At 37.6% G+C, this 68,408-nt stretch overlaps 1 protein-coding gene across 1 annotated transcript; it reads left to right on the top strand.

Annotated features, from left to right (window-relative positions):
- Nucleotides 1-8,395: 8,395 nt before the first annotated feature.
- Nucleotides 8,396-55,216, top strand: ca8.L (carbonic anhydrase VIII L homeolog). Its single transcript, XM_018268023.2, has 9 exons — nucleotides 8,396-8,574; nucleotides 17,906-18,097; nucleotides 29,096-29,220; nucleotides 30,617-30,712; nucleotides 37,206-37,268; nucleotides 39,097-39,145; nucleotides 39,969-40,081; nucleotides 47,026-47,190; nucleotides 54,790-55,216. Exons 1-8 carry the CDS (start codon nucleotides 8,499-8,501, stop codon nucleotides 47,158-47,160), a joined length of 849 nt encoding a protein of 282 aa, XP_018123512.1. The 5' UTR covers nucleotides 8,396-8,498; the 3' UTR covers nucleotides 47,161-47,190; nucleotides 54,790-55,216.
- Nucleotides 55,217-68,408: the final 13,192 nt, after the last annotated feature.

Below are 68,408 nucleotides of genomic sequence, written 5' to 3'. Positions count from 1 at the left end.
ACAATGCCAGGAGTGGAAGACCAATGGGGCAGCGGATTCTCAGCCTTTCAGAGAAATGCAGGCCAAGATCCACCATCATCTGGCCCTTGGCCTAAAGGTTGTATCCCTCAGAAAGTCAGACAATTATTTTTTTGTAAATATCTCTCTTTATCAAGATAATGGGCTTAGTATGTCACTAGGATGGCGAGAATGGCCATTTTTGACTTTTAATGCACTTATACAAATAAAACATAGTATGAATAAAAGTTTGCCACAACACAATTCATTATTTGGTTTTAAAAGCTATTATAATCTGTAGCTGGTATGTAGGGATAAGTATTGCATAAAATGTGTGCTGTTCAATTAGGATACCTACCGCAGTTTGTACCCTTTAACACAGCTCTTTGTATGATTTAATTTATAGAAAAATAGCTTTAATAGCAAGTAATAAATTATTCTTGATCCTCTGCTCATTCCAGAAGTGTAAATTCTCTTTTCCCTGACCAGACCTGATCACAGGGGAGATAATGAGCAGCCTCATTCACTCTTGACAAGCGCCTTTGTTTTGCATGGTATTGCATCCATCCTGTTTTTAACTCGGGTGGAGTGCACAGTGCAAAAGGCCTTGTTTTAACCCCAGGAAGAGTTGTAAATAAATCTGAGATATAATGTGATGATATGTTATGTGCTGATAATGCCACATGCCCTGCTGAAAAGATAAAACGTTCTTTGATTAATCCCAAGAACTAAAACAATGGAGTGTAACAGATGAAAGGAAACTTCTATGCAGTGAAACTGGCACAAAGAATTGTGTGGGTAAAGAGTTTTTTTTAGGAGAGACTATTGTTGTTTTTCCACATAATGTTTACCAGATGTAATTATATTTTACAACCCTGTTTTCAAAACAGTTATTATAAATTGTGTAAACTATAACTAAAAAGACAATGGGATGATTTTCACATAATTTAAACTATATATTTAATTGCATATAGTACAAAGACAACATATCAAATGTTGAAAATGAGTAATTTGTTTTCTGAAAAATATATGCTTATTTTGAATTTGATGCCATCAACAAGTTTAAAAAGGAGGGGGGACAGAGGCATTGTTTCCCACTGTGTTGCAAATGTTGCACATTTGGGAAGTGAGGAGACCAAACAGTTTGGGGTTTCCTTTGTCATATTCTTTTCTTCAAAACACTCCAAATGCTTTTAGCCAGTGACAGGTCTGGACTGTAGGCAGGGGGCCAGATGAGCACCCAGACTCTTTTAGTAGGGGCCCAAAAATCACAGCCATCCTGTCACATTTGGTATCCCAAACCCATAACGAACGCCAAGGTTCTGGTCACGGCACATGCTTCTGCCCATTACTGCTGTCTTTCACGTCGGGAAAAGCCCTTCACTACTCAGATGCTGCCAGGTATTAAAGTGAGAGAACCAAGGCAAGGGTTCTGGGCAAGCAAGGGACAAGAGGAACGGGGAAAGATTAAGTGGGGTCATGGCACAGGCCGGGGTCAATACCAATCAGACAACGCAGTACAGAATGGGAATCCAGAAGGGTAGTCAATAACAAGGCAAAGGTCAGTGCAGGCAGCAGACAGGGATGGTCAGGACAGGCAAGGGTCCAGGAACAGTAAATCAGACAAGATTTCACACCCAGGTATTATCTAGAATAAACCTACGTTGGGAAAGGAGAAAACAGTCTTGGCACCTTAAATACTTAAATTTCGCACCAGTAAGATGATATCAAACACGGCATGCCAAAAGAAAAGGATGCGCATATCAAAATCCAGGAAGCCACTAGAACGCTGAATGATGCAGGTGTCCCCACAGTGAGTCTCCGCTAGACCACCAGGTATTATTACATTACCCCCCCCCTAGAGGGGGCCACTGGAACTCTAGGATTATCAGGAAATTTAGCATAAAACTGATGTTTGAGATGGTCAGCATGGATATTAGAGGCTGGAACCCAGGATCTCTCCTAAGGACCATAACCTTTCAAGTGTACCAGATATTGCAATTGAATTTACCTCTAGAAAGGCGAGAATCCACTAACCTCTGTAACAAATATTTGAGCTGACCTTCTACTATGGTAACCGGAGGAGGAGAATTCTGTCGAACAGCTCTGGTAGGTTTTAACATGAAGAGTGTTAGAAATTTTGAGTTCAGGAGGAAGTTCTAACTGGTCAGTGCTGGGATTAATAATTAAATAATAATAAAAATGGACCAATGAATGTGGGTCCTAGCTTGGCAGAAGGGACAATCAATGGAATATTTTTGGAAGTCAACCAGACCCTATCACCAACCTGATACTCGGGTGACACTTTAGGATCTGAGCCGAGCATCAAAATTGATGAGCACCAATTTTTTTTTGACACTGTGTATTTTTGTTTAGCTGTAATAATTGACAAACCCTAAGAATCTAAAATGGCCTGAACTGTGGCTGACTCCATCTCTAAGCCCTTTCATGAAATAAAACATCCCAGAAAATGAATAGGGGATACCTCAAAAATGGATATTTTAAGAAGAATTAAAGATACAGAGGCAGTTTACTGCCAATAAATTAGCCACAATAGTGCAAGCTATAACACTATATTTATTCTGCTGTTTTACCATACCTGAGTAAACAGTTCTAGAAGCTCTCTCTGTTTGTTTAGGATAGCAGCTGCCATATTAGCTTGGTATGACATCACTTCCTGCCTGAGTCTCCCCCTGCTCACTCATAGCTCTGGGCTCAGATTACAGGAGGGAGGGAGAGAGGAGCAAACTGAGCATGCTCAAGCCCTAGCCCTGGAGGTTTAAGCTGAAAACAGGAAGTCTGATACAGAAGCCCATGAGTACACAATAGAAGGACAGAAATGCTGTGTTTCTTTTGACAGAGGACTCAGAGCAGCATTACTTTAAGGGGTTACTGGTATATTTATATAGACCTTTCTGATAAAACTTACTTGTGGGGCTTATTTATAAACATTGGGCAAATTTGCACCAGGGCAGTAACCCATAGCAACCAATCAGTGATTAGATTTTTTCAGCCAGCTTCAAGGAGAACAATGAAATCAAACATCTGATTGGTTGCCATGGGTAACTGCCCAGGTGCAAATTTGCCAATGTTTATAAATGAGCCTCAGTATTTTAGCATTTCCTTTAAGCAAATATTAGTGGTTTCTAGAGAATTGTATTGAATTATTTGAAAGTATTACCAGTAACATAGTAAGTTAGGTTGAAAAAAGTAGGGATGCACCGAATCCTCTATTTTGGATTCGGCCGAACCCCCGAATCCTTCACGAAGAATTCGGCCGAATACCGAATCGAATCCGAATCCTAATTTGCATAAGCAAATAAGGGGTGGGAAGGGGAAAACATTTTTTACTTCCTTGTTTTGTGACAAAAAGTCACGCAATTTCCCTCTCCGCCCCTAATTTGCATATGAATCCTGGCCGAATCCCGAACCGAATCCTGAATTCGATGCATCCCTACCGTGAACAACCCCAACTTGGCCAGTCTTTCTTCATAGCTAAGATTGCCCTTTTCTACACCTTTTCTAATTTAATAAACAATGAGCAATGGAGACCAAAACTGTAAGGCATATTCTAGATGGGGCCTTGCCAGCTCTCTGTACAGTATAACCCCCTCTCTATTCCCCTTTTAATACAGCTCTAGACCTTATTTGCCCTTGATGCTGCTGACTGGCATTGCTTGCTACAGCCAAGTTTATCATCTACAAGGACTCCAAGGTCCTTTTCCATAATGGATTTACCTAGTGCAGTCCCATTAAGGGTATAAGTGGCTTGGATATTTTTACATCCCAGGTGCATGACTTTACATTTATCAACATTGAATCTCATTTGCCACCTAGCTGCCCAAATTGCCAGTTTGTCAAGATCCTGTTACAAGGATGCCACATCGTGGATGGAATTAATTGGGCTGGATAGTTTTGTGTCATCTGCAAACAATGATACATTACTTACAACACGCTCCCCTAAGTCATTAATGAACAAGTAAAATAAAAGTGGACCCAATACCGAGCCCTGAGGGACCCCACTAAGAACCTTACTCCAAGTAGAGAATGTACCATTAATAACCACCCTCTTTACCCGATCCTGTAGCCAGTTTCCAGTAGCAAAACCTCTAGGAGTTGCTGTTCAAAATATTCCAGGTGACAACATTTCACACTCCATTAATATGAAATCCCATTGAGAAAATGCATATTTAGGTGCAGATTTATTAAGGTTCAAATGGTAAATTTGAATTTTCAAATTTTTTTTTTGTTAAATCTCACAAATTCTAAGTTAAAAGCACAAATTCAAATGTAAATCAAACTATAACACCTCAACCATGGAAACTGTTTTAATTCCCATATTCACCACCTAAAACTTGCCAAGTTCATTTACAAGTCAATGGCAGAGGTCTGTTGAACCTTTGGTGGGGTTATTTATCAGTAGTCGAGTTGTTTTTTTCCACTAAAAATTCGAAAAACGGTGAAAAATTAGCAAAACTGCGCCAGCGTCTCGTTTTTGATGCTGGCATCTGTTTTTTTGACGTTTTTTGACGCCGGTTTTTTTACGCCGGCAGTCTAATATCAGTTACAAACTGTCATCTAAGCATCTAAACAGCTATCTACTCCAGAGGATTCAGTGACAGCTCCACTGCAAAGTTTTACCGTATCCAACTTTTTACAGAATGAGAATGAAATGTTTTTTTTCCAAGTCAAATCATATGGAATGCAATACTAGCTATTACTCTTTTGAGTGTTCAGTAGTGTATCAAAAATACAAAGGATTTCCAGAGGGTTTTTTCCCACTGACAGTAATGGGAATCAGTGTGAGTATCCATCAGCCGGCAGATTTTGCCTGTTCTAACACTCACCATTCCTTTGCTGTCACCTATGGCGATCAAAATTCTGAAAGGCCATAGCTGTAGTAGTGAATACCAAACATCTATAAGGCCAAAGCCCTCTGATATTCAAACCTCATTCAACTCACTGCCTGGTTTCTAGGGTAATATGGACCCTAGCAACTAGATTGTTACCTATATTCCAAACTAGAGAGCTGCCAAACAAAAAGCTAAACTATTCAAAAACCACAAAAAACAATTGCGAATTGTTAAATTGTTAAAAGTTAATTTTCTGATGAATATCCTCTTTAGATGGGCACGTATTATAGCAAGAGTGTTTCCTCAGTATAGGAGCCAACTTATAAGCTCTGTGGTTGGAGAGAACAGTATTATTTTGGCCAGAAAATGCCCATAGCAAGTGCAATGCTGCCTGCACCAGGAAGGTGCAACGTAATTCAATGTCACACATATGTGTAATGAGTGAGCTGGGACTAGGGTTGGCACCTTTTCAAAAAAAAAGTTAGTGGTGGGGGCGGTAACTAAAGGGCAGACTGTGATGCAAAAGGGGGCGGAGCCACAGGGGGTCATGCTGCAAAAGGGGCGGGCCATGTCACGTGATGGCAAGAAGACGAAGAAGAAGAGACTGGAGGGCCAAGGGATTTTGTTAAGAGTATTATAAATGTGTAATACCAACCCAGGCCTTGGCAGATATTTTACCAGATAGGCCAGTAAAATACCGGCTGGGTGGCAACCCTAGTTGGGACACTGCTTATTGGGCAAGTATGTAGTGTTCCAACATGCAGGGCTGCTGTTGCTATGAGGCAAGCTGAGAATCTTATGTAACACTATAGTAAATTGAGTGGCCCTGTTACTCTAACTTGTAGCTTTACCCCAATAATGGCTCTGGATGAGACCTATATTCCTCATTGGATGAGCCCTTGCAACAGTGTGGAGGCAGGGTGCTGTACCACAATAAATGTATGCAGTGCACAATAATTGGGCATCAGTGTTTCTTGAACAACTGAACTGATTTATTAACACAGATCCACATGGGAGAAAAGAGCAATGATACAGAAAACAACCCTGGTGTAATAGTCAATACATACTCACAATGCACACCAATTAGAGTCTTCCCTCTAATAGTACTTGAGATGGGAATATCAGTCCACCCAGAGTTTCTCCTGTTTCCTCTGGGGACACCTCTTATGTGGAACCCATGTGGGATCTATCTAGTACCTATTATCTGTCTCTAATCCCTTCTATCACTCCTTGGTGGAGCTAAAGATGCTCAATATAGGTAGCCCTAATCTGGCTTTCTCTCCTAGAGAGACTATTATAGGATCTGGCTCACTAGTCCTGCACTAATGAGGGCTCCCCAGGAGGCTTAAATCCAGGTTCAGGCACACAGGCACTGGTGAAAGCCTCTAGCACAGGGGTGCCCAAAAGTTAGATCGGGATCTACCAGTAGACCTTGAGCTGGTGATCAGTAGATCACACAGCTTGTCTAAATCATCATTTCATTCAGATATATATTATGTTAAGCAATATAAATTCTTTCGCACCAGATTTCTGCCGATATCAGTCAGCTTGTCTCCTGCCATACAAGCAGTAAATATCATACAAAAATGAGTTGTGCGTGTATGGCCACCTTAAGGGTCCCTTTGGGCACAATCTTTGGGCAAATGCAAAGTAAATGGGGATACATTTACCGGTCCCCTACACTTGTAAGGAGAGAAGGGGCACGTAGAGGACCAAAATGTAGAAAAACTTACCTAGTGGAAAATGTGGTCTGGGTGCACAAGCCCCGAACCCTCAGCATTGGGAGCAGCAAACAATGAACAATAGCAGCACGGGCAATTGGGCACTCCAAAGCATTCCACAAATGGTCACTAAATAAAAATCTTTATTGAAAATTGCATTAATCATGGGCTATCATGAGCCCATGATTAAGTTTCCCTGGGACATGAAACACATACTGTAGGGTGGATGGAGATTTCATTTTTTTTCTTTTTATTTTGTGACCCTTTGTGAGAACTGTGCCTCAGGAAGAAGTGGCAGACAGTTACCTGGGGCCGCCCATGGTCCCTTTAAGAGCTGAATCAATTTTTGAAATTAGCTCAGTTTGCTGCAGTGGCCCCCCTTGACCCTTTCCAATGCTAAAGTTATAAACATGGAGCAAGAGAGGGGGATGGAATCAGGGTTTTTGCCTCAGATGGCAGCAGCCCCAGAATTGTCGTTGCCAATATGGAAACCCAAACTGAGAGATCAATGCCAGTCCGGGTGACAGAGTGCCTGCCAGGGGCAAAATAGTAGTGTTTCCTCCAATTGGAGTATGTCAGTGTGAGCTCTGTTATGCAGCACCTCTGGTGGGGGACACAATTATGCTATAATGGTCCCATATAACAGTTTGTGGTCTCCTAAAAGAGTCAGAGTATCAGTGATCCTTTCTGCATAGCAAGTTAAAAGGATGGTTCAGCATTAAGTTAACTTTTAGTTATAGAATGTGATAGAATGGGCAATTCATTTTTTTTTGTTTTTATCGTTTTTCCCATTATTTGCCTTTTTCTTCTTTCCAGCTCTGTAAGGCTACACGTGTATTGTTATTGCTATTCAGGCACTTTCCTGTTCATATTCTAGTCTCTTATTCATATCAATACATGGTTGCTAGGGTAATTCGGACCCTAGCAATCAAATTGCTGGAATTGCAAACTAGAGAGCTGCTGAATAAAAAAGTGAAATAATTTAAAAACCACAAATAATAAAAAAAAATAAACCAATTGCAAATGGTCTCAGAATATCACACTCTGCATCATAAAAAGTTCACTCAAAGTTGAACAACCCCTTAAGGGCTGAGACAAACGCTCAGATTCGGGGAGATTAGTCGCTCAGCGACAAATCTCCTCTTCTTTTGTGGGGCAACTAATCTCCCCGAACTGCCTCCCGCTGGCAAGAATATAAATCGCCGGATTTGATGGCAATTGGTACATTTTCCGAAGTTGCCCAAAGTTGCCTCACTAGGAAACTTAGAGGTTGGGGCGACTTCGGAAAACGAAGGGATCCGAGTGCCATCCCACTGGCAAATTACATTCTAGCCAGTGGGAGGCAGTTCAGGGAGATAATTCGCCCATGAAGAAGAGACGATTTATCGCTGGGCGACTAAATCTCCCCGAATCTGAGCGTGTGTCTCTGCCCTTAACTGTAGCAAGGTTGATACAATGAATGGTGATCCAAATTACTGAAAGATCTCTTTTATACAAAACCCCAAACATTCTGGATAACAGAACCTTTTTACTTCAGATATATATATAATGTCCAAAGCCTGGGCGCTAACAGCAGAAGTTTAGCGTTCAACAGTTGTTTCCTACAAAGAAAGAGCATTTTATTAGTTTTGGTCGCCTCTCCACCTGTGACTGACACGCTCACAATGACAACGCTTGCCAATAATAATAATAATGATAATAATGATAATAAAGTTTCTCTAGTGGGTAGTTGTGCACTTGATCTCCAGTCCCTGCCCATCTCCCCGCAGTTGTGTGAGCTGAGACAGTGACAGGTCTGAGGGGGGGAGGGGCGGGTGCTGCTGCCTTTACTGGGGCACAAGTAACGTGAGCGCTAGTCCAGCCGGGCACATCCCAAACAGCAGCAGTAGCAGCCGGGGAGGAGGAGGAGGCCAGAGCGGAGAGATCCATGGCTTACAAACACTATATAGAGGACACGGCGGTACAAGGGGACAGAGAGAGCCAGGAATGGGGCTATGAGGAAGGTAAGAGAGAGATTTACAGACACTAGCGCTGTGTGCGCTCCCAGCCCGTCATATCTTACTTCATTGCGCCCTCAGTCTCACAGAGCTGCATTATAGAGGGGCCATATGGTTCTATAACTACATGTAGTGTATGATGATGAATGATTTGCGACATTTGCCCTCGTCTCAAGTTGTTACGTTTTTATTCCAAATATCAGCTGACACTTTTTATTTGTTGGAAAATACAATTATTTGTGCTTTTATTTATACTGATGTATTCCTTATACACAGAGTTCTTACTTACATACTTATGTCTTGGCAATAGACTGAGCAACCTAGGCTTATCAATGGGACATGTAAAACCTGCTGCCTTCCGACTAGAACTCCCAGCTACCTTCCTACTATTGCTAGACTAGAACTCCCAGCTACCTTCCTACTATTGCTAGACTAGAACTCCCAGCTACCTTCCTACTATTGCTAGACTAGAACTCCCAGCTACCTTCCTACTATTGCTAGACTAGAACTCCCAGCTACCTTCCTACTATTGCTAGACTAGAACTCCCAGCTACCTTCCTACTATTGCTAGACTAGAACTCCCAGCTACCTTCCTACTATTGCTAGACTAGAACTCCCAGCTACCTTCCTACTATTGCTAGACTAGAACTCCCAGCTGGCGCTTAACTATTGCTAGTTTATAACTCCCAGCTGCTAGACTACAACTTCCAACTGCCTTCCATCTATCGTTGACTATAACTTCCAGCTGCCATTCAACTATTGTTAGACTACAACTCCCAGCTGCCTTCTAACTATTACTAGGCTATAACTCCCAGCTGCCTTCCAACTGTTGCTAGACTTTAACTCCCAGCTGCCTTCCAACTGTTGCTAGACTTTAACTCCCAGCTGCCTTCCAACTGTTGCTAGACTATAAATATAACTCCCACCTGCTTTCCGACTATTGCTAGACTATAACTTCCAGCTGGCATTTAACTATTGCTAGTCTATAACTCCCAGCTGCTCGACTATAACTCCCAGCTGCCTTCCAACTAACGCTAGACTATACCTCCCAGCTGCCTTCCAACTATCCCTAGACTATAACTCCCAACTGCCATTCAACTATTGCTAGACTATTACTCCCAGCTGCCATTCAACTATTGTTAGACCAAAACTCCCAGCTGCCTTCCAGCTATTGCTAGACTATAACTCCCACCTGCTTTTCGACTATTGTTAGGCTATAATTCCCAGCTGCCTTCCAATTATTGCTAGACTATATCTCTGAGCTGTCTTCCATCCATAGCTGGACTATAACTCCCACATACCCAGGCTACTGTCACATTATGAAACTTAAGTTGATAGAACAGAGCTTGGTGTAACATTAAAGTGATAGTGGCACTTATTTTTTATCTCTCTCTCTCTCTCTCTCTATATATATATAGATAAAAAATACAGCACAAAAATAAGTTTTTTTTTATTATTATTATTTTGTTGTCCTTTGGGTTGGAAGCTGATAGGCTGCAGTAGTAGTTTAAAAAAAAGAAAGGTTTAAAGGGCACCTGTTAGGTAAAAATGTTATGGTGTGGGCTAATAGAGCCACATTCCAGTTGGGGATAACAGCAGCCATGTCTGGTCACTCACATGCAGATAATGAAAAGCTGCCCGAATTGCTTGTTATGTGCACGCGCGTGACCGGACATGGCTGCTTGCACCAGGAGCTCCCTCCCTGTTCGGGTAGCCTAGCGCTGGCGGGGTGAATTTTTTTTTTAAAAAAAACTACTGTTATCCACAACCGGAATGTGGGCTCTACTAGCCTGCATCTTTGATTGTGGATAACATTTTTACCCAACAGGTGCCCTTTAAGGCACACTAGGAAGCCATAAGAAGATCCGACTAAAAAATGTTAGTTAAAAAGTAGAAAAAACTTTATTTAAACAATCATCTCAAGCCCTACACGTTTCGTGCCCCGCAGACACTTAATCATAGGCTATAGTAGCAGTGAACACAGCACTGAACCACTGCAGTGGTGCAGAAGGTAGAAATTAAAAAAATAAATAAATAAATAAAACAAATATATATATATATATATATATATATATATATATATATATATATATACATTAAAAAACCACAATTCTTATAGAATTTAAATGATCACTTTAAGAGATTAAGGGGTTAGGACATGATGCAAAGTATAATCAATGGACGCAAACTTCCATTTTTTCCTGCGTGTCCCACCTATGAATACAGAGCTACCAGCTTTTGGCATCACTGTGTGATTTTGCACTCCTTAGTTCTCTAGCACTAACGTTATGCTGATGCTGTATTATTTTTAGTTGCTGAAATGCAAGTGCAGCTATCGGCATCTACTCTCTAAATTGTTTTGTGTGCCAGTTTTTTGGAAATTCACTTTTGTTTGACTGTGTAGTCCCATAAAAATAGATTTTAGTCAGTTGAGATCCTGGTAATTAATATGATTACTGTAAAATAACTAAGCCAATATGCACTGGATGATTGCCTGGAAAAATACCGTTCCACTAATGAGTGAAATCCTATTATTGTATCTCTGATAAAGGCTGATTACAGGGTGGACTTGGGAGGAGCATAACAAATGGAAATATGATTTTAATGGTATCGCTCCAGTAGTAACATCTGTTTAAGGCACTAAATGGCAGAACACTTCAGCTAACCTGGGCTTAGGGGCGTGTAGCCAGTTCTATTAAAGGGGTCGTTCACCTTCAGACAACTAGTTGTTTTCAGATAGATCACCAGAAATAACGCCTTTTTCTATGTGTGACTTTTTTTCTAACATTGAAGTGTAAAGTGTCATTTTTCACCTTCTGAAGCAACCCTGGGAGGCGGGTCGCCGACCCTGTAAACTGTTCTAAATGGATACATTTAGTTGATTCATTTCTAATCTTTGTCCCTGCTGAGCAGAATCTAATGTTGCAAAATTGTAACATTTACAGTCTGCACCTGAATTACTGAGCTGCCAGACCCAAACACCAGAGACACGAACATTCAACTTTAAACTAAATTTAAATTAATTGAAAAAAGTCTTTATTTTTTGGGAACAATCTAAAAACAACTGAAAAAAGTGTTTGGAAGGTGACCAACCCCTTTAAAGCAGAACTAAGCATAATAAGGAATATGGATACAAATGTTTTATTTTATATACAGGAGTGGGGCCTGTTATCCAGAATGCTCAGGGCCTGGGTTTTCTGGATAAGGGATCTTTCCGTAATTTGGATCTTCATACCGTAAGTCTACTAGAAAATCATGTAAACATTAAATAAACCCAATAGGCTGATTTTGCTTCCAATGATGATTAATTATATCTTTGTTTGGATCAAGTACAAGCTACTGTTTTATTATTACAGAGAAAAAAGAAAACCATTTTTGAAAAAATGCAGATATTTTTGATAAAATGGAGTTGATGGCAGATGGCCTTTCTGTAATTCTGAGCTTTCTGGATAACGGGTTTCCTGATAATGGATCTCATTCCTGTATTGAATTTCTGTAGGAGCTAGGAGGTTGGGCAGCCCTACAGTAGTAAATCAATGCCTCTATGCAGGAGCTCCCCATCATTTGCATGATGATGTTACAGGATTGACTATATTCATATGAACTGACTATAATAATCAGCCTTCCCAGGGCATGTGCTGTAAATCAACAAAAAAGAAAACGGGGAAGCAACTTGGGGGCATCTTCGGAGGCACAGAGGCACTTTCCTTCAGAGGAACTGATATCTACTTAAATAGACCCGCAGTGGATTTGGGATCAGCGATAGCATTTCTTGCCTAGTTTTTGGCTGAGCTGTAATTCTCCTTTAACAGCTTGGGAGACAGAGCTGCCTTTGAAAATTCCTTGGTGGAATATCGATCAAATTTGCATTAAACTGGCCACACACAAGATGTGATACATGCAAAGGCCAGATGTCTTTCTCTCTTTCTACATTCAGTTTTGCTCTTGTGCCCTGTGGGTAGCATAGAACTCAATGACTTCAGGTGGTACAGCTGAAACATCATGCGCACCCTCAAGCTGTAGCTTTCCTGGGTCCACAGTAAAAGTCACCTTTTTAAAAATGTATGTGTATGAAATGTATCAAGTATTTTACAATTCTTAAAACTTGAATGTAAAACGTTACCACCTAAATCTTAGAGTTCATGTAGAAGTCAATGGGAGGCATCTATGGCAAATTTAAAGTGGTTTTTTTTCAATGCAAGTTTTTTGAGTTTTACAAACCATAAACAATAAATTGTTTCTAGGTATGTAAAAAAATGTTATGGGATCAATTATCCGGAAACCTGTTATCCGGAAAGGCCGTCTTCCATAGACTCCATTTAATCCAAAAAAATCTTCTACCCAGCTCGACCTGCAACTGCAAACCTCTGACCATTAAACTGGAAGTGCTGTTGCTACAGACCAGTAGTGATGTCATCGGAAGTGGGCTGGGGTTGCTTTTATTAAGATTTTTGACCCAAACTCACCACCTGCAGACTTGCATCTATATTCACAAGTCCTACCCTGAACCAGTAGGTTACCCAACCCAGTGCAAGACTCTACAACAAGGGCTGCATCATAGGCACCCATGGGCACATGCATAGGGAGGCAGTCTAGTCATACACACATTATATAGTAGGTTTTGTATTACTTTCAGAACAAATATCATCATACTATCATTATGACTTCTTTCATCAATCAGGCGGGTTTTGAAATTTCAGTCAGTTTGGCTCAAACAAACAACCATACAATAATGTCTGTTAATAGATACAGGTGAGTGATTGAATAGTTTTGCACTGCATGTATAATTGTACTTTAATATGTACAGGTAGGGGCCGATTCACTAACTTCGAGTGAAGGATTTGAAGGTAAAAAACTTTGAATTTCGAAGTTTTTTTTGGGCTACTTCGACCATCGAATGGGCTACTTCGACCTTCGACTACGACTTCAAATCGAAGGATTCATAGTAAAAATCGTTCGACTATTCGACCATTCGATAGTCGAAGTACTGTCTCTTTAAAAAAAACTTCGACCCCCTAGTTCGCCATCTAAAAGCTACCGAAGTCAATGTTAGCCTATGGGGAAGGTCCCCATAGGCTTGGCTAACTTTTTTTGATCGAAGGATATTCCTTCAATCGTTGGATTAAAATCCTTCGAATCGTTCGATTCGAAGGATTTTATCGTTCGATCGAAGGATTTTATCGTTCGATCGAAGGAATTATCCTTCGATCGTTTGATCGAACTATCTGCGCTAAATCCTTCGACTTCGATATTCGAAGTCGAAGGATTTTAATTCCTAGTCGAATATATAGGGTTAATTAACCCTCGATATTCGATCCTTAGTGAATCGGCCCTGCAATGTATCCAGAAAGCTCCAAATTTCAGGATGGTCATCTCACATAGTCTCCATTTTAATCAAATAATTCAAATTTAAAAAACGATTTCCATTCTCTCTGTAACAATCAACCAGTGCCTGTACCTTGTACTTGATCCCAGCTAAGTTATAATTAATCCTTCTTGGAGATAAAACAACCTTATTGGGTTTATTTAATGTTTAAATGTTTTTTTTAGTAGATTTAAGGTATGAGATCCAAATAACATAAAGATCCTTTATCTGGAAAACCCCAAGTCTCTACAATTATGGATAACAGGTCCCATATCTGTACAACCAAGAGAGCGCGATTTAAACTACTATTCTCCACTTTACTCATAATTTATCATGGCTGACAGCAGCAGGGCAGGTTGAGTTCATTGTATGTATGGAAATGATTTATGACCTTAAAACTACCATCCAACTGTAAGTCATGCAGGGCCGGATTTACATAGTGGGTGCCCCTAGGCCCACTGCCTTTCGTCGCCCCTTTCCCCTCCCCTTTACTGTGCAAATTGTCATCATCAATGGGGATTGGTGCATGGGAAATTAAAAAAATTATAGTATCTCCAGCACATTCCCAGTGTTTTTATACCAATGTGGGTGTGGTTGGGCATTATGCCGCCCCCTAAAATCCTGCCGCCCTAGGCCCGGGCCTAGGTGGCCTTTCCACAAATCCGGGCCTGAAGTCATGAAAATCAAATATAATCATAAAACTCTCAGAATGTGAGCATTTTAAACCAGGCACTAATTTACACCCAGCTATTACCATAAACGGTGTCTGTATTCCGGCAAGTCCTGTCCTTTTTCAGGTCAGTTATACATCCAACCATCCATCACCGAAAGAGGTACAGTTCTAAGACATGCAATAACACGAAGCCTTTGATTGTCAGAACTGAGCTGTATTTAGTTGTCAGTTAAACATTTACAGAAGGGGACCCGGAAGCCAATACACATAAGGCTGAAACTGACTGTCAAGAATAACCCACTTTGGTTTGCTTCTAGTTTTTACCCCAGTAGGGCCCTTAATAAAAACTCCCCAATTTTCAAGTTTTTATAGGGCTACAGTATGTGGGGGCTAGTGTTTATTTGATTTATTTGATTCATTGCTACAGACAACTTTCATTGCATATTTTCAATATATTATTAATGTGTTTTTGTTTGCAATGAAAATTATTCCCCCATGCATATTAGCATCCTGGAGCAACACAACTGGCCAGGGAGGAGGATGCCAAAAAACCAGCTCATAGACTGAAGTACAGCCAAGCTGCATAGATAGGCAAACAAGCCTAATTAAACATAAATTAAAGTATTATATTTTTTCTTCCTGGTGATGAAACCCGGAACCTAAAACATGAAAGGTGCTATGATTCTGAAACCCTCGCTGCTTTGGTTTTATTAGCAGAGCAGTTATGTAGATTTAAATAGTCCTCATAATTGCTGGCAATCTTTTCCTGGATAACTACGCCAATGTTGAGCTGATAATAGCACTGTAAATTCAAAATAATAGGAAAATGCCCCAAACTGCTGATTATTTAAATTCATTGCGTTCGCCTAAATCTTCAATAGGCTTTCTTATGAATTCTTCAGATAACTAGTAAGAAGCAACATGGGAGAGGTGAATCGCTACATGTGTAGGAAAATCCCGTTGAATATATAAGTTATTGGTGGACTAGTTTAAGGGTTTATAAAAAAAATGTCACAACGTTTGTACCAGGTTTGCTAACCCATAACTATTGATGTTCCTTTCAAACAGGTGACCAGCTAATGTTACCTGCTGCTTGTTTGCCTTAGATTTAGACTTGTGGCATACAGCATGTTTCTGGTATTTTTTGTTTGGAGCTTTTCCCAGGGAAATATCTATAGGGCAATTGTAATACATGAGAAAAATGGGCTTTTGCCCAGGGAGAACAGGGGACCAACACAAGACTTTTCATCTGGTATAACTAATGACAAAAGCAACCCCCAGAGATGTCCGACCTCTCATTAATCAACTAAACAAATCTATAGTATGACCATTTTAATCACTTTACATTTCTTCTAGAACATATGCTCCTAAAGAATCCCTCCAATAAAAAGCTAGAGATAGTTTATTCTCTATCATGGCTGCTGGTCCAGGGTAGCAGGCCAGGACATCAGTAAGCACAGAACATTTTTTCATTGCCTACCTGCCTTATTATATTGACATTCTCCTGCTTGAAGGTAGTTCTGTTTTCTAGTTTCTTGGAGCAGTGGGGCACACCAATGAAGCTATAACATCTGCAGGTGCCATATCTAGTGATGGGCAAATAAATTCACAAGGAACGAATTTGTAGGGAATTTCCGCATTTCACCACCAGTGAATACATTCGCAAAACTGCACTGAAAATTAGCTGGCAAAAAAAAACGCACACCAAAAAAATGTTGGTGTGCATCAAAATAACGTAATCAATCGGGTAGGTAGTGAAGAGAAAAAAACTTCATTGATGCACCCGCAAGTTACAAAAAACTGTATTAAACAAAAAAGAACAATTACGAATCCATGAGATGGAATGCAGGGTGACTCCCGAATCCACTCAATGGTTCACAAGGTAACCAGTTCAGGTGCTACAGACAATTGGTCAATTAAAACTTAACTTTTATTAATGTTATAATTCAAAAACCACACTTGCAAAATACGAACAAACACACCTCTGAGACAAAAGTCTGGACGCTGCAGAGATGCAGGGCTGTGCCCTTAAAAAACATATAGACTAATTAAAACCACATAGGTGGGACGGTGTAAAGAAAGGGTAGTGCACTTTAGTCTGCATTGCCACCACACTGGCGTGCGTCCAAGGTAAAGGAGTATCTAATTAAATCTAGTGTTGGTCGGGTCATCTGTTATCCATTCATAGTTTAACCATTTATAACAAAATAGGTATCAATATCACCATGCTAGTGCCCACACCAGACCGCTGCTATCCGCACTTCCCTTTCTACCTGGCTACGTAGGGAGCGAGTAGGAGCTGGTCTCCCACCGTCCACCTATGCACACCCGACGCGTTTCACCGGAGACACCGGCTTCTTCAGGGGCATCTGCAGGTGCCATATCTAGTGATGGGCAATTAAATTCACAAGGAACGAATTTGTGGGGAATTTCTGCGTTTCACCACCAGTGAATAAATTCGCAAAACTGCACTGAAAATTAGCTGGCAAAAAAACGCACGCCAAAAAAATGTTGGTGTGCATCAAAATAGTCACGCAAGAAAATTGTTGCCTGCCAAATTTATTCCAACGCCCATTGACTTTAATGCATTTGGACAAAATGGCGCGCATATATAAATTGTCGTAGGAGATATATAATCAAAATAATTTGGACACCCGTGGACTTCAATGCGTTTCGCGGTAAAGTCACTCATTTTTCGGCGAAACGAAATTCGCCCATCATTAGCCATAACCACTGTGATATTTTTAGAGACAAGTTTTTTTTCCTGGGAAATGTGGTCAGGTTGGAAGGAGTAACTTTTACTTGTGCTGAAAGCCAACCCATATTCATTATAATGATAGGACTAGGGCTACTGTCCTGTTTTAGTGATTTATCCAAGAATTATCCAAGCAATCTCAGATTTTATGATGACAACTGTACCTATAAGGTACAGTTTTGTCAAAAGTTCTGGCCTTTTTAAAGGGTTGTTCACCTTCACTATATCAATTATTTTTACACCACAAATAATGATTTGTTTTCATATACTTTCTATTTTATTACTATTTTCATACATTTAAATCTAAAAATGAATTCGTTTTATTTTCCCTTATTTTCTCATCCAGATCCCCAAACTTCTAAATATGTTTGATATATTTATTTCTCAGCAGCATCACAGAACTTCCTGATGCAACTAAAATATAAAATTGTAGCGGTTGCTGTGTTACAGACTTCAAAGGGGTAAACAAGGAATTAATTATTGTGGACACATCAAATACGATGACTTTGTAAATATTAAATGTATTGTTTGCATTTATTTTCAGGTGTTGAATGGGGTCTGCTTTATCCAGAAGCCAATGGAGATTACCAGTCTCCAATCAACATCAATTCAAGAGAGGCCATATATGATCCATCATTGTTAGAGGTTCGATTAGCGCCCAACTATGTTGTTTGCCGTGACTGTGAGGTTATTAATGATGGGCATGTCGTTCAGATAATGCTGAAATCAAAATCAGGTAAAGAATTGTTGTTTTTACTGTGTAAAACATGATATTAAAAAGTAGTTATTTATGGTTTTATACTTGTTATTTTTACTGTTAAATATGTTGAAAAAATAATAAATATACAGGCATGGGATCTATAATCTGAAATTCTGGCTTACCAGATAAGGGTCATTTACAAACGCAGTTGCGTTCGTGCCAATTTCCCTGCAGTCAGTTGCATGTAAATCTCCATTAGTTACTCTTTGCAGCTCCGTATATTTGCGCTTGGAGCTGCTCAGTCCTTCCTGTCTCCCGTTCATTGTGTGTAGTTTCACCTATTGATATAGAGAAGCCTTGAACCTTTCTACACCTCCAGACAAGGCAGTAGCTCCAGGGTTCCCTCATTGCCCTGTTTCAATAGGTGCAGCACTTTTGTGTCTACAGACTCGGGGGCACTCTTCAATAAAAACTGAAAATGACGCAGATCACACTTGGAAAACTTTCACCTTGATTGCATTCAATTTACAGCAAAGTGTGAGCACAATAGCGGTAATTTTAACGCATCAGGCGCAACACCCCTTTGTGACCTCAATGATGCTGGAATGCTGTAAAAATGTTGCATTATGGGAAAAACACATGGCAATCGGGCTCAAAATTACATTGTGCTCATAAATGACCCCTATGTGTTTTTTTTTCAAGCAGCTATAGTAGCACAGGTCCAGGAGCAAATTGTGCCCTCCACTTCCTCCCCAGCACCTGCGTTGGTACACATCAACTTACGCACCATGGGGCAAATTCACTAAACGCCGAAGCGCCTAACGATAGCGTGAATACGCCAGTGTAGCGCATTTTCGTTAATTCGCCGATTCACTAACGGACGATGGCGTAAATTCGCTAGTGTTATTTCGCACCCTTACGCCTGGCGACTTTGCACAACAGACGTAACTACGCAAATTCGCTAACGTGCAAATTATTCTGAACGCTACCTTTTACGCCAGACTTCCTTTGCCACCTCAGACCAGGCGAAGTGCAATAGAGTAGATAGGGATTGCTTCAAAAAAAGTTAAACATTTTCTAAGTCCCAAAAAACGTTTTTTTCATTTTTTATGGGTGATAGGCTGAAAAAGATCAAATTTTTTTTGGGGCTCCCCTCCTTCCCCCTTACATTTCCTAACTCATGGCACCTAAACTATACAGTGGGCACATGTGTAGGGCAAAATAAAAATGTTATTTTCTGTTTTGAAGGTGTCCCAGGCTTGTGTAGTGCTGCTACATATACCTCCATTGTAACTTCAATTTGGCACCCTATGCAAATTAAGCATCGCTAGCGTAACTTTGCTTTGCTTGGCGAATTAACGCCAGTGCAACTTCGCAACCTTATGCTTCCCCTGAGCGCAACTTCAGATTTTAGTGAATTTGCGTAGCGCTGGTGAAAATACGCCTGGCGAAGGGCGGCAAAGCGGACGCAGGCGCAATAACGAATCTTAGTGAATGTCCCACCATAATTCTTACCTAAAAGATCATGTTGTGGTACCTCCAGGTGCACCATGCTTTAATGTATTTTACAACATAGCAACTGTTGTAATTGGGCAGGAGATGTGGGCTTCATGGAGTCCTTGTTCTTGGAGTGCTAAACATACTGGACACTGGTTACAAGATCAAACACCTGTACAAGGAAATGTATTTCATCTTATTGCCGTGGCTGTATCTTCTTATGTTTGCTCAGCAAAGACCAGTCCCATCCTGCTTTATGGCTGAGATTGTTGCTATCCTTAAGGGGTTGTTCAACTTTAAATTAACTTTAAATTTAGTATGATCTAGAGATTGGTATTCTGAGAAAATTTGCAAATTTCCCTAGAAACCGTGTATTACTTTGAATAAAATCCTGGAATATAATTAGGAAAGGCCCGAATAGAAAGATGAGTAATTAAAAGTAACAATAACAATAAATGCATAGACTTACAGAGAATTTGTTTCTAGATGGTGTCAGTGACCCCCATTTGAAAGCTGGAGTAAGCCAAAAGAAGAAGGCAATTAATAGAAAAAACTATTTAGAAAAACACAGGGAAGGTTTAGAGACCTAAGGCCTGTGCCAGATTGGAGGTTTTGTCCCTCAGACAAGCAACAAGCAATCACAAACTTTTGCATGCTCTTTATAATAAGCCAAATCATAAATAATGAAATGTAACCTGTATTAAGTATCTGCATTGAAAAAAGCTTATTATATTTTATCGTGAGATAAGAGTTGAAACACAATATAATTAGCTTCAATAGAAGTGTTGCTGACAGCTTTATTGTATACAGCAGGCTTCCTGTATTTTTCCAGCTATTGTTAAATTAAACTTTGTGTGTGCCTGTTCATTTGTATGGACATAATAAATCTATACCCAATTAGTAGGATAATTAGCAGGATTAAAACTTGATTTCCATGGGCTGAGGGTGGCTGTGCCGTGGAGGGTCCCTGTGTAGCCACTGCAAAACCTGTATGTCTTTCGTTAGATATTAGCAACATATAATACATCCCTTTGGTTGGCCTTTAGTAAACAATGGATAAATGGTCCCTGTGGATTACAGCAATGTAGGAAACCAGGAAAGGATTGTTTTCTCACTGGTCTTGAGCTTTCTTCTCCAACTCCATCTCTCTCCTGGGGGGCAGAATTTAGTAAAAGATCCACAACTTTCATTGTTTCTGTTTACCATCTTTGACTGTAAGGTTTCTTGTAACATCCTTATATATTGAATAACTTCATGGCTTGAGTCACGCCTACCGCAGATGAAGTCTATTGGTGTTGTGCTGCAGGTTGAAAGGAGAGGCCAGACAAAGGGGATTTAAGGTCAGAGTCCTAAGTTAACCCTTAGCTTTACTCATATAACTTGAATGCACTATTTCAAATATTAAAAGATGTCTAGTAAATGTTTACAAAAGAGCAAATGAATGACATTTTAAGCAGCCACGTTCCTGAGAGAGACAACTAGCTTCTTTATTTGGAACACGCTGGTGTTTACAGGTCAAACAGATCTGCTCTGGATATGAGCAAACTTTCTTCAGCTACTTTTATTATGTCAGGAATTGTCTTTGGCCGATTGCCAAGCAGTGCCATTGCCGCCTGGCAGCTCCCTTTGCAAACATTGACGTTGATCAGGAAACATTAGACTGTATCCTGGAATCTGGATGGTGACAGTCTTTAATGAGATGTTATAAGTATCTTCCAGTTCAGCTCACCTGCAAAATATCTACATTTATGAATAAATATGTGCTTAATATTTCACCCATCCAGAGACTGGTTTTCAGTTACATTAGGGCTTATTTATGACTGCAAGTGCTTCCATGGTTCCCCAGGATGAATACGCATACTTGCATGCAGTTCACAAGAAGATGGGTGCTCTGGCACAAAGAGCACGTTTGAACGCAAGTACCTTTAATGAATGGTGTCAATTCATGAAATAAATCAGCTGCAAGCTGAGCCCTATTATCTTCTGTTAATAGTATTGTGCAATGGGAGTGCAGAGTTGGCAACTGTCCCTTATTCCCTGGGACTGATATGTGGTTGTTATTATGGTGACTTGCTAGCAGTACAGTTATATTTTATGGTATTCTACATATAAGTCAGGAGCAGATCTTTTCAGTATAAGAAGTATAGATCATGTGCTGATAAAATCTGGTCACCCTTGGTAATACAAGAGATGTAATATAGAAGTGACTAAATTAATATGTTGATAATATAGAGATGGATAAGTGCATGGAAGCAGTTTGCCACAGTAACATGTGCTCTAATTCTTCGTCACTTCATGTCCTTCAGTCCATGGCATTGGATATAATCAGTCTGGTACATCAGAAATCATGAACATGAAGCTGAAATTCTAACTGGTGATTCCAAGATTGAGTACTAATGGTAAATGGGAATATGTGTAAAAGGCGTGGAGCATCCTGAGAAGTCATCTACTGCTAGTTGTAAAATGAATTACTACTGTTGCACCTAACTAAATACTCACAGACTAAGTACATGGAGGGATGGAGATGTAAGTGGAGGTGTGACAGCCCATTTGCCTTTTCCATCCTACTTCCCAAAGACGTTCCTTATATGACGTCCCTGTAATGTACTAGTTAGTTGGAACCTTTGGTGATTGCAGGTATACACAGATGCACAGAGCACCACTGTGTGTTCCGGTGTTCACCAATGCTGTTTTGGGGCCCTGGGCTTTCTGCTGCGGAACTGAACAAGGGATTGTGCAAAAATAGTAACATGTCAAAAGCAAGGCACTGGCAAGGATTAGACAATAGCGTAGTCAAAGGTCAGGCAAAGGGATCAAGGCAGGCGGCAGGAATCAAAGTCAAGAAGTCATGCAGAAGCGAAAAAAAAACAGGAATTCAAACATGATAATAACGCTTTGGCAGGATCAGTAAACTGAAGCCAGCTTGGGCACTCTCAAAATGGAGGACTGGGCTTTTAAAGCTGTTTTGGCACCAAGAATTCAAATTCGGTGCCATTTTGTGACGTCATATAGCTCGGCGTCAAGCACCAGCGTCACTTTGGCCCAGAACCCGGAAGTGCGCGCCTGCGCACCTGCACATGAAGAGAGAGATGCGCTGTGAGGTAAGGGACCGAGAGAATCTCCCGGCGAGTCTCACAGTCCCTTTCCAGATCCACTACATGTTTATCACTCCATTGAAAGCCCATATGTCCCAATGTGGCTCAATATACAGAACACAAAACTATGCATAGCTGCACCATCTGTCTAGGTGATTTACTAATAGTCTTGGGTGTGTAACTTGCCTTTAAGGAACTCTGAAATCAGGGAGGGCTTTGGACCGGAATATCTCTGTGACCACATAGGCTGCCTTAAGGGAAGGATTACTCCAGATAAATTTATTTATTCTAAGGAGCATATTTATTATCTGTGTAAAATACAGTAGGATAATACACCACACATTGCCAGGCTTTCCCGTGTAAAAAACAAAGGCGTACATTTTGTATGCGTTATTTCTTAGAGTGACTTCCGCCAGAAGCAATTTAAAATAACAATGGAAAATCTGCCATTCGCATGGAGTAATATTACACACACCTTGATAAATTTACCATTTATTTTACACAGCTTTTTACACCTTTTTTTCAGCAAGTTTTTCAGGTTAAAGGGGTTGTTCAAGATTTCAAGATTAATTATGCCCGAATCTGAAAATATACCAGCTAAAACCTGTCAAGTTCATGTAGAAGTCAATGGCAGAGGTCCCTTGAACCATCTGAAGATGTTCATGATTTTCTGTTTTTTTAGGGTGGTTTTCGCTTTAAAACACGATCAATTTGAGTTTTTTCCCCTGAATGCACTTAATCGAGTTTTTTACATTCAGGTTTTTTCATAAATAAGCAAACATTTCAGTTGTGAGTTTATTTGAGGTAGAAAAAACCTTACAAAACCCAAACTAGACCCTAGACCTTTGATAACTAACCCCAGGTAGCAAATTGCAACAGTTCAGAATCTGCGGTTGGATTACTGAGCTACCAGACTGAAACACCAGAGACAGGAACATTAAACTTGAATCTTCAATTTTGGAAAAACAGTAAAAAAATAAAAGACAGAAAGTCTTTGAAAAAAGGTCTATATCTGGTGAACACAGCTCAACTGAAAAAAAAAGTGTTTGGAGGGTGAACAACTCCTTTAATAATATTTACAGATGGAACAAACTGAATTCGGCATTTACTGGATACCATGTATTGGGGTTGTGGCTGCATTTACTAGATGTTCCAGTATTGTCTGTTCCATCCATATTTAAAGAATGTCTACAGTACTTGGGTTCTGTTCATTTAGTTGTTCGGCAAAACAGGAATATTAAATGAGAAACAGCAAAGCCTAAGCTGAATAAAACCCTTAATTAGTATGCACAACAGTAAATACTCTTTTTGTCTTACTGAAAGAAAGCTGCATTCTGATTCAAACTTAGACAGGTTCCCAGCATTCACAAGAATGGTAAACGGGAGGGCTATCAACTTAGTCAAGCTCTTTCAATAAATATATGGTGTGAAATGGAAACAGGGTTTATAATCACAAATTTACAATATACGTGTCATTGATTTTCATTACAAACACCAGCATCTTACATCTGCAGCAATATACAGGCATGCAATACCTTATCAGTACACCCATTTTTTCTATAGCTCCGAATTATGGCAAAGGCTGTCTCCACTAGAGTCCTTTATATAGTGAATAAAGTACTGTTGATTACCGACAATGACATCAGACTATAAGGGCAACTAGGCTACATCTCTCACTCAGGTCTCTGAGGAAGTGTGCAAACACGAAATGCGTCAGACCTCAGACGCTGTTCGCAGTTAATCTGATGTTTAAATAAAGAACAATGCTTTTACTTACGGTCTGGAAACATGCAATGTTTTGAAAAGGGCCCAGGAGTGCGCTGCTTTCTACAATAGATGCATCTCTCACTAGGTTTTTTAAAGTAAACTATAACAAAACAGAAAGGATGGAGGCAAACAGATTTCACATTGTTGACCAAACACAGTCTTACAATTGTTTGGTTTTTCTTGCACTCGGCTAATAATACTTGTAGGGTCCACCAAGAGGAATCTGTGTGCTGCCATCTTTTTTTCGTGCTGCAGTACGTGGTGAGCACCAGTGCTTCATGGTAATTGTTACAAGCCCAAGAACCCTAACTTATAGAGGATTTTCATTTTTGTAAGTCAAGAAAAGGTGGAGAATACGAGCAAAGTATTCTTTTCACTGCTCCGAGTCAGAAAACTGGCAACCTTACAACAACTCCAAATTACATTTATATTTTTCATTCTGGAATTTTGTATATATTCATTGAATTAAACACATATTTAAAAATGAATTACAATTATCAACAGGAGGCGTCTTTACACCCATAGTTGCTAAAGTGCAGTTGCTAGCAGTAATCAATTAGAAATTAGTTTTGAACAGTCTTCCATAAATTGGAAAATCAGACTGATAGTTACTGACAACTGCACTTCTCCAATTAAACACCTTAACCCAGTATTCAATAAATACCATCAGTGGAAAGAAAGTGCAATGCGCACAAGTTTTTCAGGCTGAATTATGTTTCTCTATGTGGATTATGAATACATTGTGACTAGACTGCTAGAGGAATATTATTACATAGCTGCTTATAATTGTAAATAAGCCCCAGGGTGTATTAAAACATTTCCTAAAGTAAATAATAAACTCACGAAAATATCCAACATAAAGGAAGTTTACGGAGGTTATTTACTAAACTCCAAATGCTAATAACATTAAAAATTTGTTTTTTTAGTATAAAATCAGAATTTTTAGCGGGAAAAAAACCCTACACATTTTTCTTGATTTATTATACCCCGAGGATGGAAAAAGCCTGAATGTGAAAATCAGGCATCTCAGACCTGTCGAGGTTGCATATAAGCCAATAGGAGAAGTCCAAAACGTTGTGATCTGTGCTGGGCTTCATGCAATAACCCGAAGATTTCGGGATTTTTGGGCAACAATCTTAATAAATCTTAGTTTTCGGGTGTAAAATCCGAAAAATTTGTACGATTCGAAAAAAAAAAAAGATTTTTTTCAGGGTTTTTTCCAGCAAACAAAATTTGTGTATTAGTAAATAAGGCGAAAAAACCTGTGTGGATTTGGTTGAAGATTTTTTTTAGAAAATATTGAGATCAATTCGGACTTTGATAAATAACCCCCTTGCTGTTCTGTACCATTTGTCCTTAGATGGCATTTAGTTAATGGTACTTTTATTCTGGTACGAAGTCAGATTGGGTCTCAGAGAACCTGCCATTCAGGGCCCACTCTAACAATATGTAGACAGGGTTAAATATAATAGGTTTCTTACAAGCCTATGGCGGAAAGAAGAAAGGGCTGATGGGAACTCTTCTTGGCTGGGGCCCATTAGGGCTGGGAGATCCTCTGGTTCTCTGTCAGACCAGCCAGATCTTGTTCCTGAAAGATGAAATTGTAGTGTATTTCAAGCACTCAGCAATGTATTTGTCCTTTGAGCACTATTTTATTCTTTGCTACTTAAATAGAAACAATTATAAAAATGTCAATTTGTTATCATCTCTTTTCATTTTCTTAGTGCTCTATAGTCTTCTATTTCTAAAATGTTACTGATTGATTGTATTTCACCATAATTCCAGTCAGACCACAATAATTACCCCAAAGAAGGAGGGGGGTGATCATTGACTTCTTGCAAACACACGGGAACGAGTCAAGACAAATTGTACAATTGTATTGCTTTTTTCAGTACGGTAAATGTTCTTTTACTGGATACAATGCACAAAGGGCTTCTCACTACAGTGAATCAACTTATACCAACATGCTTTACAACTCCTCCAATTAGTTTTCATTTGAGCTTTTTATACAGTAGCAAATTGTTTAATTAATGAAATCTTTATTGCATTAGTTAGTAGTGCACAGTGTTAATTGAAATTTCTCTGTTCAAATTAACTCTATTGAAATGGGCTGCAGAAAGATACAAATGATTATAATATCCAGCTATATTTTAGCTCCCTCTCCAAATAAAGTATCTTCCCAATGCAGCTCTATGTACTAGAAAGAAGGATTCCTTGCAAATCTTTCTTGCCTTTTCTTATTTGTATGAAAGGTCACTGGACAAATTTTCACCCGGGCAGTAACCCATAGCAACCAATCAGTGATTAGCTTATTTCATCTGATTGGTTACTGTGGGTGACTGTGGGTTATTGTGCAGTATTTATAAATAACCACACTGTGTGCTCAAATAAATCTGTAGGAAGCTAAATTGTTTAAAGGAGAGTTAAACCCTAAAAATGAATATGGCTTAAAATGCCATATTTTATATAATGAATTTATTGCACCAGCCTAAAGTTTCAGCTTCTCAATAGCAGCAATGATCCAGGACTTCAAACTGGGGGTCGCCATCTTGGAAAGCGTCTACGACACTCACATGCTCAGTGGGCTCTGAGCAGCTGTTGAGAAACTAAGCTTAGGGGTCGTCACAAATTATCAAGCAGAAAATTAGGTTGTCCTGTAATATAAACTGATGCTACAGGGCTGATTATTAAATTCTGATGCTAATTGCACTGGTTTCTGTGCTGCCATGTAGTAATTATGTGTATTAATTACTAATCAGCCTTATATTGTGACATTTCTATTCTATGTGTATTGTATATTGTGAGTGGGTCCCTAAGCTCAGTAAGTGACAGCAGCACAGAGCATGTGCAGTGAATCAGCAGAAAAGAAGATGAGGAGCTACTGGGGCATCTCTGGAGACTTGGGCTGGTACAGAAGCCCAAAATATTTTGTACAACATTTCTAGTCTACTTCTTTAGTTAGGCTTTAGTTCTCCTTTAAGGTTACAAGAATGTATATAACAAGTAGAGGCCTATTTATTAAAGGTCGAATTTGAAACCACGATTAAACTAACTTTCTGTAATAACCATGAATGTCATGAAATTTATTAAAAGATCCAAACAAAAAAGTACAATAACGCTGAAGAATCCAAACAAAATACCTGTAAAACCTCTAAAAATTCAAGTTTTTCAGACAATTCCAAGTAAAAAAAATAAAAATCTGACAGCTTCTAAAAGTCCCAATTGATTTAAAATGGTCCAATAGGATCAGTGCAGCTCCCGTTGACTTCTATAGGACCTCTACAACTTTTACCTGGGGAAGTTTTTACACTCACTAAATCTCAAATTTTAGACGGGTGCCTCCTTGTTTTATTCCATGGATAAAGTACCTCTTTACCAAGTAATTAATCTCACAGGCTTATCCTTCTTGATAGTATCTTTTTATAGAGAAGTGTTCTTCAAGAGTAGCCATGTTTCTTAAAGGCATAAGATCTTAGACATTAAAGGGATACTGTCAAGGGAATTTTTTTTTTCCAAAATGAATCAGTTAATAGTGCTGCTCCAGCAGAATTCTGCACTGAAATCCATTTCTCAAAAGGGCAAACATATTTTTTTATATTCAATTTTGAAATCTGGCATGGGGCTAGACATATTGTCAATTTCCCAGCTGCCCCTGGTCATGTGACTTGTGCTCTGATAAACTTCAATCACTCTTTACTGCTGTACTGCAAGTTGGAGTAATATCACCCCCTCCCTTCCCCCCCCAGCAGCCAAACAAAAGAACAATGGGAAGGTAACCAGATAGCAGCTCCCTAACACTAGATAACAGCTGCCTGGTAGATCTAGGAACAACACTCAATAGTAAAAACCCATGTCCCACTGAGACACATTCAGTTACATTTAGAAGGAAAAACAGCAGCCTGCCAGAAAGCATTTCTCTCCTAAAGTGCAGGCACAAGTCACATGACCAGGGGCAGCTGTGAAATTGACAAAATGTATAGCCCCATGTCAGATTTCAAAATTGAATATAAAAAAATCTGTTTGCTCTTTTGAGAAATGGATTTCAGTGCAGAATTCTGCTGGAGCAGCACTATTAACTAATTCATTTTGATAATTGCTTTTTTTCCCATGACAGTATCCCTTTAAATGGAAAAACTTGGGATTCTACAATTACATGGACGTTTAACTTGACTTCCTGCAGAATAACACTACTAAAATACAGAAGTACAAGGGACTTTGCGAGACTTCCAGAGCTAACTATAGTGAAGTTTAATTAAAGTCTGACTGGCTATAAATGTAAAATCTGTGTAAGTGAGCCCAGCATTACAGTAAAAATTATAGGTTTCTCCTGTGGAACAGTATTTGCAGAAGTCATAAAAAATATTTAAATGTAAATCTACCTTTGCAGATTTTAAGATTGTGCAAACAGTATTCTATTTTTACTGGTCCAGAGAGAGCCGTTTTCCTCAAATAATAATTATATTACCTCTGAAACAGATTTCCGTATGCAGGCAGTAAATGCAAGATGAGCATCCATAATTATAGCGTTCAGATTTCTGCACTTTTACTGTAGCATTCGCTAGCATAGCACACCTGAATTGTAGAGTAGGAAACATTTTTTAGGCAAAAAATAGAAACTGGCAGGTGTTTTGCTGGGTTTAAAAATATGATTTACTTAATATGATTTACTTTATAGTTTTAAAAGGTGGTCCATTACCTCGAGGACATGAATATGAGCTGAATGAAGTACAGTTCCACTGGGGCAAAGAGAACCAGCGTGGCTCTGAACACACAGTTAACTTCAAGGCATTTCCAATGGAAGTAAGTAAAATACTGTTGTACTGAAACTTTACTTATTGTACTATTGGACTGGAGCTTTACCATATTCCTAGAGGTACAGTAGTCTTCCCGGGGTCCCAGACCTATTTTAGTGCCTGGATGTACAAGAGTCCACGTTTGAGGATCACAAGAGGGGGGCGTAGATAGAGTTTTTTGAGTCTTTTTCCCAATTTTGAACATGCCCCTAGTGTAGCCAGATCCTGGACACAATTGTCTTAGTGATACTGCAATTAGGTCTGGGGTATCATTAGATCAACCCTTATACCTTCATTTTAGTTTGTATTTGTCCATTAGATACAACTGGAGCTGAAAGTCCTGTTAAAGGGGTGTGTCTGGTATGTTATAGAATAGCCTATTCTAAACAAATTTTTCAAATGGTCTTCATTTTTTTATAGTTTTTGAAGGAGGTAGCCTTTTCTTCTGGATCTTTTTAGTTTTCAAATGGGGGGTCACTGACCCCATCCAAAAACCAAATGCTCTGTAATGCTACAAATGTAAAGCTATTGCTACTTTTATTACTCTCCTTTCTATTCAGGCCTTCTCCTATTCCTATTCTTCTTATTCAAATCAATGCATGGTTGCTATGGTAATTTGGACTGGAGATCTGCTGAAAAAAAAGCTAAATAACTCAAAAACCACAAATAATAAAAAATGAAAACTAAATGCACATTGTCTCAGAAAATCATCATACTTAGGGGGTTATTTATTAAAGTCCGAATTTATCTCAATATTTTCTGAAAAAAACTCAGACCAAATCCGCACGGGTTTTTTGGGCTTATTTATTAATACACTTTCCCGAAAATTTTGTTTGCCGGAAAAAATCTGAAAAAAAACTTGAAAAATCAGATTTTCACGATTTTTTCACCCGAAAACTCAGAATACTTCGGGGTATTGCCAAAAATCCAGTGCACATCAAAAAAATCATTGGGACTTCTCCCATTGACTTATATGCAACCTCGACAGGTCTGAGATGACGGATTTTCAGATTCTGACTTTTCCATCCTCTGGGATTAATAAAATTTTATAAAAAAAAAAAATCTAAAATTTTTCATGATTTTTGCATTCAGAGTTTAGTAAATAACCCCCTAAAAGTTAAAGGTGAACAACCCTTTGAAGGTATATATATATCATAAAAATCTCAAGCTGCATCAGACGCACACTTTTATTCATATGATGTAAATATGGCAGTTGCCTCAGCCTTTGATATATCTGCCTCTATGTGTTGGTATTTCAATGCTCTAAACAAAACTGGACAAGATATGTTTTCGTATATAATGTCATAGAGGCTTTTTGTACAAGAATCTTTTTATGAGCCTCATATTTTTACTGTTCTTTAATAAGATACACTATGAACTATTTTTGCATGCTAAATTTTCAGCTCCATCTTATCCACTGGAATTCTACACTATACAGAAGTATTGAAGAAGCTATGGGAAAAGTGCACGGAATTGTTATCATTTCCTTGTTTGTACAGGTAAATACTTTTTACTTGTATAATGTACTTTATATAGCCAGTATTGCGGTTTGGTTGTCACCTGGGCAGTGCTTTAATCATGCTTGATGCCAATGTTATTAATCGGACAGAAAGCTTAAAATATTGAAGGGACGGTATTTTTGCCAGAAAAGGTGCTGTCACGGTTGGCACCCAACACCAGAACAAACACCAGGCACCCTGGTCTTGGCTCGTGCTTCACCAGTAGTGTGACCGCCTTTGGGCCTCGGGAGGAGCCCTCAGCTACTTGGATGCCACCTGGACTTAAACGAGAGGTGCAAGATGAGGGTTCTGGATAGGCAGAGGGGCACGACTGAAAAGCAAAGTCTTTGGACAGAAGATCGTAGTACAAGGCGTTATTCAAAAGAGTAGTCAGATCAGGCCGGGTTGAGGCAGGTAGAGAATAAACGTAGTCAGGCAGGCAAGGGTCAAACCAGGAAGTCAATCAGAGGGTTAATCAGAAGAGGTAGTCGGTAATCAGGCAGGAGTCAGGATCCAGAAGTCAGAATAGTCAAAATAGCCAGGCAGGGGTCAAAACAGGAACAAACAGGTTCAGGATATAGCAACAAATAGCACAAGGCTCAGTTGCACCAGGAAACACAATCCTATCACGGGCAGTTTGTAAAAAGAAAATGTACCTTTAAATACATTTAAAATTCGTGCCATTGCACGCTGACGTCATACGTCAGTGTGCCTGCACCTTTGAGATGCAGGAAGATGCGGCGTGCCCTAGAACTGCGCAGAAGATCATGGTGGGCGTCCCCGCCGGCCCCCACGACCCCTACCGGGGTAAGTTGTTACAGGTGCCGACTCTAGTTACAGATATTCTAAACTCGTTGTTTAGTACAGGTATGGGATCCGTTATCTGGAAGCCCATTATCCAGAAAGTGCTGAATTACGGAAAGGCCGTCAACCATAGACTCCAATTTATCCAAATAATCCACATATTTTTTTAAAAATGATTTCCTTTTTCTCTGTAATAATAAAACAGTAGCTTGTACTTGATCCCAACTAAGATATAATTAATCCTTATTGGAAGCTGTCATAATACATTATATAATTGAATGAAATATAATTAGGGACGGGCGAATTTGATACGTTTAGTTTCGCCAAAAATTAGACTGCCATTAAAGTCTATTGTCGTCAAATAAATTTTGTCGCGCGGCGAAATTTTTTTGATGCACGTCTTTTTTTTTTTGACAAATTCCTTCTACAACACAGCAGTTCTGTACCAGTGTCCTGTTCTGTAATCTTTGTGATTTGAATATAACCACTTATATGCCTGATATCTACAGAGGCAAAACCAGCCTATTGGGTTTATTTAATGTTTATATGATTTTCTAGTAGACTTAAGGTATGAAGATCCAAATTACAGAAAGAGCCTTAGCATCCTTAGCATTTTTAAAAACAGGTCCAAAACCTGTAGGTAAAAGTAGGTCCCTCTGCAGTGAAATATTATAAACATGACACAAGTATGGGATCTTTATTTGTAAAGTGAAACCCATTATTCAGAAAGCTACACATTATTGGATGGATTCCTTTTTAAGCAAACAATTCCAATTTTTAAAATGTCCTTTTTCTCTGTAATAATAAAACAGTAGCTTGTACTTGATCCAAACTAAGATATAATTAATCCTTATTGGAACTAAAACAGTCCTATTGGGTTTATTTAATGTTTACATGCTTGTATGTAGGCATGGTGGTCCAAATTACGGAAAGATCCCTTAACCAGAAAAGCTTAGGTCCCAAACATTCCTGATAGAAAATATGCCTACATAGAGAAAATGCTTGTTTTTGTGTTACTATTTCAATATGTCAGTAGTAGTGATGGGTGAATCTGTGCTTCGCCTAAAAATTTGCAAATTCACAGTGAAATTTGCAAAATGGCGAAAAATTAGCGAAAAGCATTGAAGTCAATTTTGATGCCAGCAACAATTTTAATACGCACGACTATTTGGTCCAAATGCATTAAAGTCAATGGGCGTCCAAATAATTTTGATGCACGTCAATTTTTACGTACGCAACACTTTTGATACATGTCAAATTTTTTTGGCGCGGCAGACTTTTCGATGGCGAACTGTTGCGAATTGTTGCCGTAGTTTCACAAGTTAATTTGCTTGTGGTGAAACACAGAAATTACCCGCATATTTGTGTCTGCCGAATTTATTCGCCCATCACTAGTCAGTAGATCACACCAGATCAAAGATCACACAAACAGAATATAAACTGTAAAATAAAGTATAGTAGGTAACAATCTATCTATTTTTATGAGGAAATACTTTATTAACACATTGACACTCGAGACTCACATATATTTTCCATAATAAAACTAATTGCATGGAACTGAAGCTTAAAAATCCCAAAGAAAATCAGTAAAATCTTATATAGTAGGAGCCACTACAGTAAGAAATGTATTACTTAAACGGTAGCGATTATAATAATAAAAATCACTCTGTAACAATTGCTCTGAAGAGACGCACATAAACTTGCTGTAATAAAACTAATTGCACGGAATAGAGGCTTAAAAAATATTTCATGGTTGTATATTTCCCTAAACAGGAAGGTATTAGCTGCTCCCATTAAGTTATTTGTTTACTCACGGGCACTTAGAGCACTTAAGGGCTCGTTTATCAATGCAGTGTAATATGCAGGTTTTAGATGAAAATCCCCATGTTTACCCCCAATGCAGTGTTTTCCCCAGAATGCTGGGGTCATTTTGGTCACCCACTAAGTAGGTATAAGTTGCATGCCTGCAGTCTTTGTCTTTGTAGGTTTAAGAGTAGGGATGGCGTCATTAACACACAGCACAAATAATTTGCTTATCTTAAACCCTTGGACAAAACTTGCTAGGGGAATCCTGTAACTATTGCCATGTAAAGGCTGCCATTGGTTGCAAGGTTTTATAGTGTCCATGCATGCAGAGAAGGCTGAGTGGGTGGACTGTTCCTTGCCACGTGTTGCGGGTCATATGTACAGGTCAGAGCATATTATCACATTATCTGGATTTGAGTGTCATCCAATGCTGGACCAGGCATCAGAGATCCACCGGGTTGTTCATCTTCCAAACACTTTTTTCAGTGCAATTGTTTTCAGATTGTTCACCAAAAATAAAGACTTTTTTCAATTACTTTTCATCTTTTATTTTTTACCATTTTTCCAAAATCGAATTTTAAAGTTTAATGTCTGGTTTAAGTCTGGCAGTTCAGTAATTCAGGTGTAGACTAGTGATGTGCAGGCCAGCCCGATGTCTGTCGTTTTCGGGCCGACCTCGCACCCCAGTTTGTGACTTTACACTGCCTGTCATCCCGCCCCTTTTGAGACGTCATCGGCGGCGCTGGGCTATAAAAGGAACCCAGAAGTCGGGCGCAGGTGAGTGTGGGTGGAGAGAGGCCGGGTCGGGTTTTCTCTTCCCAACATGCATTTCTGTTTTTTCTCGTTCCCCACAATTCCACTCAGAAGAAGTTTTGTGAAGTTTTGGGGAAAAAAAGCAAAGTGGAAAATAATTTTCATGCAGTATGTAGCTGTACTGCTTGTCAATACACAACATAATTATGTCACCAGCATACAACACCGTAAATTTGTATATGCGAAATTCACCTCGCAAGAGTTTGGCCACCATGTTAAAAATACACAGCGTGTTTCAGCAAAGTGTATTTCCAAACCTGTGGTGTTTCCTTGGCGTATTGGCGTTTCTGCTAAAAAATGCAATACTGGCGTCTTGTGGCGGATGTTGGCTTGCAAGCGTCCAGTGAGAATTGCTATAGTGCGTATTCCATTATTTTCAATAGGACTTCTATCATTTGTGGATTGTGAGTGAAAATGTTTTACCATATGCAATACTACAGAATTTAGAATGTTTTTTTGGCTACTTCGACCATCGAATGGGCTACTTCGACCTTCAACTACGACGTTGACTTCGAATCGAACGATTCAAAGTAAAAATCGTTCGACTATTCGACCATTAAAAAAAAACTTCGACCTAGTTCGCCACCTAAAACCTACCGAAGTCAATGTTAGCCTATGGGGAAGGTCCCCATAGGCTTTGCTATCTTTTTTTGGTCGAAGAAAAATCGTTCGATCTATGGATTAAAATCCTTCGAATCGAACGATTTGAAGGATTTAATCGTTCGATCGAACGAATTGCGGTAAATCCTTCGACTTCGAAGTGGAAGGATTTCAATTCGGCAGTCGATTATCGAGGGTTAATTAACCCTCGATATTCGACCTTTAGTAAATTTGCCCCTACGTCTTATGAATTGTATTTTTATAAGAGCAGTGTTTATATTCTGTAAGGGAATCTGTGTGTGTGTAAATATTATATACCTGTACCATAAAAATTCCTATATCTCACAAGTTGTATTTCAGTAGACATAAATTCCCAATTTAGCATCTGTATGCATTTATTTTGTGCTTGTATGTTATATATGGGTGCCTTCATAATACTGAGAGGTACCTGAACAGTTCCAAAGATAAATACAGGTATGGGACCTGTTATCCAGAATGCTCGGGACCTTGGGTTTTCCAGATAACGGGTCTTTCCATAATTTGGCGCTTCATACTGTACTTTAAGTCTACTACAAAATTGTATAAATATTAAATAAACCCAACAGGCAGTTTTTTCTTCCAATAGGGGTTTATTATATCTTTGTTTGGATCAAGTACAAGCTACTGTTTTATTTTTACAGAGAAAAGGGAAATAATTTTTAAAAATGTGGATTATTTGGATAAAATGGAGTCTGTGGGAAAGGTTCTTTCCGTAATTTGGAGCTTTCTGGCTAATGGGTTTCAGGATACCTGTATGCTGTATCAATACTCTCTCACTGATAGCAGCTTCCCTTCAGCAAAACAGTTGAACTCGTCCTGTAATTGGTAGTTGGAGTATTGAGTATCAACAATCACTTATATGCTTAAGTTTGTTCAGGGTCAGACTGGGGGGCCCGGGGCCCACCGGGACTGCAGTCCAGGGCCCGCGTCCCCCTACTGTGTGCCGTGGGGCGAGCCACCTCCTTGGCACGCATCCGCACGTAGCGCCCCTGGCGCATATGCGCACAAGGTGCCCCATTGGAGCGCATGCGCACAAGGCACCCCATCACGTTGTGAAAATCCTTTTTTCTTTTAAAAAAAAAAAACGAGCAACAGGAGAGGAGGGGGTCTGGCCCGGCGGGGCCCATGTGGGTCGGGCCCATTGGGTTTTTTCCCAGTGTCCCGTCGGCCAGTCCGACACTGAGTTGGTTGTATTGCTGAAGGATGGCTGATATTAGCCTCACAGACAGAAGTGGGCCTCCCAGCAATCTAGAAAATCCAAAAGCAATTTTTATCAAAAGATTTAAATATAAACATCTCCATTCACATTTTATGCCTGAGCCAATTGGACATGAAACGCGAAAGGCTTATGGAGATGTTTCCTAGAGTGCTGGGAGGCCAACTTCTGACTGTTTGCATAGATAATAGTTTACTGTTCCCCCAGCTGATGGTCTGTGGTTGGTGCACCTGGACCACTAATTCTACTTGTTGAGTTATTTACTTTTTGGTTACCTATAGCACCTTTTTCTTCTTTTTGTAAAATCTATTAGTCAACTTGTCTGACTTTTGAACTATGTGAATGTCTTCAGATACTTATATGGCAGATTTACTAAAGGGCAAAGTGGCTAACGCTAGCGACAATTCGGTAGCGTTACCGCCATCAGTGATTTACTAACGGGTGCCAATTCGCTAGCGAATGAGACTGGCGATATCGGGCATTCGCACTATTGCCCGTCGACTTTTCGCTCTGGTGAATGGACGCTACAAATTCACTAAAATGCAGTTTTAACTTAACGTTACCTCTTTCACCAAAGTTGTCTTTGCCACCTCAGACCAGGCGAAGTGCATTAAAATAGCTAGATCTTCCTCAATCTTCTGTCACTTACATTATATTCTGTGAGCCAAAAAACGCTGGCGTATTTTCCTTTTTTCAGCCTGATTGCCTGCAAAAGACGTAACTTGAACTTTTTTTGGGTAACGAGTTTTCCCCATACATTTGCAAACAAATGGAACATTCATTTTACAGTGAGCACATATGTTAGAATAACTCTATTGTCTTTATTAAGGTTCCCTGGACATGTGTTTTTAAAAGTGTAATTTGTAAGTATACGCACCAACATTTAACATAAAGACGTCCATACAACTCTAAATTTCCCGCCCTATGCAAATTGACCTGAGCACAAGATCCCTAGCGAAGTTTCACTAGGCAGAAATCAACGCTAACACATCTTCTTTGCTTGCATTTCTGAAGTAACGCTAATGAAAAGTCGCCAGGGTTCGGCGCCCACAACTAAACTCTGCATTTTAGTGAATTAGGGTAGTCTGAGCGCATTTGCGGCTGGTGAAGTGTAGCGATGGGTGCAAAGCGCCTTTAGTAAATCTGTCCCACATAATGCTGCATGTTACATAAGCGTGTGTAATGCATTTAATAATTTTATCATTGCTGCTTCAGATAGGTAAAGAAAACATCGGTCTTAAAGCTATCACAGAGGTTCTTCAGGATATATTTTATAAAGTAAGTATTTCTTTCAAAACCAAAAATCTCAAATGTGCCGAATGAACCAGAAAAAAGTTAGTATGGAATGGAAATTGCACAGTTTCTTTATAAAATACCAGTAGGGTTGATATGTTACCTGCATGTTTTGTTGTGTGATGTATTTTGTCTGGTTGATGACATGTATGCCGTAATTTATTTAGTTTAATGAAACACATGTAATACACATGGTATATACCAGTGGTTTATATACAGTGTTCTCTGGTAGTATTCATCATATATCAGTTACTTGTTGAACTTGCTTACTGGAGTTCTGTTGCAAATTTCAAGTCACTATGCTAAGTGTAATACCTCTGTTTAATGGGTGGCTTAAATACACAATAATTAGATTGTGTATTATTGTATTATTGTATTATTATTATGTTCTGCTTGTTTTAACATTTGTTTTCCTGTACAATGTACTGTGCAAGAACTTGTATAGGTGAGGCTAAACAGAATATAATATTTCCACTCTGGTTAAAATATAAGGTTATTAGAATGATGATCATTGAATCCTGCAATGCAAGTGACATCATTACATATTGATTATAACTTATGACATCACAAACCACTTGCTATAATAAAATATTGTTTGTATTATTCATATATTAAGATTTTGCATATTATGAGACTATAACAGGCCAATCAAATATTCCAATGTATAGGCTTGACACCTAAAGGACTGTGTGAAATTCAAAGACTGATATATATGCTGTGGTTTTGTTTAGGGCCAATAGTCATTTGTGCCATAATATATATTATGTATAATATCTGCTCTTAAGTATATGTATATAAATACATGTTAATAATAATAATAATATATGTGCAGAAAAATTCTTTTGTGCACACATTTTAAACTCGTGTGTACGTTTTTAAAAACTGTGTGCACAGGTTGGAATAAATGGCAAATGTTTTTTTCACACAATTTTTTGTGTGCGCTGGCTCCAAAATTTGTGTGCACCGCATAAGCACACACCTTAGAGGGAACATTGCCCGTAAACTTTGATAAAGGGGTTATTTGTTAAAGCTCGAATTTTAAAGTCGAAAACTTGAATTTTTAGTGGAAAAAAACTTGTAATTTTTCAAGATTTATTATACCCCAAAGCAGCTAAAACTCTGAATCCAAAAATACTCCATCTCAATCCTCTCAAGGTCATGTAGAAGTCAATGGCAGAGGTCCCTTTTCCAATTCAAAGAGATCGTGGTCTGGGTTTCATATGATAATGCAAAAAAATCTGGGTTTTTTGGAGATAACTCGAACTATCGAGCGATTTGGGAGACAAATCCGAAAAAAATTGTACAATTGTAATTTTTTCACAATTTTATCAAGGCTTTTCCCGAAGCAAACGAGTTATTTTATTAATAAATAGATAAATCGTGGATGGGCGTTTGATCGAGTCTGTTTTATTGAAATTATTAGAAAAAATTTAGTTTTAGTAAACAACTCCCAAAGTGTTGTGTTCAGCGATTGTTGGAGAGGCTGATTGTCTTATGTTTGGGAATATATAGAGTTCAGTTTGGAAGGAAGATAAAAAACATTAGAAGCAGAGGGGAAACAATCTGTTCCTGAGACACGCATACTTGTTCTTTAATAATTAATAACACTGAATGTCCTTGTAACTACAAGATGCATTTATAGTGAGCACTAGAAAGAAAACAAGTGATAAATTTAACAAGACATTATTGCCCTTCGGTACAAGGTCAGGGTCTGTTCAGTACATTTTGCATGTCTTATCCTTTTGATTCCAGGTTTCTCAAGTACATACGTTGTATCTCATTTATAAGGTAATGCATGTGCTCTTTTTTTTAGGGTAAATCGAGGACAATACCGTGCTTTAATCCCAACACTTTATTACCAGGTATGGAAAGAATGTGAACACAGAAAGACACAAATTAAAATAAAACTTAAGTAGTTGTTAGCATACTTTTATGAAGATGCCACCAACTTTACTGACAGTGAGTCAACAAACCCAGATGGCTATAGATCTCTGATACAATTGATGTTTTTTTCTCTGTTCTTACAGTATATCAATATTAACCACAAATCTGCTTGTAGGCTGAATGTAGAAGAGGTAGAAATGGTTGCTTCCATATTCTCTGATTGGACATCTGACTTGCAAGCTGATTGGCTTAAAGTGGTGGTTCACATTTAAGTGAACTTTTAGTATCTTATATAACAGCCAATTCTAAGCACCTTTTTTGATTGGTCTACATTATTATTATTTTTGCAGTTTTTGAATTATTTCCCTGACCCCATCTAAAGCAAATGCTCTGTAAGGATACAAATGTATTGTTATTGCCACTTTTTATTACTCATCTTTCTATTCAGGTCTCCCCATTCATATTTGAGACTCTTATTCGAATCAATGCATGGTTGCTAGGGTAAATATTGGACCCTAGCATCCAGATTGCAGAAATTGCAAACCAGAGAGCTGCTGAATAAAAAACTAAATAACTCCAAAAACTCTGAATCTGACTCTCTACATCATACTAAAATTTAACTCAAAGTTGAATAACCCCTTTGATACTATCACAGTTGACGAAGTTTGGGATATATTTAGGATATTTAGGATCTATAGATATCATTTTTATTCCGTTTTAGTTTTATAATGTTAATGTCATGGACTTTTAATGCTTACATGTATTATTTTAATGAGCTGTAAAATAATTATAATTTTTCAGACCCCCTGCTACGTGATTATTGGGTATATGAGGGCTCTCTTACAATGCCACCATGTAGTGAGGGCGTAACCTGGATATTATTTCGATATCCTTTAACAGTTTCTCAAACACAGGTAAGCAATCAGTATTTTTAAGACATTGCTGTTTCCATTGGTAAACATTGTCTGTATTTAGCATGTTTTATGGCATATTTATACAGTATAAGTAAAGGCATTCTCAAAAATGTTAATGTTGTTATTACACCACTCAATAACCATATCTGCCCAAGGAACTCTCCTTTACATAAAATTAAACCAAACTCTGAGCCTACCTGAAACATGTGTTCTAGTGAAATTAATGCCTTCTATGATCATTCTTGAATTTCACTGTCCTCATATCTAGGGGCAATTGAGGCCAATATGATACATACTCTTGTTCTTACTACCTCCTTTGAGGGAAGGGAAGAAATACTTAAATGGGTGGTTCAACAGTTAACTTTTAGTATGTTAGAGAATGGCCTATTATAAGCAACTTTTCAATTGGCCTCCATTATTTATTTCAGACCCTCTCCTATTAATATTCCAGTCTCTTATTCAAATCAGTGTATGGTTGCTACGGTAAGTTTGACCCCAGCAACCAGATTGCTGAAACAGGAGAGCCGCTGAATAAAAGCTAAATAGCTCACTACAACATACAGTAATAAAAGTTAACTCAAAGGTCAACAACCCCTTTAAAAAAAATCATTTAAATATTAATTGAACTGAATAGGAGTGTTTTGCCTCCAATAAGGATTAATTATATCTTAGTTTGGATTAAGCACAAGGTACTGTTTTATCATTACAGTGAAAAAGTAAATTTGTCTTTAACATATGAAGTATTTGATTAAAATGGAGTCTATGGAGCATATTTATCAAAGAGTGAAGTTAGAGATTGCAACATTCCTCTAAAGTGAAATTACAGCACTCTCCATTTATTTCTATGAACTTTCACTTTCACCCACTGATAAATCCTCTTTTAAAAATCCCATAGAAATTTAAGCAGAGTGGCGGAATTTCACTCTAGCGGACTGTGCAAAGCTCTCACTTCACTCTTTCATAAATATGCCCCGTAGAGGCCATTTTAATTAAATAATTCAACATTTTAAAAAAGATTTTCTTTTTCTCTGTAATAATAAAACAGTACCTTGTATTCGATCCAAACTAAGATATAATTAATCCTTATTGGAAACAAAACCAGTCTATTGGGTTTATTTAATGTTTACATGATTTTCTAGTTGACTTAAGTTATGAAGAACAGAATTACAGAACGATCCATTATCCAGAAAACCCCAGGTCCTGAGCATTCTTGTTATCAGGTCCAATACCTGTACATAAAAGTAGGTCCATCTGCAGTGAAATATATAAATACCGTATAGGTATGGGATCTCTTATCTGGAAAGTGAAAAATGTTGAAAATCTGTAAATTATTTGAAGCCCACTTCCCATAGATTCCATTTTAAGCAAATAATTCAAATTTTTAAATAATTTTTTTTCTCTGTAATAATAAAACAGTAGCTTGTACTTGATCCAAACTAAGATATAACAGACTATGGCAATCTCTAACTTCAAACTTTAATAAATATGTCCCTATGGGAGATGTTTTGGTTTTCGGATAATGGATCCAATACCTGTATGTGTGAATGTGATAGGGTCCTTAGAGTGTAAGATTTATTGGGGTACAGCCTTTTGTGAATGATGTATAATTCCTGTATAGGACTCAGTAATGTTTAAAGGAGAAGGAAAGGTTAAAACTAAGTAAGCTTTATCAGAAAGGTCTATAAAAATACACCAGTAAACCCTCAATACTGATCTGAGTACTTTGTCAAAAGAAAAACTGCATTTTGTTCTTTATATTGTGTACACATGGGCTTCTGTATCGGACTTCCTTCTTTCAGCTTAAACCTCCAGGGCTAGGGCCAGGGCTAGGGCTTGAGCATGCTCAGTTTGCTCCTCTCCCCCCCCCTGCTGTAAATCTTAGCCCAGAGCTATAAGCGAGCAGGGACAGACTCAGGTAGGAAGTGATGTCACACCAAGCTAATATGGCTGTTGCTATACTAAACAAACAGAGAGCTTCTAGAGCTGTTTACTCAGGTATGGTAAAGCATCCTGCAGAATAAATATAGCATTCTAGCTTGCACTATTGTGGCTAATCTATCTGTCTCTGTAGCTTTCCTTCTCCTTTAATACATCAGCACCATATAAAAAAAAAAAAGATTATAATCCTGAACCTGTCTTACACTTCTATAACATTCTTTAACATAAGCTTGTCTCACAATTCCTAATTATTGTCATACAGGTCATGTCTAAAGCTGGGCAGACAGAAATAAATGTCCTAAGCAAGCGGATCTTTGCCTGATTAGGCCATCCACGTGTTGGGCTAAATAGAGCTGATTTGATCATTTATCCAGTATCTGATTTCAACCATTGTATTTACATTCAGAAGGATCTATCTCAGAATTATGGGGTTGATGTGAACAAAAAAAAAAACAGCAAAAAAAACAACGTTCATCATACATTTTAAATAGAATCTCTAAACACATTTGATGGAACAATTTTCTTTTCTTTATGGACAAACGTTACACAAATAAATACGAAGCAAAGAAATTATTTATAAGAAATGATTGAAAAGAATCAAGAAAAAGCTGCCCAATGCAAAATACACAATATATATATATATATATGTCTATAACAGGCTTTGCATTTTCTCTGTGTTCATATATATTTTCCATATGAAAAGGTTACATATTTTGATTCTGAAAAGGCTAGCTAAAATGTCACAGCTGACATAAACCCAGAGATTTATTTTCAACCTTCAAAAGCAAATGTGTTTATAGGCTGAGATGGAAATAGTGCGAAGGTTATATTTTTCCTCAGAAATATTGCATCGGGGAGAAACCATAACTTTACACTTTTTTTTTCTTTGACTTAGCACTGTATTGTTCATGGTTATTATGAAACTGCAACATGCCATATGTGCAATAGTGGCAGCAAGAAAACATTTGTTTTGTTTTTAAAATACGCACAGTAACTCTATAAGGAATGAAATGATTCACTAGGCAACTGCTTGTTACTGTGATTGGTGCTGGTCTCTTGATTTGTAACTGTTGTTTTAGGTTGATCCTCTGTTTAAAAGACAGTAAGGGGGTTATTTACTAAACTCCGAATGCAAAAATACAATTTTAAAATAAAATCAGACTTTTAAAAGATCACAAATTATTCGGAATTTAGTAAACCTGAACTGAGGATAGAAAATCCAAATCTGAAAATCCGGCATCTCAGACCTGTCGAGGTTGCATATTAATCAATGGGAGAAGTCCCAATGATTTTTTGATGTACGCTGGATTTCATGCAATACCCCGAAGTTTTAGGGTGAAAATTCTGAAAAAATCGTGAAATTCATGAAAATCGAATGAAAAAATCGTGAAATTCGTGAAAATCTAATGAAAAAAATCAGAAAATATTGTGAAAATCAGATTTTTTCCCGCAAAGCAAATTTTTGGGAAAATATAATAATAAATAAGTGTAAAAAACCCTTGCGGATTTGATAGGAGTTTTGTAGCAGAAAATATTGAGATAAATTCGGACTTTGATAAATATCCCCCTAAAAGTATTTCCGGTTAGGGGAATAAGGTCAGTCTCGTTTCCAGGTGAAAAAAGTTTCATCAGAGAAACAGTATGAATGGGATCTGTTATCCGGGATCCCTTTATCCAGAAAACTTACCGGAAGGAGAACTCCCATAGACTCTATATTTATCAAATAATGAACATTTTTAAAAATGATTTCCTATGAGCAAACAATGCTATTGGGTTTATTTAATGTTTCACTAATTTTTAGTAGATTTAGGGGCACATTTACTATTGGTCGAATATCGAGGGTTAATTAACCCTCGATATTCGACCATCGAAGTAAAATCCTTCGACTTCGAATATCGAAGTCGAAGGATTTACCGCATTTAGTTTGATCGAACGATCGAAGGAAAAATCGAACGATCGAAGGATTTTAATTCTTCGATCAGAAATAGGTTAGAAAGCTTATGTGGAAGGTCCCCATAGGCTAACATTGATGCTCGGTAGGTTTTAGTTTGCGAAGTAGGTAGTCGAAGTTTTTATTTAAAGAGACAGTACTTCGACTATCGAATAGTCGAATAGTCAAATGATTTTTAGTTCAAATTGTTTGATTCAAAGTCAAAGTCGTAGTCGAAGTAGCCAATTCGATGGTCGAAATAGCCAAAAAAACCTTAGAAATTCTAAGTTTTTTTCATTTAAATCTTTCACTCGAGTTTAGTAAATGTGCCCCTTAAAGTAAGTCTAGTATAGGTAAATTTAAAAATAACTGGACAACATGACCTGGATGAATGAAAATCTTCATAGCCCTTAAAGTAAGGGTAATCCAAATTATGGAAAGTTTGATTATCCAGAAAACCCCATGTCCGAACATTCTGGATAACAGGTCGCATTCCTGATCTTCCCTTTAAAGTGAAGATATGGATGATCTGTGGTGTAGCATAATTAAGGACTCTGGGCAGGAATCACAGCACCGTGACACCTCCTAACCTTTCAACTCTCTTGTGCTTTTTACTGGACACCCACAGTTATAAAAAGGGATAACGTTTATTGGAAAAGTGCAGATAAAAAGCATACTGACACTCTCATTTAGTGAGACATAAATTTACTAAAGGGTGAATTTTCACCTCAGAAGGCTTCTCCACACTTTGCGCAATTTGCTCAGATGTTAATTTGCAGTGAATATGCATATTTTTCAAAATGCAAAGCTTTTGCTCACAGGAATTCGCCAGCGAAAAAGACTCTGGCAAAAAGGGTAAGTATTGGAAAGTTCACCTGAGCTAAAATTCGCCTAGTGAAATGACGTGAAACTTATGTAGCGCTGAGCTTTTTCGCTAGCTAATTGTTCTCCATGCCTTTTAGTAAATTGCCAATGTCCTTGCAAATTGTATTTTTGGCTAGTTTTCGCTAGAAAAGCCCACTTCGCCATTTAGTAAATTTGCCCCATAGCCTCTTTTTATTCATGTATATAAATATATTTCCCTATCCATTTATTATGATAATTATCTGTGGGTAAGAAAATGTATACACTGTATTTAGATCTGAGCATCACCAAAAAAAGTCTTTATTTAAATGGACATGCCCACTGTTATACTGCTTGGTTGGTTACTCTCATAGAGGTATATTCTGTATCTATATTAGAGACAGGGACTGTCTGTTGAATTTCACCAAAATGTGAATTAAGGAAAAGGAATTACAGGTTTGGGATTTGTTATCCAGTACTGTTATGCTCAGTACCTGGGGTTTTTCCAGATACGGGGTATTTTTGTAATTTGGATCTCCATACTGTACCTTAAAGGGCACCTATCACAGCCAAAATCAAACAAATATTAACAATCTGACCAGTACAACATAAACACGTTTAATCAAACTACATATATAGTTTTTTTGAAAAAAACTGCAGGTTTTAAAAAATCCCTTACTTTGTCAAATGGGTTCTTTCACTGAGGGAGGCCATACTGAGACTATAACAGAGACTCTAATATGCAAATTTCAGGAGCATGCTCTGATTGTAACACTGCTTTGAGTATTCTACCCAGAATGCCTTGTTTTAGTAAACTTCTCCACTAGAAGTATCAGATTTCCCTATCTTGTCCCCTGCTGGTGATGTTATTATGCAAATGAAGGGCACACACTATCTTCCAGCAGGTGGCAGCACTACTGAACAGCAGCTAACACACAGGTTTGGCTGATTTGAAAATAGCTTAGAAGGGTTGATAAGCAACAAGGAATTTGAACTGAGCATGTGCGAGATTTCAGAGCTGCAGTTGGCTGGGAAGATATAGGTAGGAGGAGCCAGTGAAATCCATGATGCCTGTCTCAGCTAGAACTGCAGTGGAGATAGGGGAGATCTTGCAGAAGGTATAATGAGCTGATGAATTACATTATACAAACAATTCTAACTGTTTTAAAAATCGGATTTCTTGAACTTTCACTTAGTGTATTTACTTAGAAAATGATTTTAGTTATGATTAGCGCCCTTTAAGTCTATTTGAAAATCATTTTAACATTAGTTAAACCCAGTAGGATTGTTTTACCTCCAATAAGGATGAATTATATCATAGTTGGGGAAAAAGTATATGCATAGGGATATGAACAATAAGCAAAATAAAATTTTTGTGAAAGACGGACTGTCTTTTTGTAAGTATAGGTTTGAAAAAGACAATCGTACAATAATGCAGTGCTGGCTCCACCTATTGGCCAATGTGATGTTTTTTTATCATTAGTTACTTTAGATAATCATATTTAAATCAAAAGCTATTCAGCGATATTAAACGTAGCTACTGTTCCTCTAAGGGCAGAGACACACGTGGAGATATTCAGGGAGATTCAGTCGTCTGGCGACAAATTGCCTATGCTTCGAGCAACTAATCTCCCCGAACTGCCTTCCCGCTGGCTAGAATCTAAATCTCTGGCGGGATGGCACTCGGAGCAATTCATTTTCCGGAGTCGCTCGAGGCAACTTCCGCCAACTTTGGCAAAACGAATCGCTCAGAGTACCATCCCGCCTGCGATTTCTATTCTAGTCGGCGGGACGGCAGTTCGGGGAGATTAGTCGCCCGACGAAGAGGCAATTTGTCTTCCCGAATCTCCGCGTGTGTCTCTGCCCTAAACACAATTTATCATACCATCGTTATGGTGCATGGGGCAATTTTAGGTGTTTTGAGCATTAAGTAACCCAGTGTGGAGCATCATAAAACTGCCGCCTTTGAGCCACATTCATCCGGATTTATTACATTTGAAATTGTGTTTTGCATAATTTGCAGTAAAAAAATCTCTGTTCATGTTTTTTCGACAACTTTTTGTTGAAAAAAAACTGCTTCCTGCATCTCATCCAAAAAAAAAAACAGAAAACATTTGAGTTGTGAGTTCATTCGAGGTGTAAAAAAACTCACAAACCTCGAAAACTTGACCTTTGATAAATAACCCCCTAAATGTTCACATGGTAATCTAATTCATGTATTTGTCTTCTTAAGATTGAAGAATTTAGGCGACTGAGAACACATATCAAGGGAGCGGATCTTCCGGAAGGCTGTGATGGATTAATGTCAGATAATTTTAGACCAACCCAACCCCTTAGTGATAGAATCATTCGAGCAGCGTTCCAATAAATACAAGAGAAGGAGACTATTTACGTTTAGGTGAGTAGCAATAACATGAATATAATCCTCTTTATGAGTATAAATTTCGAGTCCAGTATATTGGAAGAAAAGGCAAGCTTTTCCACTTCCCCCTGTTTGCTTGCATTGATTGTTTTTTTTTCGATAAAGCCGAATTTTTTTCCACAAATGTTTTTTTTTAAAAAAAAATAAGGTGGGCAGGGAGTGGGCAGGGGACGATTCCTTCTATATATTCTAGGGATCAATCATAAAAATTTGAAATTTCTTGACAAGTCTCACAGTTTTTTCCACTGATGATGGAATATGTAAAGAAAGTTTTTTTCCCCTCAACCTTTAATAAATATGCCCCTAAATTTAATTCTTGACCTGGGCAGCGTCAATGCAACTTGCCATCCCTGAACCTCCCATGCACCTGAAAATTGTATTATAAAGACACCAAGAGCCCAGGATGGGTTTTAAAGGCCTCAGATTATATAACAATATTATCAAAACACAACTGTAAATGTTTAATTACAAACCTTATTCCAACCGGAATGCTTACCTATGTAATCCCACCAAGTAAAAGGGCCACAACCATACCAGCCATTCATATGCCACTGCACTTGGATTGGACTCCTCAGCCTTTCTCACACTTTGAGAAAGACTGACGAGTCAGCCGAAACGTTAGTTGCACCTTTTTTGATAATAAAAAAATGTAAGTTTTTCCTACTAATGGGGGAATGTAATAAAAGTCTGTAACGGAAAACATATTTGCAATGCGAAAAGTTATGCCTCTGTGTGAACAAATTTTCCTTTGTGTGAATTTAATAAAACTTTTGAGAACCCAGAAACGGTTTAGTGACCACTTCTGACAGTGGAAGAAGGTTTGCAAATGTAATAGTTTGTGACAGTGAGCAGTGAATGTATATATATATATGTATATATATATATATATATATATATATATATATATATATATATATATATATATATATATATATATATATATATGTTTTTCTGCATTTTACATTTTTTATCTGTGGTTCCACCAATTTATAATGCATTTCAATAGGTGCGTTTTTTAAGTAATGTTTGCCTGGATTTTGCATCAACATTTTGTTCTGACGTACCCAAAAACAGTTTTTTTCCCTCTATGAATGTTATTATTTGGGAAATAAAGAGGTTTAACATACTAACCAGATGTATACTTTGTTATGGCTCTGACTTTAAATGGTCAATTCCAATTAGTCTGCCCTTTAAACAGTCCTGCACCAATCATTTATTGCTTTAGGTTGTGTATGTGACTGACAGAGAGGCCTTGCACATGCCCCCCATAGTGTAACATTACGGGGGTTATTTACTAAACTCCGAATACAAAAATCACGAAAAAATCTTGAATTTTTCGGAATTTATTAAACCCCGAGGATGGGAAAAGTCCAAATCTGAATATCCGGCATCTCAGACCTGTCGAGGTTGTATATAAGTCAATGGGAGAAGTCCCAATGATTTTTGATGTGTGCTGGGTTTTTGGCAATACCCCAAAGTTTTCGGGTGAAAAACCCGAAATAAATCGAGAAAATCAGATGAAAGATCAGAAAAAATAATTTCGGATTTTTTTCCCGCAAACAAAATATTAATAAATAAGCCCAAAAAACCCGTGCGGATTTGGTCGGAGTTTTTTTCAGAAAATATTGAGATAAATTCAGACTTTGATAAATAACCCCCTACATGATAAATTTCGATCTTCGAATTTCAAAGTTTTTTTCAACTTTGAATCGAAGTTGGACTATTCGATGGTGGAAGTACCCATAAATTACTTCGAAATTTGAAGTTTTTAACTTCGAACCTTCACTTCGACCTTTGATAAATTTGCCCCTAACACTGCAATGTTTAACCCTTGTTATTAACGCAGTAAATATTGTATCTCAAAGTAACACAAACTCCTGTGCTTATATCCTTTTAATACTTGAAGAAAAAGTTACTTAACACATTTCCCTGATTTTACATTTTCACGGATTTTACTTAATTTTTTCCTGGTCCCCTGAAAATCTTAAAATAAGGCTTCTACTGTATATAAAACTAAATATGTGACCCACTGAAAAATTATAGTCCTTGCAGATGTCTCCAAGGTTTACTGCATGCTCCACAAAATGCTTTTATAGGTATAGTTAACATTTGCTAGGCAAATCTGCTCCCATATTGAAAAATAATATATATAATTGTGGTATGACATGTCTGTGTTAATTTAAAATATTCTCTGCCCTTTTTGCATAATGATGAAAAATCATCAGTTCTGTGTCAGTTTGGGGGAGTTAATAAAAGCTCATTTCTATATAAAACTCTTCATTTCCATTATTTTTCAAACATTGCTTAAACAGGGTATATAAAACTGCTCATAATCTCCCAACAGCAAAAGTAAACATCAATAATAAAATTGCTCATCATCCAAATTAGCCATTTGTGGCAACGTTCTGCAACAACTTTTCAAATTTTCATAATAAACATTGTGTCCAAATACTTGCATTTGCATATAATTATACTCTTAATGCAAAGCTTCCTCATTATGATGGTTGGCAAAGTCCCAATGCAACTTAATTTCTTTGACTTTCATTTCTGGACCAAAAGCATTAGCTTGAACATGTGAAAAATGTATAATGTGCTCATTCAATTAGGAAGTAATTAGATATTCAATCAACCATATATCACACTTGGGATTAGGAAAGGAGGGGGGAAAGATGTGCTTCGGTCTTGAGCATAAAACAGTTTTGTTAATTAGTTATTGCTAATTGAGATTGAGAAAGCATCATTATGTTACCAAGCAGGTCTGCTTCAACTGTGTGATAAAAGGAAATGAAATCACTGCAGTGTAAGATAACACAAATCACATGCATGTAACATACTTGCAAATGAACAAAAACATGGGAATATTTTACCTGTACTTTTTTTTTTTTTGCTCAATTAAATTACATTAAGCAACTTTCTGGTATACATTCATTTAAAAAAATCCAGCAGTTTTAAAGTTAATTGTAAATATAGTTGCAATTGAAAAAAGTATCTGTATGACCATTTATATTACCTGCACCCCTGGTTGTGGTTCCTGAAACAATGCTGCTAGCCAGTTGATTAAGAGATCTGGTTAGATTGTTTTTTAATTGTCAGACCCAAAGTACAAGTAGAGATCACACACATGACTTTCAAATAACTTACTTACTACTTAAATTGTCTTTCATTGTGATAATAAACAAATACTGTCGTTTTTTTGGGGTGAAGACCCCTTTAAAGTTTGTTCTTTCTAATGTTCAACCTTAATTTTACCATGTGAATGGCAACAACCATGGTTTTCCCCACACTTCTCCAACTTTTAAATGGGAGTATCAGCCTTAACTTAACTTTTCGTATGTTAAAGAATGGCTAATTCTAAGCAGCTTTTCAATTGGCCTTCATTTTTTCTTTTTTTTATAGTTTTTGAATTATTTGCCTTCTTCTTCTGACTCTTTGCAGCATTCAAATGTGGGTCACTGCATCTAAAAAAACAAATGCTCTGTAAGGCTACATATTTAGGGGCAGATTTATCAAGGGTCGAAGTGAAAATTCAAATTTCAAATCTTGAAATTTTAATTTTCGAGTTTTTTAAAGTTAGATGCAACTAGGGAAGATATCTCCCTGTCCTTAATGGGGAGGGTAAATTAAGAGAAGTCTTGGAGCAGGGTTGTAAATTTGTCACACGTAAGGCAAAGACAGTGGGTAATATTCTGTCTCCTAGTGAAGTTAATAGAAATACAGCAGTAACCTCTTGGCTGAGTACCACCGGAACATTTAAATGTGGTGCAACTCGGTGTATAACTTGTAGGTTTATATTCAAATCGAATGAGTTTACAAGTTGGTATTCTAAAAAGGTATTTAAAATCAAAGACTTCATTAACTGTAATTCAACCTATGTTGTTTATTTACTCACTTGTACAAAATGTAATATTCAGTATGTGGGTTGTACCTCTAGAAAATTTAAATGTCGGATGCGTGAACATATTAATCAGATAATTTCTCGTAGCTCTTTTACAGTGGTTTCGAGGCATTTTTCTGTTTGTTGTAACGGAGATTGTTCCCATTTGAGGATCCAAGGGATAGAAAAAATCACCCCAACAACAAGAGGTGGGGATCTGATGCAGACGATGCTTTATAGGGAAGCTTATTGGATTTTTACACTAGACAGCCGTTAGGCATCTCTTGCCATGTCTAATAGTATGGCTAATGGTTAATGCGCCCGGTTATCTATTAAGTTTTGGGGATGACAAACCCCGTAATGGTATTCTAGACCCTTGAGAAAATTAGAATGATAGGTGATAATGGAGCATGAAATGATAAGTGATTCGATTTTTTGATTTTTTGTTTTTTACTTTAGGATGATTTTGTAGTCTAATTAAGTTTTGATTGGTCACGATTATTAGATTGGTTTTGAAATGATATTCCTATAAATAAGTCATTAGACTTTGAAACACGAAGCACAAAGAAACTAATTGATTTGATTTTAGCACTAAGTATGAATTTATTGGTCACATAGTAAAACTAAGTTTGTAATGAAATTCATATAACAAGTCATTAGATGACATGGACACATTATAGATATTTCATACTTTGTAGATCAAAATTATATTCACAATTTATAAATTTGAAAATTTAACATTTAAAATTTAAAATTTAAAACTTAAAAACGAGCACATGAAGTTTATGTTTTAACTGATATATAATATATCATGATGAAGCGATACGGAGCTTAAAAGTTTGGCACGGAATTGTTAGCTTTTTTTGACACTTTTTTTGACACTTATTGATATAAATATAATTGATATTTTGATACACAATAAGAGCTGACCTTTTATATAGTATGTGGTTTGTGCAAAAATCTCTAAAAAAACTCTAATTTCTCATTAATCGGTTTTCGTAATAAGTATAATTTCATGTGTTATAATGCCCTTTTTGAAGTTATACGAATACCATAATACATTAAATTATTAATAACTTAATTTAACTGGGATATACCAGAAGGTTATTCAAGTCTAGTGGATCACTAATCAGCCGTTTGAGTCTCACCAAAGGTTGCTATCTGCATTTACAACAGTGATACTGTGGCGCTATGAGTTACCTTATAGAACAAATATGTGCTCAAGGAAACTTGAGATTTCCTTAGTAGTAGCGCCGGGGAACTTTCTTTAGACTAATATTAGTTACATTATATCAGGAAAGAGATTGATTGTTCGTTGAAACCAGCACAATGCTTGAGTTCAGTGATATGTGACCTATGTGATCGCTGGAAGTTTGTTTCGTAGAGAAACTTTAATATAATAAATATAAATTAATATATATGTGGCATCAATTTATGATGTTAATGGACACCCTTGAATTTAGATATTGAGTTTGATGCGGTGAATATCTTCTATCAAGAATAATATCTTTTCAATTTCATATATGAATTGCCTAACTGTCGTAATTATTTAAAGATTCTTTTATATTCTTGTGAATTTTGTGTTAATTCTATGGTTTTCCAGCATTTGGTTAATAATACCAAAATAATACCAAATGATTCAAATCAAGTTTAAAATGTACTGTGATGATTTAAAATGATTTAATAGTATGAGAGCAAAGATTTCAATTCAGCTGAAACAATTTAAATTTTAGGGTTAATAATTAGGATCGTTGGCTTCACACGTCATATCCTTTTTATCTGTTTAAATTCTGTTCACGGCTGTTTTCAATCATGCCTATGAATAAGTATCCTCGGATACGAAACGCGTAAGGTTCTATTGTTTTAGCTGTTTGAATAAAGGCTTTTAATCACAACTACTGGCCCATGGAGTGTGTGCTTCTTCGCTGTCTACATTGAGTTACTCCCCCAGCTACGGGTTCGGGGTGCTGCACCCGGGCCACCAAACATCTTCGGTGAGTTTCCATACATACAAGATTGCTGAGATTCTGAAATGTTTATGCCGTATACTGGTTGAAGCTACACCCTACAACGAGAGACCCAGGGTTTTTACATCTGGGTCTGGCTCTGCGTTGGGTGAGCCGTTAATTTAATTTAATTTATTTATTAATTGATTTATTTATATATTTACTTTTGGGGACTGAGCCGGTAATTTTTTCTAAATAGTGAAAATTCGATTTGAGTTTTTAAAAAAATTCAAATATGATTTTTGAGATTTATCATGTGCTGGCCCTTTAAAAATTCGAATTTGACTATTTGCCACCTTAAACCTGCCGAATTGCTGTTTTAGCCTAGGGGGACGTCCTCGGATCAATTTGGAGGCTTCCTCTTTGCGGGTCAATCCCATTCACCTGAGTTTAAAATTTTTGAATTTTTTAATAAATTGCAGTTGGTCGAAATTTTGGTCGAATTTGAGTTCATGGCAGTTTATGGGAGTTTAAAAAAAACTCCCATGAACTCTAAGTTCAACCCTTGATAAAACTGCCCCTTATTGTTATTGCTACTTTTTATTACTCATCTTTCTATTCAGGCCTCTCCTGTTCATATTCCAGTCTCTTATTTAAATCAATACATGTTTGGACCCTAGCGAAATAAAAAGATAAATAACAAACTAAATATCTCAAAAATTATAAATAATATACAATAAAAAAAACAATTGCAAAATTGTCTCAGAATATCACTATCTACATCATACTCAAAGTTAATTTAAAGGTGAACAAGCCCTTTAATAAAGGTTTGGTTGAATTTGGCACCATTCTTTCCTGTTTCTAAGCTTTCAAGCATTGTTTTTTTTGGGGGAATACTGGTGGCGGGTTTGTAGTTCAAGCTATAAGAGGTCCAAATAGTAAAAAGGGCATGTTGTGGAAATGGGTGTAGGTCCAGTGAATTAGACCAACACAGATCTTTACTACAGAAAGATTTCTAAACTGGCCTTATATTCACTTGTATGTTTGCCTGAAATAAGCCAACATTTTGCCATAACTTATGATCACATCCACTGGTATATGAGCAAAATAAATTTTATATCTGCTCGGTTGCTATTATGGATCACATGATCACCAGATTTAACAATGGGCTGACAGCTCAACAATTGTTCTCGTTACTTATCCAAAGGCCAGTTAAATATCATTGTGTTTATGGTAATGTGAAAGAGGGAAGATTATCTGCCAATTGTAATAAAGGCACAAAGTTTGTCCAGATGCAATAACCAAGAGCATCCAATAAGTTGTTTGCAGGTAATCGGTAAATGTTACCCACTGATTGGTTGCCATGGGCTTTGCATTCCTTCTCCTAAACAGAGGACTGTGGGACAGGGAGCAGTTCTGAAGAAATTGCATAATTTTTGGATTTCATTCCTTCTGTTTATAGATCTTAATGGTCTTTCTGCAATTATTTATATATTTATATATTAAAAAAACTTGATTTTATTGTTGAATTAATAAGATGTTGCTATTGTTAGATAAATAATTAATTGGACAAATAAAGTCATTCTAATCTCCGCACTGGATTAATGAAAACCAAATGCCAAGGAAAGGGTTTGTTGAGAATATTTGCCTCCCTTTTGTTTCTACTGATATTCTGCTTTTCTGCTCGAACATAACAGACTTGCAAAGTAACTGCCCAAGAATTTCAATAATATAACTGCTGCGTTCTCTTTTCAGAAGGGTGAAGACAATAGACACTCAGTGAACTCCGATGAGAAATAGAAACTTTGGGGATTTCAGCTTTAGTTGAAGCACAAAGACGGCGTTGTCTTTCTTCATCTAATTCCCTTTGATTGACAAATGCGCCCGTTGCCCTGACCACTGAGTACAGTCTGAATCCTGGGAGTAGACTGAACACGAAAAGAAGAAAGCTTATTGAAACTTCCAGCTACGATTAATGTTTTCTTCTATTCAAGAACATAGGTCATGTAATATTGTGTATTATTCTCGTCTGAAACATGAAACGGACTGCAAAAAAAGAGCAGAAATGTCGGCACATGGGCCAATGACTCTTTCCCTATTGACTTGTTCTTTTTATGTAGAATCAGAGATTGTAAAAATGTTTTATAGTGCAATACCTTTAATAAATCCAAGTAAGCACACAGACCCTTGCAAATATAAATACAATGCCTTGAAAACACACAAACACACATTAAGGTTCACTTTATACTTTATATGACGCTTACTGGCGTTTACCCTGTGAATTGCTACCCTTTTAGATCTTGTACTATGTTATCATTTTAAATATGGTGCTGCTGTAATGAGATTCAGTTGAATGTCTAAAGCATTTCTCTCCTAAAGTGCAGGCACAAGTCACATGACTGGGGGCAGCTGGGAAATTGACAAAATGTCTAGCCCCATGTCAGTTTTCAAAATTGAATATTAAAAAATCTGTTTGCTCTTTTGGGAAATGGATTTCAGTGCAGAATTCTGCTGGAGTAGCACTATTAACTGATTCGTTTTGAAAAAAACATGTTTTCCGATGACAGGATCCGTTTAAGTTCTAGTGGGATAGTTTTGTAAGAGTGTAAGAAACTTGCACATGGTCTTGTCTTAAAGTTACACTGGGTAAGATTCTACTTCATACCCCACCCTCAATAAAGGGTAGTAATAGTACAACATCAGTAAGGTTAATTTTAAGTGCCTCTTCTGCACCCAGCATTCTAAAGAGAACTCTGCTCTAGCAGACAATGTAGTATTTAAATTAATAGCTGTAGACTTGCTCAGAGTGCCCATCTGAACAATTTTGCAGTTTACTTTATGGTGTTGTTCACCTTTATATTATTGGTACTTTGTATTACTCAGGCCTTTCATATTCCATTCTCTTATTCAAATCACTGCATGGATGCTAAGGTAATTTGGGCCATAGCAACCAGATTTCTAAATAAAACTTTGCAAACTGCAACATTGCAAACTACCGCTGAATAAAAAGCGAAATAACTCAAAAACCAAAAATGATAAAAACATGAAAACCAATTACAAATTGTCCCAGAATATCACACTCTACATCATATGTTAACTCAAAGGTGAACAATATTGTTGGTTTCTAATGGTTTCTGACGTGTTAGCGTTTTTATTGGGACATTTCATAGAAGGTGGAAAGATTAATATAGGTCTAGTTTACCTACACTTACCAATCAACATGTAGCATTTAAATAGCAGGGGACCTTTTTACCCATAAAGTGGATCACCGTACCAGAGGCCACCCCTTTAGACTTGAAGAAAAGAACTTTCATTTGAAGCAACGTAGGGGGTTCTTCACAGTCAGGACAGTGAGGTTGTGGAATGCACTGCCGGGTGATGTTGTGATGCTGATTCAGTTAATGCCTTTAAGAATGGCTTGGATGATTTTTTGGACAGACATAATATCAAAGGCTATTGTGATACTAAGCTCTACAGTTAGTATAGGTATGGGTATACAGGGTATAGAATTTAATTAAAAGTAGGGAGGGGTGTGTGTATGGATGCTGGGTTTTCATGTGGAGGGGTTGAACTTGATGGACTTTGTCTTTTTTCAACCCAATTTAACTATGTAACTAACTATGTAACTATGTAACTACACGGATGTTTTCAGCGCGATCCGACGCGCTGCAACAAAACGCCGGTGTCAAATTGCATGCGAAGGAAATAAGGTAAGTGAAGGCTCAAACGGTTGATACAATTTAAAACAAGGCAGCTGATTAACAGACCTGTCTTTGCTGGGGAACAAAGACTTTTTCAACATTAACAACCAGGAGTAAAGTAAATACTGTTTTACTACTGTTTTGACAAATAACTATAAAGGCACTGATAATGTTTAACAAACATTTATAGGAAATTTACTTAGAATTATGTTTTCTTTTATTAGGTACATTTTTATTTAGGGGTTGGCTTACCCTTTAAAAGTGAGAGTATCAGTAACAATTCTTTAACGTTAATTTTTCTATTCAGATAGACCTATTGTTAATGACCCTCTGGCCTTCAGTAAGGGCTGTTGAACCAGTTATTGGCAGTGTAAAGCTGCAAATGTCAGTATAAATTCCTAATAATAGCAAAATTGCTGCAAAGAAAATGTCTCACTAAGTTTATATCAGTTATTTTGTTTTTGCATTTAGATCCACTTTAATGCAAATAAACATATTTGCTGGGATCATTATTATTTTCATGGGTGAGGGTCGAATACCCAAGGAGCATGTTACCTTTCAAGACAGTACCTGGCGACTAAGCCTGCTTTCCATTGTGGGTCTAATATCGCTAGTGATGTCTGCCTTCTCAATGTCTCATTAGCATGCACATGTATGTGTGGCCTATGAATTTACATTAAACTAAATTTCTTAGCCGCACCATTGTTCCAGATATGAATACGGTCACCCTGGAAAGACTTTGCCTTGTAAAGTTTGTAGAGATTGGGCATCATGAGCACATTTTGTCATTGATAATAGAAATACATTTTGCCCATTATTTGACCTTTTTTTGTACCAGTTCATTTTTCATCAAATTGATATAGAGAAGGTCAGGTTAAAGGAACAGTACTTTGATTTTCGAATGGTCGAATATTAAAAATTTTTTCAATTCAAATCTAATTTTGGCTTATTCGAAATTCATAGTTTTTGAATTCGAAAATTCACTTAGAATTCACTTCGACCCTTAGTAAATGTGCCCCCAAATGTACATAATTACATTTAGGGGGTTATTTATTAAAATCCATTTTGAAAAATTCTAGTTTTTTTCACTAGAAAACTTGAATTTTTAGAGGAAAAAAGAAACTTGAGTTTTTGAAGATTTATTATTCCCTGATGCTGCAAAAAGCCAGAATCTGAAAATCCGCCATCTCAAACCTGTCGAGGTACAGTATAAGTCAATGGGAGAGGAACCTACTGTATCTAAAGTTTTTGGGCAAAAACTCAAAATATTAAAGCAATTCATGAAAAAAGCCTGAAAAATGTAATGAAATCAAGTTAATAATAAATGGGAGTTATTCGTGTTGTGTTTTTTTTTAAATAAAACAAGATAAATTTGGATTTTAGTAAATAACCCCCTTAATGTTTTTCTTTGACTGCTTTTACTTGCTGAAGTTTTGTATTAGAGTTTTTTGTGGTTTTTATACTACATGTATGGGATCTGTTATCTGGAGACCTGTTATCCAGAATGCTCCGAAATATGGAAAGGCCATCTCCCATAGAATCCATTTTATCAAACTAATACAAGTTTTTAAAAATGATTTCCCTTTTCTCTGTAATAATAAAATAACACCTTGTACTTAGTCCAAACTGAGATATAATTCATCTTTACTGGAAGCAGAACCAGCCTATTGGGTTCATTTAGGGGCAGATTTATCGAAGGTCAAAAAAACTCTCATTACTTCGAAAAGAAGTGGATTTTGGACTTATGGAAACAGGACTGTGTTTTCTACCAGCATTTTCCTGCCTATTTGAGCTTGAGCCTTATTCCTGTGCTAGACATATTATATTTATAAGCATTGATGTAAAACTTGTTTATTGAATTTGATTTGTGCTAATGATGTTTCAAAACAAGATCACTGCAATAAAGACATTGATGTAACATATAATAATATAATCACAAGGTTGCCATATGGTACAATATCTGTGTGTGTACTGAGCAAAGTATGAAGTGAATGCAGGAGGAGTGGCATGTTTCTGATTTTATATAAAAATAATGAAAGTGAATGTAACTTTATTGTACAATAGACCGACCATTAACATTAGAAGGATTTCTGTACTGTAGAATTAAAACATTTGTTTATCTTTTGTCACTTTTATCAATCCTTTGGGTGGCATGTCTTGTTAAATGTGAAGACTTCAAATTAATAATGCACAAAATCTCCACTTTTAGGCTTTTATCGCATCTATGAGGTTTAAATAATTAATGTACGTTATTTTTATTACACCGTTTTAGTCTAAAAAATGCCTCTAGTAAAGCTGAAGTGTTATTTCAGGAGTATAAAAACACTGCTAAACACACTTAACAGCGGAGCTCAGAATGAAGTTAATAAATATGTAACAAATATAAAAGAAATGCAATGCCTGGGGTAAAATTGTACCAAAATCTCAGGTATAAAGAGTGTGTGAAGAGTACTGGCTTCTTTGTGCTGCTTTCAACTGTGAAGAAGATTTCTAAAAAGTAAATAGTAACGGGAATGTAATAAAAGTAGGTAGCAGGTAAAATATTTGCAATGCAAAAAAAATGTGTCTGTGCAAATAGTTTTCTTTTACATGAATTTTATATAGGTTTCGTGAATCTGGAAAGTGTTTAGCAACCACTTCCGTCAGTGGAACGTTATAGTTTGCACCAGTGTGCAGTTTCTGTAGTAAAACTTCTTACTGAAAAAGTTATGTTTGCTTCAAAAGATTACACCAATTTCAAGGATGCTTTAAAAGTGAGCAATATGCAAATCAAAACTGCAACGCAATAACAGTCGATTGAAGAATATTACATTGTGAAATACAAACATTTATTCTTATTTGTGCAATTTTTTCTCTTTTCTTTTACTACATTTGCCCCTAAGAAAGTAAAAAGCAAAGGAAAAACCTTAAGGGGCAGATTTATCAAGGGTCGAATTTCGAAGTGCAGAAAACTTTGAAATTTGACCATCGAATAGGCTAGTCCGACATTCGAAGTTGAATTCAAAGGATTTTTAAGATGGTACGATCATACGACGATCGTACTTCGAATAGAACGATTTATCTATCTATCTATCATCTATCTGTCTGTCTATCTATCTTTCTATCCATCCATCCTCTATCTATCATCAATCTATCTATCCATCCATTTATCTATCTATCATCTATCTGTCTGTCTGTCTATCATCTATCATCTATCTATCCATCCATCCTCCATCTATCATCTATCTATCTATCCATCCATCTATCATCTATCTATCTATCTATCTATCATCTGTCTGTGTATCAGTTTGTCTGTCTTTGCATCTGTCAGTCTTTTCTGGATATGTTTTTTGTTGTGGTACTTGGTTGTTTTATATTTCAGCTTGCAATCTGAGATGCTTTACAATTAATTTATGTTTTGTTTTGTTTTCTCAGTGTCTATTTCCTCTTCGCCCTTCCTGTAATTTCTGTTGCTTCCTTTGTTACCATGTGCATGAACTTCTTAAATGTGACCTTAGGAAGGTGATGAGGTCAGTTAAATGGAATTTATAGTATGCAGAACGTTGAGTTTTCAAGTGTTAGAATTATGGTATTTTTAAGGTGTCATTTACAACCATGAGCAAATCTACACTAACGTTCTTGTGTCTAAAGGAGCTTCTTGCCTTTTTGGATAGTTGCATTTGGTACTGCCCGGACCTTCCCTCCCCTTATTGTAACCAGTGTGCAGTGAGCCTATTGACACAAGGGAACCCTGGAGTTTCTGCCACCATTAAGGTGAAAAAGCTGCATTATGTGGAAAAAAACATGGTGACTTGAGCTTTGAACACTGGGGCTCGATTAGTAAATGACCACTATAATGCTGAACATCAAGTTACTAATGGAGACAACTTAATTGGTGACTCATCTTAAATCACAATCAATCTATCAAATATAACATATGGTATGAAATGACCACACACTGCTCCCATCAGCTCTATAGTTCTGCCACCATAAGTGTTCCAGTCTATTGAAGTTATTCATAGTTACGAAACGCGTCAGACCATGTGTTAGCATTTCTTCTTTTAAACTGATGTAAACCAATAAAGGATGAATTTTTAACCAACAACCTATCTGAGCGATCCTTTTGACTTTCGAGTGCGCTGCAACGACTTGGATGTGAATAGGTGAAAACGTCTCCCTTAGCGACAGACTCGGGGCGGCAGCACCCGGGTCACCCCGTGGAGAGGGTAAGCTGATCCTTATGTATATTTATGTATGAATACAAACAACTGTTGGAAGGAACGTGGGAAGGATTGTATAATAAACGCAGGGCATGAGGCAGGTGCACCCGGGCCAATTACCACCAACGGTGAGCGGATTTTAAACCGCTGTAACTTTTAATGTTATAGAGGATCAAGCGGACAGAAATTATTTATATCAATTCGGAATCTCAGAATTGGTGTTGGGATATATATATTGAAGTTATAAGGTCATAATGTTTGGAGCCTGAATAATCAATCGTCTCTTTAGGACTTCATAATGCAGACTGGTCCCATTTTGGCTCTGAAATTGCATGGTCTATTCTCATAAACATATATAAAAATATGTAAATAACTGGGCCTTCTAAGTAAGTGTTCTTTTCCATGTACCTGTATACAACTACTTATTTGCAGTTTGTACAGGCAGCCATTATCTACTATAAGCTTTATTTAACAATATCTTTGTTAGTCCCTGACCAGTTGTGGCCACCAGGAATAAAGAGAAGATATTAAGAGGATGGAGACTTGAGACACAGAAGAGCTGGAGTGTCTGTTGGTAGGGCTGGATTTGTCTTTTGTGAATATCCCTAGGCTTGAGCTAAACAAAAAAGAAAGTCAAGTATCCCAATATATATATATATATATATATATATATAGAGGCCTGACAGCCCTTGTGGGGAAATAGAGAGCCAATAAACATAAAAATATGAACAGTGAAGGCTTGTAGAGGATCACCCCATATGCAAACACCGGTTTTGCAATGTCTCCACCCTTGAAAGCTGCCCAGAAGGCTAAAGAGACATTCCAGCAACAATGTCCCTATATGGGGTGACTTTACACCCAGCTAATTCTGTCTGATCCTCCTGGACCTACTGAACATCACACTTGTTTAAATTAAAGAGATGCTGCTGACAGGGCGATCCTGGCCCCTCTGCCGCCTGAGGCAGCAGCAATTGCTGCTACCCCCCTCCCCCGGAAATTCACTCAAAGTACCAGGAGCAGCATTTTTGCAGCCCCTGGTACCTAGTGGGGTGCTGCCGCCTGAGGCGACAGCCTCAACTCGCCTCATTGGCGAAGCACCCCTGGCTGCTGACTGACCCCAGACTGTACAGGATGCTCATGATGTATGTACTCTACTCACGGGTTTACATAAATTACTGTAAATGAAAATCAAAACTTTTTTTGTTGTAAGGAAATTATTAAGAGCTATTTTTTTCACATGATTGAGACACATTTAAAATATTTTGGATAAGTCCAAACAAATAACTGTATTTTTCAAACTTGGATGATTTCAATCGACCTGAAAACTCAAATTAAATTTGAATCAAATTAAATATGAATTTAAAAAACTTGATTTGAATTTTTTCTCTGAAAAAAATCTGGAATGTCAGGAAGGCTGCAAACTACTCCAAATTGATCCCTGGACATCTCCCATTGACTTAAACAGCAATTCGCCAGTTTTTAAGCAACTAATAGTCGAATTTCAGTTATTAAAGGGCCAGCATATAATAAATCTCAAAAAACTATTTGTATTTACTTTTAAAACACAAATCGAATTTAAACAACTCCCTAGTCAAATTTGACAGTTTTGATCATAAGAAAATGAGAAGATTCTTTTCAATTCAACCCTTGATAAATCTGCCCCCTAGTATCTACGTGTGACAATATTAGCACAAACTTTAACATTTATGGATTACAGCCTTAAATCCCTCCATGTAAGCCCTGAGAAATGTCTACAGCAACTTCATTTTCTGTAGGGAATATAATAGTTTTGCTAACATTTTTACCAAAGGCTTTCACAATTGCTTCACTTTATGGTTAGTGAAACCTTGCTTGGCTATGGGGGGCTGTAGAGTGGGCCATAATCCCACTGATAGGCTGTATGTGGAATGAAAGAATACTGTTGACCATTCACATGTTTGGCCAGCTTCCTATTGTTCCATTCATTTTGTCCACAAAATATTGAACTGTAGAAAGTGAAGGACAACTGTTGCTCCTCTTCCTTTCCTTACCTCATTATCATATAACTGTCCAATGCGGCACACTGGCAGAAACTTCTCTGATTATTGGCGATCCAATAGGATTCTTTGAAAGGGCTCCCCACCTTGCTAAATGTCCTGATGTCAAAATAAGTGAAACTGCCCAGCAAACCTGGGTGTGTGTGGCTTTAATAGAAAACCAACATTGGTCACAGTCTATATTTTATAGACTTCATACTAAACAGCACAAGGTGAAAATCATAGAATGCAGTTGTGTCAATCACCACATGTACAGGACTGGAACCTGTTATCCAGAATTCTCAGGACTTGGAGTTTTCTAGTTAATGGATCTTTCTGTAATTTGGATCTCCATACTGTAAGTTTGCTAAAAAAAATCATTTAAACATTAAAGGGCTTGTTAACCTTTAAGTTAACTTTTAGTATGACGTAGGGAGTGATATTCTGAAACAATTGATTTTCATTTTTTATTATTTGTGTTTTTTTTAGTTATTTAGCTTTTTATTCAGCTGTTTGCAATTTTAGCAATCTGGTTGCTAAGGTTCTAACAACCATGCACTGATTTGCATACGAGAGTGGAATATGAATAGGAGAGGCCTGAATAGAAAGATGAGTAATAAAAAGTAGCAATAACTATACATTTGCAGCCGTACATATATTTGTTTTTTTAGCTGGGGTCAGTGACCCCCATATGAAAACTGGAAAGAGTGTGAAGAACATGGCAAATAATTCAAAAACTATAAAAAAATAATAAAGACCAATTAAAAAGTTGACCATTCTATATCATACTAAAATTATCTTAAAGGCAAACCACCTGTTTAAATAAACCCAATAGGATGGTTTAGCTTCCATTAAAGGTTCATTACCTGTATATCTTAGTTAGAATCAAGTACAAGGTACACTTTTATAATTACAGATAGAACAGAAATAACATTTAAAATAAAAAAAATGGACTGGATAATGGATACGATATTTTGTTCTGGTGAAATGCAAAGACAACAGACGGAATAAGCTTCTCAGCATTTCTTGTTGTGTATTTGGGTTTATTAGGTATAAAAATAATAATAATTGATTATAATTGTATGAATTAATGAATTCAAGCATCACCTATCATTACGCTTTACTTGCATTTATAGCAAAGGAGCCTGTAATCATATGAAATAAGTATTCATCTCCAAATCCTGCTCATTTTGGAAAGCTTTCAAGGCTCTGGTGAGCCTTTTTTCTGACCATATATGTACAAATGATTTCCCTTGTGGGGAATCATCTAAACTCATGAAATGTTGAATTCTGACAAATGATTTCACTCATTTCATTCTTAAAATAGATTCTTGCAATAATTGCTTGTAACCTTGTGGAAGCCACTTAATCTTCCTGTGCCTCAAGCAACAAGCATAGAGTGTAATCTCTGTGGGGCAAAAGCTCATTGTGCTTGAAATATTCTGCATCAAGTGATTAAAATGAGTAGCATTATTTAAGAATAAAAATAATAATCTCAATATTATCTGTGGGACCAATGGTTCTCAGCACTGCTGTGTTTTGCTTTCATTGATTAATAGCTCTAAATTCGTGAATTAATGCCATAAAGGCGATTTCAAAATCCTTTGTTTATCACTGATTATTTTTGATTTTCAGAAGTGAAAGGGGAAGTTTATCTTTCAATACACTTTTATTATTATTATTATTTTACCATTATTTTTATGTTTTTTTGAGTTATTGGCCTCCCTGTTCTCCCTTTTTCTAGCTTTTAACTCAAATGCTATCAATCTAAAACAGATCAACTGGGAGGTTTCAATATTATCATTATTTTTCCTTTTATAGCAAACACATATATTTATTTTTCATGATTCTGACTTAATATTTGTCAGACCCCCCTCAGTGATTACAGTAACATAGCTCCCATATACAGTGAATGTGCAAATGCCTTCACCCCTTAGGCATTTTTCATGTTTTGTTGCCTCACAACCTGGAATTAAAATGGATTGTTTGAGAGTTTATACCATTTCATTTACAGAACATGCCTACAACTTTGAAGATGTTTTTTTTTTATTGTGAAGCAAACAACAAATAGGACAAAATAACAGAAATCTTCAGCGTGCATAACTGTTCACCAGCCCCTAAAGTCAGTACTTTGTAAAGCCCCCTTTTGTGGCAATTACAGCTGCAAGTCGCTTTGTATAAGTCTCTATGAGCTTGCCACATCTTGCCACTGGGATTTTTGCCCATTCCTCAATGCAAAACTGCTCCAGCTCCTTCATGTTGGATGGTTTTCGCTTGTGAACAGCAATCGGCAAGTCTGACCACAGATTGTCAATTGGATTGATGTCTGGACTTTGACTAGGCCATTCCAACACATTTAAATGTTTTCCCTTAAACCACTCGAGTGTTGCTTTAGCAGTATGCTTCGGATCATTGTCCCACTGGAAGGTGAACCTCCGTCTCAGTTTCAAATCACAGGCAGACTAAAACAGGTTTTGTTTAAGAATATCCCTGTATTTAGCACCATCCATCTTTCCCTCAACTCGGACTAGTTTCCCAGTCCCTGCTGCAGAAAAACATCCCCACAGCTTGATGCTGCCACCACCATGTTTCACTGTGTTGATGGTGTTCTTGGCGTGATGGGATATGTTGGGTTAAATTTTAGTCTCATCTGACCCCATACATTTAGGGAGTCGTCCATGCTTTTTGGCAAAGTCAAATCGTGTCTTCTTATTTTTAACTTTTAACTTTAAGTAATGGCTTTTTTCTGGTCAAGAGATCCAAAATGCTTACCTCTGTGGTGGTTGTGAGCAAATTGCCACTTTGGAGGCTCAAGTTAGAGCACTATCTTGAAAGGAGTCTTTTGCTCACTGAGCAGGACCTAGCGGGGTCAGATAGTTTGGGGGGAACAGAACAGCAGCAGGATATTGAGGCAGCTAGCTGGGTGACAGTTAGAAAATCTAAGGTGGGCAAAAGGAAAATGGAGGCTGATCCGGAGATTATACATCGCAACAAATTTGCCAGATTGTGTGAAGATGATGGGAGTATGAACTCTGGATTGGCAATTCTAGATGGGGCTGATCTCTCTAACAGCCGGGAGACCAGTTTCTCTAGTAGTGGTGGGGGGGAGAGTAGAGTCAGGCCTAAGCAGATTGTGGTTGTAGGGGACTCAATTATTAGGAAAGTGGATAGGGTAATTTGTCGTCCGGATCGCTACAACCGAACAGTTTGCTGTCTACCTGGTGCCAGGGTTCGGCATGTGGTTGATCGGATAGACAAATTATTGGGTGGGGCTGGGCACGACCCAGCTGTCTTAGTGCATATCGGTACTAATGACAAAATAAATGGTAGATGGAAGACCTTAAAGAATGATTTCAGGGATCTAGGCTCTAAGATCAAGGAAAGGTCTTCCAATGTAATCTTTTCTGAAATTTTGCCTGTGCCACGTGCAAGTTTAGGAAAACAGCGGGAGATTAGGGAGCTTAATGCGTGGCTCAAGTCTTGGTGCAGGAAGGAAGGGTTTGGGTTCCTAGAGCACTGGGCTGACTTTTCGTTGGGGTACAACCTATACAGCCGTGACGGTTTGCACCTCAATGGAAGGGGGTCCACGGTGCTAGGGGAAAGAATGGCTAAGAGGTTGGAGGAGTGTTTAAACTAGGCAAGGGGGGTGGGTGAGATAAAGGATTATGGGGAAGCTAGTGTAGACGGGGCAGTGGGGTTAGTAAGGGGTCATGGGGGAGGAGTGAGGGGGGCATACAATTTACCAGCTAAGGAGGTCCCTCTGTTACAAGGAAAACAGAATAATACTAACTTAACGTATAATTCTTCACTAAGTAATGCACATTTCAAAAGTAAAAGTAGTAACCTCCGCTGTATGCTGGCAAATGCACGGAGTTTGTCAGGTAAAATGGGAGACCTAGAATTAATTGCATGCTCTAAAAATTATGATATAATTGGTATCACTGAGACCTGGTGGGATGAAACATGTGACTGGATTGTGAATTTAAATGGTTACACCCTTTTTAGGAGGGACAGAGGGATTAAAAAGGGTGGAGGAGTGGGTTTGTATGTAAAGCCTGAATTAAAGCCATGCGCTAAAGAAATAACAATAGCTGGCACTGGTGAGGGTGTAGAATCACTCTGGGTAGAGATTTCGACTGGGCAAAAGGTATCAAAAAGAATTATCATTGGTGTATGCTATAAACCACCTCGTATAAGTGTCGAGTATGAAGCCCAGCTACTCTTGCAGATACAAGCGGCTTCACAGCTGGGTCAAGTTGTTGCTATGGGTGACTTCAATTATCCAGACATTGACTGGGGTAATGGGGTTGCTAAAACAGAAAAAGCTAGTAGGTTTGTAAATATGCTGAATGACAACTTTTTATTCCAGCTCGTTCAAGAAACTACTAGGAATAACTCTCTTTTGGACCTTGTAATAACTAACAATACTGAACTCATCTCTAACATTTGTGTGGGTGAGCATTTAGGGAATAGTGATCATAACATGGTCTCCTTTGAGATTCTGTTGCAGAAGCAATTCTATAAGGGAGTAACTAAAACACTAAATTTCAGACGTGCAAACTTTGACAGTATAAGGGCATCTCTGCAACATATTAAGTGGGAAATGCTTTTCACAGGATTAAACACAGAACAAAAATGGGAAGTCTTTAAAATGCTGCTTAATAAATATACTTGTCAGTATATTCCACTTGTAAGCAAGGAACGTCGTTGCAAAGCAAAACCTTTTTGGTTCAATAGAAGCGTTGGTGTTGAGGTGGGTAAGAAAAGACGTGCTTTTAAGGCTTTCAAGTTAGCTGGTACAGCCGAAACATTTATAAGGTACAAGGAGGCCAATAAATCATGCAAAGAAGCTATAAGGCAAGCTAAAATTGCTATAGAAAAGGATATTGCAGCTAGCAGTAAAAAAAAATCCAAAAATATTTTTTAAATATGTCAATAGTAAAAAAATGAAGCAGGAAGGGGTGGGACCCTTACTATCAGAGGGGGGTCAGCTGGTTGATGAAAACAAAATAAAAGCGCAGATTCTGAACTCGTATTTTTCATCTGTCTACACAAATGAAGAACCAGTAAGTGAAGGTTTCCTTCTTAACACTCCCAATTCTAGTAATACAACTAATGATGCATGGTTCACACATGAAGAAATTCAAAAGAGACTTGAACATGTTAAGATTAACAAAGGTCCAGGGCCAGATGGTATTCATCCCAGGGTAATTAGCGAGCTTAGCTCTGTGATTGCCAAACCTCTTTACTTAATTTTTCAGGATTCATTGAGATCTGGCATAGTGCCGAGAGACTGGCGAATTGCTAATGTGGTGCCTCTATTCAAAAAAGGATCCCGTTCTCAGCCTCAAAACTATAGGCCAGTTAGTCTGACGTCAGTATTAGGGAAGCTTTTCGAAGGGTTAATAAAGGATAAGATACTGGACTTCATAGCAAATCATAATACTATGAGTTTGTGC

The sequence above is a fragment of the Xenopus laevis genome, chromosome 6L (assembly GCF_017654675.1).
Source record: "Xenopus laevis strain J_2021 chromosome 6L, Xenopus_laevis_v10.1, whole genome shotgun sequence".
NCBI classification, from domain to species: Eukaryota; Metazoa; Chordata; class Amphibia; order Anura; family Pipidae; genus Xenopus; species Xenopus laevis.
Note: the sequence above shows the minus strand (reverse complement) of the source record. Positions and strands in the feature narration are given on the sequence as shown.

Bases quoted from the DNA above. Each gene is read 5' to 3' on its own strand.
- ca8.L (XM_018268023.2), top strand. From the start codon at position 8,499: ATGGCTTACAAACACTATATAGAGGACACGGCGGTACAAGGGGACAGA. The intron at 8,575-17,905 runs GTAAGAGAGAGA...ATTTATTTTCAG, and splicing joins GGAATGGGGCTATGAGGAAG to GTGTTGAATGGGGTCTGCTT. The intron at 18,098-29,095 runs GTAAAGAATTGT...TTTACTTTATAG, and splicing joins AATGCTGAAATCAAAATCAG to TTTTAAAAGGTGGTCCATTA.